Source organism: Salmo trutta, chromosome 13 (assembly GCF_901001165.1).
Source record: "Salmo trutta chromosome 13, fSalTru1.1, whole genome shotgun sequence".
Taxonomy (NCBI): Eukaryota; Metazoa; Chordata; class Actinopteri; order Salmoniformes; family Salmonidae; genus Salmo; species Salmo trutta.
In genome coordinates this window covers 90236111-90300894 of record NC_042969.1, presented here as the reverse complement: position 1 = coordinate 90300894, position 64784 = coordinate 90236111, and the positions used below count along the sequence as shown (strand labels likewise).

The following is a 64784-nucleotide window of genomic DNA, read 5'->3' as shown; positions in this document are numbered from 1 at the left end:
CTCGATGTTTTTTACCATCCGGCCATCAGATTTGCCACCAATGCTCCTTATAGGACACATCACTGCACTCTATACTCCTCTGTAAACTGGTCATCTCTGTATACCTGTCACAAGACCCACTGGTTGATGCTTATTTATAAAACCCTCTTAGGCCTCACTCCCTCCCATCTGAGATATCTACTGCAGCCCTCATCCTCCACCTACAACACCCGTTCTACCAGTCACATTCTGTTAAAGGTCCCCAAACATGTTGTATTGCTACCATGTTGTGTTGTTATGTTGTGTTGCTACCATGTTGTTGTTATGTTGTGTTGCTACCATGTTGTGTTGCTACCATGTTGTGTTGTTATGTTGTGTTGCTACCATGCTGTGTTGTTATGTGTTGCTGCCTTGCTATGTTGTTGTCTTAGGTCTCTCTTTATGTAGTGGTGCAACAATGCTGTGTTGTCATGTGTTGCTGCCTTGCTAGGTTGTTGTCTTGGGTCTCTCTAGAGTAGAAGGCCAGCATCCCGGAGTTGCCTCTTCACTGTTGACGTTGAGACTGGTGTTTTGCGGGTACTATTTCATGAAGCCAGTTGAGGACTTGCGAGGCGTCTGTTTCTCAAACTAGACACTCTCATGTACTTGTCCTTTTGCTCAGTTGTGCACCGGGGCCTCCCACTCCTCTTTCTATTCTGGTTAGAGCCAGTTTGTGAAGGGAGTTAGATTTGGGTCATGCTGATGATTTGGTTCTTCTATCACCAACCAAAGAAGGTCTTCAACAGAACCTTAATATTCTAGAGCAATATTGCCATTATTAGACCATGGCAGTAAGAAAAAAAAAACTAAACTCAGGATTTTCCTGAAAAAACCCAGATGTCAGAAACTCAAATATAAATTCACCCTGAACAACACCATAATTGAACACAGTAGAAATGCCTTATACCTTGGTCTGACCATATCTGCATCGGGAAACTTTAATATGTCAGTGAATGCACTCAAAGAAAAAGCCCGCAGAGCATTGTATGCAATAAAAATTTAATTTTTCAAAATCAACATCCCAATTAGAATTTGGACCAAAATATTTTACAGGGTAATCCTACCAATAGCTCTTTACGGAAGTGAGGTTTGGGGGACACTCAATAAACTGGAAGTTAAAATGTGGGACAAACATCCAATTGAAGCCCTACATGCAGAATTCTGTTGGAGAAGTCCAAAGAAATTCCAATATACCAACTAATGCATGTAGTGGAGAATTGGCCTGCTTTCCAGTGGTAATGAAAATACAGAAAAGATCATTATCATTTAAAGCACTTTAAACCCAAGAGCTGAGCCCAGAAACAAGCCCTCTCAGTCACCTGGTGTTGGACCTAATCAACCAAACTGACACCAGCACTGATTTGGTAAAAAATTATTAAAATAAACAAAATCATGACCCAATCAAATGACTCATATTTACAAAATTGGAAAAACGAAACAAATTGCTATCTGGCCCTAAACAGGGAATATGAATTGGCTGATTATCTCTATATGAAGCAGAGACAGATCCATGTACAGGCTGAGTGACCACCACTAAACCTAACCCGAACCCTAACCCTACCCCGAACCCTAACCCTAACCCCAACCCTAACCCCAACCCTAACCCTAACCCTAACCCTAACCCTAACCCCAACCCTAACCCCAACCCTAACCCCAACCCTAACCCTAACCCCAACCCTAACCCTAACCCTAACCCGAACCCGAACCATAACCCTAACCCCTAATCCTAACCCCTAACCCTAACCCCTAACCCTAACCCCTAACCCTAACCCTAACCCCAACCCCAACCCTAATCCTAACCCTAACCCTAACCCTAACCCCAACCCCAACCCTAATCCTAATCCTAACCCTAACCCTAACCCCAACCCTAACCCCAAAAGGCCTGTGGGGTTGACGGTATCCTAAATGAAATGATAAAATATACAGACCACAAATTCCAATTGGCTATACTTAAACTCTTTAACATCCTCAGCTCTGGCATCTTCCCCAATATTTGGAAGCAAGGACTGATCACCCCAATCCACAAAAGTGGAGACAAATTTGACCCAATAACTAACGTGGGATAAGCATCAACAGCAACCTAAGGAAAATCCTCTGCATAATCATTAACAGCAGACTTACATTTCCTCAGTGAAAACAACGTACTGAGCAAATGTCAAATTGGCTTTTTACCAAATTACCGTATGACGGACCACGTATTCACCCTGCACACCCTAATTGACAAACAAACAAACCAAAACAAAGGCAAAGGCTCATATTTGTTGATTTCAAATAAGCTTTCGACTCAATTTGGCATGAATGCCGGCTATACAAATTGATGGTAAGTGGTGTTGGGGGAAAAACATAACAACATTATAAAATCCATGTACACAAACAACAAGTGTGCGGTTAAAATTGGCAAAAAAAACACACATTTCTTTCCACAGGGCCGTGGGGTGAGATGGGATAAAGCTTGAGCCCCACCCTCTTCAACATATATATCAACGAATTGGCGATGGCACTAGAACAGTCTGCAGCACCCGGCCTCACCCTACTAGAATCTGAAGTCAAATGTCTACTGTTTTCTGATGATCTGGTGCATCTGTCCCCAACCAAGGAGGGCCTACAGCAGCACCTAGATCTTCTGCACAGATTCTGTCAGACCTGGGCCCTGACAGACCTGGGCCCTGTCAGACCTGGGCCCTGACAGTAAATCTCAATAAGACCAAAATAATGGTGTTCCAAAACATGTCCAGTTGCCAGGACCACAAACACAAATTCCATTTAGACAACGTTGCCATAGAGCACACAGAAAACTATACATATCTCGGCCTAAACATCAGCGCCACAGGTAACTTCCACAAAGCTGTGAACGATCTGAGAGACAAGGCAAGAAGGGCCTTCTATGCCATTAAAAGGAACATAAAATTCAACTTACCGATTAGAATCTGGCAAAAAATACTTGAATCAGTTATAGAACCCATTGACCTTTATGGTTGTGAGGTCTGGGGTCCGCTCACCAACCAAGAATTCACCAAATGGGACAAACACCAAATTGAGACTCTGCATGCAGAATTTTGCAAAAATATGCTCTGTGTACAACGTAAAACACCAAATAATCCATGCAGAGCAGAATTAAGCCGATTCCCGATAATTATTGAAATACAGAAAAGAGCCGTTAAATTCTACAACCAATTAAAAGGAAGCGATTCCCAAACCTTCCATAACAAAGCCATCACCTACAGAGAGATGAACCTGGAGAAGAGTCCCCTAAGAAAGCTGGTCCTGGGGCTCTGTTCACAAACACAAACAGACCCCCAGGACAGCAACACAATTAGACCCAACCACATTATGAGAAAACAAAATGATCATTACTTGACAAATCTGAAATATATATATTTTTAAACAGAGCAAACTAAAATGCTATTTGGCCCTAAACAGAGAGTACACAGTACCTGACCACTGTGACTGACCCAAACTTAAGGAAAGCTTTGTCTATGTACAGACTCAGTGAGCATAGCCTTGCTATTGAGAAAGGCCACCGTAGGCAGACCTGGCTCTCAAGAGAAGACAGGCTATGTGCACACTGCCCACAAAATGAGGTGGAAACTGAGCTGCACTTCCTAACCTCCTGCCAAATGTATGACCATATTAGAGACACATATTTTCCTCAGATTACACAGACCTACAAAGAATTAGAAAACAAACCCGATTTTGATAAACTCCCATATCTACTGGGTGAAATACCACAGTGTGCAATACAGCAGCAAGATTTGTGACCTGTTGCCACAAGAAAAGGTCAACCAGTGAAGAACAAACACCATTTAAATACAACCCATATTTATGTTTATTTAATTTCCCTTTTGTACTTTAACCATGTGCACATCGTTACAACACTGCAAATATACATAATATGACATTTTAAATGTCTTTACTGTTTTGGAACTTCTGTGAGTGTAATGTTTACTGTTAATTTTTATTGTTTATTTCCCTTTTGTATATTATCTACTTCACTTGCTTTGGCAATGTTAACATATATTTCCCATGACAATAAAACCTTTGATATTATTTACAAAGGCATGACTATAGAGTATTCATCATTTATTTAGGCAGGCATGACAATTCAATGGCATTTCAATTGCTATAACAATAAAACAAAACACGTTTCCCTAGACAAAACCCCTCCAGATGAGTGTAAAATCTAAATAACAGTAGTAGGAATAGTTGATTAAACTGTTGCTGTAGAGGAAGTTGTCCCCACTAGAGAAAAGGGCTGTGTTCTCTTTAAAGGCAGTTCTGTCCCAGTGAATGATCCCAAGCCCTGCCCATTCCGAGGTTCAGATCACATGAGTCAGAGTCGGATGTCCTGCCCTGAGTCTGGAACCAAGTCAGATTCAACTTTACACCAGTGAAAAGGCGATGATTTGCAATGCGCGCTGTCACCCGTTTTTTCATGGCAAAATCGGTCAACTCTTTCGAAAGTTAATCTGTGTAGTTATTTGAGTTTCGTTCGAGATAAGTTTTTAGCCGTTTTCTTTGTGTTTCTTTTTGGGAAAGTTATAGATACAGTTGGGTAGATATGCGCGTTGTTATATTAACTAGTGTGTCTTTCCGAAACAGCAGAAAGAAGAGTAGTTTTCGGAGATTACGATAGTTAGCCCTTAGCCATGTTGTTGGGAGAAAATACATTCACAATAATTTAACAACTTCATCGAATTTACTTTTGAAAGTTCGATGATTTGAGGTTTCCAGTTTCGTTCTAAAGAAAACGTTGCATTGATTTTGGCTCTTTAGAATCTTTTATAGACATTTTTTTTCTCAGGCAAATAGTTTTTGTATTGTTTTTGGAATAACCATGGATCCCAGCCAGCACAACCCTCCAGCCGGTCACCAGATAGTCCATGTCCGGGGAGACTCGGAGACTGATCTGGAGGCCCTTTTCAACGCTGTTATGAACCCGAAAAACACCGTCGGCCCCCCCTCCGTCCCCATGAGGATGAGAAAGCTACCCGATTCCTTCTTCAAACCGCCTGAGCCAAAGTCCCACTCCAGACAAGTAAGACGTTAGAGACCACCCTCGCACACACAGCCCACCTACTAGGCCCCCGACACTTCACTGACTAGTAGAGGAAAACCTTTTGTGTCCTTTTACTCTTACGCACATTTTACGCACACATGTTACTAGTCGGGAGTGTCCCAAAACTCCAGACAAAAGCGGGAGGTTTAAAATATATTTATTAGTCGCCAAAGTTCAGGAGCTTGTCTTTAACTAATTAAATGAATTGAGAAGTTATCTTCTGTTTCCTAAACACAGACCAATCAACAACTGAGCACGGTAACCTTTGAGGGAGTTGTGGATTAACGTTTAAAGTGATAGTACATGGATTGCATTATTATATAGATTTAAAAAAATAGTTATTTGAAGTTATTACACAACCTGTAGTTGCATAAAGTTTTAGTTGCATAAAGTTTTAGTTGCATAAGTTTTAGTTGCATAAAGTGATATGGGTTATTTTCTAATAAATCAGTATTTTTTTGGGGTTGCTTAAATAAGCTTATTAATATACAGTACCACGATTAACATACACCTGTAATCAATCTTAAAACGAATAATGTAACTTTTGATGTTTGTAAATTTTAACAACATGTCTGTGAAAAATGGACTGTAGGCTCATATTTACTTTGATAGTATCAGGTAAGTTTGTGTAGAAGTGGATGTTTGTGAAACATTGTAGCATATTTATCTAGTAATATGGTTACGAAATCATATGCTGGTTTTTGCATCACTCAATCCTATTGACAATTTCTTCCTTTTCTCTTTGGTAAATGAGTTGAGCTAACAGCACGGTTTCACAGTCGCAGAGACTTGTCTGGGTTTGGCTTTCAGGACTTCACAGTGGCAGAGACTTGTCTGGGTTTGGCTTTCAAGACTTCACAGTGGCAGAGACTTGTCTGGGTTCGGCTTTCAGGACTTCACAGTGGCAGAGACTTGTCTGGGTTCGGCTTCCAGGACTTCACAGTGGCAGAGACTTGTCTGGGTTTGGCTTTCAGGACTTCAGTGGCAGAGACTTGTCTGGGTTCGGCTTTCAGGATTTCACAGTGGCAGAGACTTGTCTGGGTTCGGCTTTCAGGATTTCACAGTGGCAGAGACTTGTCTGGGTTTGGCTTTCAGGACTTCACAGTCAGCTTTCCCTGATTCTCTCTTCAACTGTAGCAGCAGCACCCCTCTCCTCCTCCTCTGCCTTTATGAGTAGCACCATGAAACGGCTACTTCTTATTCATCTTTATTGAAGCTCATGACCTAAAATGTTTATTCTTATTGCATGGAACAACTACCTCTTTATAAAACCTGGCTATAATTAATTCAAATAATGACTTTGAATTGAGTAGTGACCTACATGTAATTTAAACTATAAATGAAGCTACATTTCGCAGTAGCTTGGTGCTAGTTGAACTAAATGTAAATCTAGGTAGTGTTTTCACTAGCTAATTACTTTTCCCCCCATGGAGTGGTGGAGCTAACTACTGGAACTACAAACCACTTTCCCTAACTACTGGAACTACAAACCACTTTCCCCCCATGGAGTGGTAGAGCTAACTACTGGAACTACAAACCACATTCCCTAACTACTGGAACTACAAACCACTTTCCCCCCCATGGAGTGGTAGAGCTAACTGCTGGAACTACAAACCACTTTCCCCCCATGGAGTGGTGGAGCTAACTACTGGAACTACAAACCACTTTCCCTAACTACTGGAACTACAAACCACTTTCCCCCCATGGAGTGGTGGAGCTAACTACTGGAACTACAAACCACATTCCCTAACTACTGGAACTACAAACCACTTTCCCCCCCATGGAGTGGTAGAGCTAACTGCTGGAACTACAAACCACTTTCCCCCCATGGAGTGGTGGAGCTAACTACTGGAACTACAAACCACTACCCTAACTACTGGAACTAAAAAAACATTTTTTTTCCTCCAAAAATGTAATACAATATGGGTGAAGTGGGCAGTCATTTCCTTTCTTTTTGGTCATCAGACCTGCCTAAATTCTCACTTGAAACATTCTCGTTGTGTTTAATAGGCTACATTAAACATTCTGTTAAAATATAACCCCAAAAGTGATCTCTTCTTGCAATATGTTTGTCTGTGTCATGTTAGATTTATTTACACATGATCAGTTTTCACAAAGTAGTTTGGATGTAGTGGACTACTTTTTCAAAGTAACTATAGTTCAGTAAACTTTATTTTTCTTATTGGCTTTAGGGGCGGCAGGAAGCCTTGAGGTTAGAGTATTGTGCCAGTAAACGAAAGGTCGCTGGTTGGAATATCGGAGCCAGCAAGGTGTAAAATCTGTCAATGTGCCCTTGAGCAAGGCACTTAACCCTAATTGCTCCAGGGGCACTGTACAATGGTGACCCTGGCCGTGACCCCCCTCCCTGTGGGTGTCTCAGGGAGAGTAGGGATATGGTGACCCTGGTGACCCTGGCCGTGAACCCTCTCCCTGTGGGTGTCTCAGGGAGAGTAGGGATATGGTGACCCTGGCCATGACCCCACTCCCTGTGGGTGTCTCAGGGAGAGTAGGGATATGGTGACCCTGGTGACCCTGGCCGTAACCCCACTCCCTGTGGGTGTCTCAGGGAGAGTAGGGATATGGTGACCCTGGCCATGACCCCACTCCCTGTGGGTGTCTCAGGGAGAGTAGGGATATGGTGACCCTGGTGACCCTGGCCATGACCCCACTCCCTGTGGGTGTCTCAGGGAGAGTAGGGATATGGTGACCCTGGTGACCCTGGCCATGACCCCACTCCCTGTGGGTGTCTCAGGGGGAGTTGGGATATGCAAGAAACACATTTCCATTACACACTGTGTGAAACAAGACAATATTAAAGTATATTTATAGTGTAGCTTTAACTTCTTCCAGTTTAAAGTAACTGGTAGCTTGGTAAACTGTATTCAGAGTAGCTTTCCCAAAACTGGTAGTGACGAACATGATTGAGCAACTTCTAATGAGGTGTCGTATTAAAACTTCCCACGGGTAATCTGGTGTGCATTACTGGTCATTTTTCAATGGAAGAGTGACTTAAATCACTTCCCTGACTCCTCTCTCCTCCCCTCGCCCCTCATCTCTCCCCTAATCTCTCCCCGCCTCTGTCCCCCTCCTCTCTCCCCTTCTCGCTCTCCTCCACTTTCCCCCTCTTCTTCTCTCTTCTCTCCCCCTCCTGTCCTCTCCTCTCTCCTCCATCTCTTCTCTCCTCTCTCCCCCTCCTTTCTTCTCCTCTCTCTCCTCCTTCTCTTCTCTCCCTCATCTCTCCCCTCTCTCCTTCTCCTCTCTCCCTCTCCTCTCTCCCCCCCCCTCATCCCCCCTCATCTCTTCTCCTTCCTACCTCCACCCAGGCCAGCACAGATGCAGGTACGGCTGGTGCCCTCGCCCCCCACCACGTGCGTGCCCACTCGTCTCCGGCCTCTCTACAGCTAGGGGCAGTGTCACCCCTGTTGGGCATGGTCCCTGCGGGCGCCCCTCCATCGAACCTCCGACAGTCGTCCTATGAGATCCCAGATGACATGCCCCTGCCCCCGGGCTGGGAGGTGGCTCAGACCCCCTCTGGACAGAGATACTTCCTCAAGTAAGTTTTTAAAAACAACACTTTAACAACACACTATGTAGGCTGCATCCTGTCGGGTTGTATCACCGCCTGGTGCGGCAACTGCGCTGCCCACAACCGCAGGGCTCTCCAGAGGGTAGTGAGGTCTGCCCCAACGCATCACTGGGGGCAAACTACCTGCCCTCCAGGACACCTACAGCACCCGATGTCACAGGAAGGCCAAAAAGATCATCAAAGACAACAACCACCCGAGCCACTGCCTGTTCACCCCGCTATTATCCAGAAGGCGAGGTCAGTACAGGTGCATCAAAGCTGGGACCGAGAGACTGAAAAACAGCTTCTATCTCAAGGCCATCAGACTGTTAAATATCCATCACTAGCCGGCTACCACCCGGTTACTCAACCCTGCACCTTAGATGCTGCTGCTCTATACATAGACATGGAATCACTGGTCACTTTAATAATGTTTACATACTGCTTTACTCATCTCATATGTATATCCTGTATTCTATTCTACTGTATTTAGTCAATGCCACTCCAACATTGCTCGCCCTAATATTTAAATATTCCATTCATTTTACTTTTAGATTTGTGTGTATTGTTAGATATTACTGTACTGTTGGAGCTGGGAACACAAGCATTTAGTTAGATATTACTGCACTGTTGGAGCTGGGAACACAAGCATTTAGTTAGATATTACTGCACTGTTGGAGCTGGGAACACAAGCATTTAGTTAGATACTACTGTTGGAGCTGGGAACACAAGCATTTAGTTAGATATTACTGTTGGAGCTGGGAACACAAGCATTTAGTTAGATATTACTGCACTGTTGGAGCTAGAAACACAAGCATTTAGTTAGATACTACTGCACTGTTGGAGCTGGGAACACAAGCATTTAGTTAGATATTACTGTACTGTTGGAGCTGGGAACACAAGCATTTAGTTAGATATTACTGTACTGTTGGAGCTGGGAACACAAGCATTTAGTTAGATATTACTGCACTGTTGGAGCTGGGAACACAAGCATTTAGTTAGATATTACTGCACTGTTGGAGCTGGGAACACAAGCATTTAGTTAGATATTACTGCACTGTTGGAGCTGGGAACACAAGCATTTAGTTAGATATTACTGCACTGTTGGAGCTGGGAACACAAGCATTTAGTTAGATATTACTGCACTGTTGGAGCTGGGAACACAAGCATTTAGTTAGATATTACTGTTGGAGCTAGGAACACAAGCATTTAGTTAGATATTACTGTTGGAGCTAGGAACACAAGCATTTAGTTAGATATTACTGTTGGAGCTAGGAACACAAGCATTTAGTTAGATATTACTGTACTGTTGGAGCTGGGAACACAAGCATTTAGTTAGATATTACTGTTGGAGCTGGGAACACAAGCATTTAGTTAGATATTACTGTTGGAGCTGGGAACACAAGCATTTAGTTAGATATTACTGTTGGAGCTGGGAACACAAGCATTTAGTTAGATATTACTGCACTGTTGGAGCTGGGAACACAAGCATTTAGTTAGATATTACTGTTGGAGCTAGGAACACAAGCATTTAGTTAGATATTACTGTACTGTTGGAGCTGGGAACACAAGCATTTAGTTAGATATTACTGCACTGTTGGAGCTAGAAACACAAGCATTTAGTTAGATATTACTGTACTGTTGGAGCTAGAAACACAAGCATTTAGTTAGATATTACTGTTGAAGCTGGGAACACAAGCATTTAGTTAGATATTACTGTACTGTTGGAGCTGGGAACAGAAGCAGTTTGCTACACCTGCAAAACACCAGTCTCAACGTCAACAGCGAAGAGGCTACTCCGGGATGCTGGCCTTCTAGGCAGAGTTGCAAAGAAAAAGCCGTATCTCAGACTGGCCAATAAATTTAAGATTAAGATGGGCAAAAGAATACAGACACTGGACAGAGGAACTCTGCCTAGAAGGCCAGCATCCCGGAGTCGCCTCTTCACTGTTGACATTGACACTGGTGTTTTGCGGGTACTATTTAATGAAGCCAGTTGAGGACTTGTGAGGCGTCTGTTTCTCAAACTAGACACTAATGTACTTGTCCTCTTGCTCAGTTGTGCACCGGGGCCTCCCACTCCTCTTTCTATTCTGGTTAGAGCCAGTTTGCGCTGTTCTGTGACGGGAGTAGTACACAGCAGTGTACGAGATCTTCAGTTTCTTGGCAATTTCTCACATGGAATAGCCTTCATTTCTCAGAACAAGAATAGACTGACGAGTTTCCGAAGAAAGGTCTTTGTTTCTGGCCATGTTGAGCCTGTAATCGAATCCACAAATGCTGATGCTCCAGATACTCAACTAGTCTAAAGAAGGCCAGTTTTATTGCTTCTTTAATCAGAACAACAGTTTTCAGCTGTACTAACATAATTGCAAAAAAGGGTTTTCTAATGATCAATTAGTCCTTTAAAATGATAACCTTGGATTAGCTAACGCAACGATGCCATTGGAACACAGGAGTGATGGTTGCTGATAATGGGCCTCTGTACGCCTATGTAGATATTCCATTAAAAAAATCAGCCGTTTCCAGCTACAATAGTCATTTACAACATTAACAATGTCTACACTGAGTTGCTGATCAATTTGATGCTTTTCTTTAAAAAACAAGGACATTTCTAAGTGACCCCAAACGTTTGAATTTTAGTGTAAATGGGGATATGAATAGCATGCAGGACAATGATAGGTTGGTTGCTTTAACTTTTATTTTCCATTTAGAAGTGTAAAAAGTGTCCAACTTCCTGCATTAGGTTAAAGGTGCACTATGCAGAAATCGCTGCAACATTTCCTGGTTGCCAAAATTCTAATTGCCCATTCTAATTTCAGTTTATGTGACTAAACCAGCAGGAACAGTGTAAAGAATCATTGTAACATTTAAACTGCTGTGAAATATATTTTCCATTAACAAAAATATTGTATTTTCAGGTGTTTAAAGCTGGTTTACAAAACTGAAAGTAAAAGATGCAAAAACAACACTTAAGAACATAAAGCATAGAAACAGAGCACATAGAACAGCCATACAGCTTCTTAGACTGGCTTTCAATGAGAATGACAGATCTATAACACATTTCTATGTGAATTTGGTCGAGTCGCCCAGAAAGTTACATATGGCAGGTTTAAATAACAATAGAAATGTGACAAATCTTTCAAAGCTTCCTGTTGGTTGTTTTGTTATGTGTATTGTTGTGATGGATGTGTACTTTGTTAGAGCCTTCCAGAGAGGGGCCCAAACCATTAACATAAACAAAGGATCTTTAAATGGATAGGAAAGAAAGAGAGGACTAGAGAATAGCAGCAGAGTATTGGGTTGTAGCTCAGACTGAGCCTTTGTCCAGCAGGTGAAGGATTTTTTAAATGTGAAGCACAGACCCCCTGTTGTTGAGGTCTGGGACTGACCCTCCCACCCGCTGTGTGTGTGTGTGTGTGTGTGTGTGTGTGTGTGTGTGTGTGTGTGTGTGTGTGTGCGTGCACGCGTGTCTACAGACATGGCTCTGTAAGAAGAGACCAGAACCCTTCATCTGAATCAGCCAACAAATACCAACAACGCTGTAATTATCAATGGCTTCACAATTTGGCATCTCCAACCTAACCAGTCAGTCAGGCCCCTATCCCCTCACTAAACCAGCCCAGAATAGATGGGAGCAACGATGTAGGGGACTTACTAAAGTTATTTTAGAACCGTGCATTGGCTCTGTAGAATGGTTCACTGGTTGTTCGGGTTGCGACCGTTACAAATATTGTTGTTGATTTATTGTCCCCTGAGAGGAAATCAGGGAGGGGACTGTAGATCTTAGGGTTAGGGTAAATTTGGGTAAATTCAATTTACGTCATTTAGCAGATGCTGTTCAAGAGCACATCGGCAGATTTTTCACTTAGTCGGCTTGGGGATTTAACCCAGTGACCTTTCGGTTACTGGCCCAACGCTCTTAAACACTAGGCTACCTGCCAACCACACTGATGTGTCTTGGCATAGAGATGATGACATAATGACACACGTAATGAGACTGATTGGTCCACGGCAGGCGCTGTAGTAATCAACTGAAATGAGTTAGTCACAATCGATATCTCAATTGGTCCAAGGGGGGGTGGGGGGTGCTGCGTAATTTGTGGGGGACGACATGTTTACTGTTGCCTGGTTTCCCATTGTAACAGGTATGATATGGCTGGTTGAATCTATCTATCTATCTGTCTGTTAGTTTTAGAGTAAAGGAACCAGTATTTAGTAGCTCAGACACACCGGGAGGGAGGAGCAGGCAGGGAGGAGGAGAGGAGGGAGGGAGGGCAGGGAGGGAGGGAGGAGCAGGCAGGGAGGGAGGGAGAGGCGGGGAGGAGCAGGGAGGCAGGGAGGAGCAGACAGGCAGGCAGGGAGGGAGGGAGGAGGCAGGGAGGGAGGGAGGGAGGGAGGAGGAGGCAGGAAGGGAGGAGGAGGCAGGAAGGGAGGGAGGAGGAGGCAGGAAGGGAGGAGAAGGCAGCTGTATTGTGATCCTGTATCTGCTCTATAAAAGCTCAGACACACCTGTAGGATTGTCAAATGTTTGCCTGCCAACAGTACTTTGCACCTCTGAACAGTGTCGGCATTCAGTCAATCTTTTTTGTGTTCACACAGCAAAGACCTTGAAGTAGTCAGCCTTGTTAAAATACTCCACACTAGATGATGAAGGTAGTGTTGATTGGCAGTGTTTTCCATGTGTGTTGATTAGTCATGGTCTAGATTCCTAGCTGTGTTTGACGAAAACGTGTCAGTTTGTCACCTTCAAGAGGTTGGATTACTAACAACTAGATAATATCTCCAATCTATAGTTGATTGTAATTAACAACTAAGGAAGATTTTTGTTCACTTCTCTCATTGACTCCCCAAACCTTGGCCTGGTCTGATTCGAAGCGTTCCTAGAAGTCTGGCGAAGTTGCGCCTCTGGGCTTAGAAACGGTGATTTAACCATGGATTGATTAGTGGAGAAGATGCCCTCTTTTTCCTTTTTTGTTGTCACTCCTGTTGGTTACCCCACGTCGGGGTTCATGCTCTCTGATTGACTCAAAGTCAAGTTGTTGGCTACCAGGGTTGCCAATATTGCTGTTTTCTCACAAAAACTGGGCAACTTTGAAAACGATGTCACGGGTGAAGACGTATTGGTCGCGGGTGGCAGGTATTTGGGCTACTTTTAAATTGCCCCGCGGCCCACGTAAAAATAGAAATATTTAACTGTAACCTGCTGCTGCTGACTGTCAGACAGTGAACATGTTGTTACTGAGAGAGAGAGAGAGTGAATGGTGAGGAGGGCCAGAGTGCATTCAGAGCACTGGTTGAGAGAGGGCTGCAGCAGAGGCAGCTGTGTCAAGGAGTCAGAGTCGCACGCACATGTAACAGTATAGCTTCCGTCCCTCTCCTCGTCCCTACCTGGGCTCGAACCAGGGACCCTCTGCACACATAGACAACAGCCACCCTCAAAGCATCGTTACCCATTGCTCCACAAAAGCCGCGGTCTTTGCAGAGCAAAGGGGAACAACTACTTCAAGGGCTCAGAGCGAGTGGTGTCCCCCGATTTGAAACGCTATTAGCGCGCACCATGCTAACTAGCTAGCCATTTCACATCGGTTACACACATCATGACAACTGTTTACCAGTTGTAGGTAGGCTATATCGATTGGACGTTATGGAGACTGCTGTTTACCAGTTGTAGGTAGGCTATATCGATTGGTCGTTATGGAGACTGCTGTTTACCAGTTGTAGGTAGGCTATATCGATTGGACGTTATGGAGACTGCTGTTTACCAGTTGTAGGTAGGCTATATCGATTGGACGTTATGGAGACTGCTGTTTACCAGTTGTAGGTAGGCTATATCGATTGGTCGTTATGGAGACTGCTGTTTACCAGTTGTAGGTAGGCTATATCGATTGGACGTTATGGAGACTGCTGTTTACCAGTTGTAGGTAGGCTATATCGATTGGACGTTATGGAGACTGCTGTTTACCAGTTGTAGGTAGGCTATATCGATTGGACGTTATGGAGACTGCTGTTTACCAGTTGTAGGTAGGCTATATCGATTGGTCGTTATGGAGACTGCTGTTTACCAGTTGTAGGTAGGCTATATCGATTGGTCGTTATGGAGACTGCTGTTTACCAGTTGTAGGTAGGCTATATCGATTGGTCGTTATGGAGACTCCTGTTTACCAGTTGTAGGTAGGCTATATCGATTGGTCGTTATGGAGACTGCTGTTTACCAGTTGTAGGTAGGCTATATCGATTGGTCGTTATGGAGACTGCTGTTTACCAGTTGTAGGTAGGCTATATCGATTGGTCGTTATGGAGACTCCTGTTTACCAGTTGTAGGTAGGCTATATCGATTGGTCGTTATGGAGACTGCTGTTTACCATAAAACATATTAACTGATATAACGGCGACAAAGCAAAGCATTGGAAAATGACTTTAGGAGCACTAGAGCTCTTTAGACACATTTTCTCAGAGGTGGTTTAAAGTCAACTACATTCAAATGTCGACTTTTCTTATGCATAGCCGTATCCAGTGTGTTTTGCTCAGTTCCAGGGTCTGGAGTCCAGCGCGAGTAGAAATTTGAAATGGAAGTTATGGAACTCCCTCGCGTGCTTCTGTTATGGGGAAAAAGTCCACAATTAAAATGACATTAAATGTGGCGAATCATAGCCAACAGATGCTAACGCAGCCTATCACAGGCTATTCATTTATATACCATTGTAGTCTACTGTAGCGTACTATTTGATACAGTACAATAAATATGTTGAAATGACGATATAGCTGGCAAACGGATTTAATACGTCGCCTTTGACTCAGTTTTTAGTTGTGGCCTTGTGTTATGAGGCACTTGGTAATGGCCACGTTTAGTTAATATCAAGACGGTTTCAAGGTAACAAAAGTGTATTACAGAAACGGGGGGGGCAGGCAAACGACAGGTTGAGATTGAGATTCTCTGTCTAATCATTCAAACTCTCCTGTCAAATGTATCTATAGTTATGCACAAACACAATTTATTTACAATTATAAACTGTGTGGTTTGAGCCCTGAATGCTGATTGGTTTAAAGTCATGGTATATCAGACTGTGTACCACAGGAATGACAAAAACAGGACTTTTTACTGTTCTAATTACATTGTTAACCAGTTTATAATAGCAATAAGGCACCTCTGTGGGGTTTGTGGTATATACAACCAATATACCATGGTTAAGGGCTGTGTTTAAAGAACAGCTCTTAGCCGTGTTATATTGACATAAACCACACTTCCTCTGGACTTATTGTTTAGTCATAGACGTCAAAACAAGTTAAATCGCCATCCATTGATCTGGAGAGTTTAATGAGGGTGAATTATCTTTTCTCTTGTGACTTATTCTTAAACATACAATCATTTTTTTATTTGGAAGGAAAACCATATTTTGCTTCTTAGACTACGTGGTTAAAAATGACGTGGTTAAAAATGACGTCGATGTTCCTTCTTAATTCGCTCGATAACGTTATGGAAAAAGGTTCTCTTGGATAGATGTGTCAACTCCTCTCTTGCTGCTTTTTTTGGGGGGCTAGTTTTCAGGCCTTGTGGGTAGGTTTTCAGAGGTCATTGGCCTAGAAATTGTAGCTGAACCTGGCAATACTGTTGGCCACTGTCGAGTATTGCGATTCTACAAGTAGAAACGGCAGGTTTGTTGCTGCCCGGTCAGCCCGCAGCGGGAACGACCTCCTACTGTGATACGTACTTACCGGCAGTCTATCGGCAGTGAGCTTCTCGGCCTGTTTTATGTTTAAGGCAGGGACGTGTAGAGAGAAGTGTGTGTGTGTGTGTGTGGTCTGAATAACTGCCAGCAGAAATGGCCTATTTACAATATCTATTACAGGCTGATGTTGAGATGTGTTGCTTTCCACTCTTTTTCTCTTTCTGTCATTGTACAGACGGAACACTCAGCATGGAGCCTCATGTTTGTGTTTTTTGTTGTTGTTTTCAGATCCTACAGCTCTGTTCTAACTCTGGAATTGTCCCAATTGGCACCCTATTCCCTATATAGTGCACTACTTTTGACCAGAAGTAGTGCATTACATGCATAACAGGGTGACATTTGGGACATAGTCTCTGTTTTGTAACGTTATAATAAACTTGTAAATTCCAGTGTGTGGAAGAAAATACAGTAGTTCAGTTTGTGGGGATCCCTCCCTAAAGGGATGCTCAGTAGTTCAGTTTGTGGGGATCCCTCCCTAAAGGGATGCTCTATTACAGTAGTTCAGTTTGTGGGGATCCCTCCCTAAAGGGATGCTCTATTACAGTAGTTCAGTTTGTGGGGATCCCTCCCTAAAGGGATGCTCAGTAGTTCAGTTTGTGGGGATCCCTCCCTAAAGGGATGCTCTATTACAGTAGTTCAGTTTGTGGGGATCCCTCCCTAAAGGGATGCTCAGTAGTTCAGTTTGTGGGGTTCCCTCCCTAAAGGGATGCTCAGTAGTTCAGTTTGTGGGGATCCCTCCCTAAAGGGATGCTCAGTAGTTCAGTTTGTGGGGATCCCTCCCTAAAGGGATGCTCTATTACAGTAGTTCAGTTTGTGGGGATCCCTCCCTAAAGGGATGCTCTATTACAGTAGTTCAGTTTGTGGGGATCCCTCCCTAAAGGGATGCTCTATTACAGTAGTTCAGTTTGTGGGGATCCCTCCCTAAAGGGATGCTCTATTACAGTAGTTCAGTTTGTGGGGATCCCTCCCTAAAGGGATGCTCTATTACAGTAGTTCAGTTTGTGGGGTTCCCTGGAATGTGACGTCCAGTTATATAGACTATCATTTACAGAGATGGCGTCTGGCCAATATACTTTTCAGCTTTAAATCAGCGTCACAGTTTTCTCTTTCTCCTAAAATAAGTCGTGGGAACTGTAGACGAATCGTCAGATTCATTATGCTGTTAATAACGCTACGCTTCTTGCACTTCTTGATTCCATTTTCCATGAACGTTTTTAAAAAGTTTACGAAAGTTTCATGACAGTTATTTGTTCCTTTTTGTTCAGTGATGAACTCTTCTCTCTCTGCAGCCATCTTGACCAGTCGACCACCTGGCTGGACCCTCGGAAGGCCCTCCTACAGATGAACCAGGCACCTCCCACCAGCCCTGTACCAGTCCAGCAGCAGAACATCATGAGCCCAGCTAGCGGTCAGTAAAATACATTAACACAACGTTGTGTTTATGTTGCACTGATAACATAGCGGGTTCTTTTGGAGAATTCAAGGGCTTAAGAGATGAGCTGAGACGGCTCACTGACTAGAGTCACGTTGGTGAACCAACTGAGACGGCTCACTGACTAGAGTCACGTTGGTGAACCAACTGAGACGGCTCACTGACTAGAGTCACATCGGTGAACCAACTGAGACGGCTCACTGACTAGAGTCACATCGGTGAACCAACTGAGACGGCTCACTGACTAGAGTCATGTTGGTGAACCAACTGAGACGGCTCACTGACTAGAGTCACGTTAGTGAACCAACTGAGACGGCTCAAATCAAATCACCTGTATTCATTTAGTCTGTGACTTTATTCATTCGGTAATGGTTGTTATTTGAGCTTGTTATCATCTCTATTTGTTCTGATGGTGACATATTGTTTGGACCCCTTTATTGACTGCTCATAGTTAGGTTTTGAACAGATGTTGAACACACTCATCCCTCCTTCTGTTTCCACACGCTGCACAGACAGTATGCCTCAGCAAATCACCACACACTCCCTGCCTGCCCAGCCTCATCTCCATGTCCTCTCTTAGGTCCTCTTCCTGACGGCTGGGAACAGGCCGTCACCTCAGAGGGAGAGATCTACTACATCAACCACAAGAACAAAACCACCTCCTGGCTCGACCCACGCCTCGATCCGTGCTACAGTGAGAACACACTCCTCTCAGTTCTGTCGTGTTCCCCTCTCAGTTCTGTCGTGTTCCCCTCTCAGTTCTGTCGTGTTCCCCTCTCAGTTCTGTCGTGTTCCCCTCTCAGTTCTGTCGTGTTCCCCTCTCAGTTCTGTCGTGTTCCCCTCTCAGTTCTGTCGTGTTCCCCTCAGTACTGTCGTGTTCCCCTCTCAGTTCTGTCGTGTTCCCCTCTCTGTTCTGTCGTGTTCCCCTCTCAGTACTGTCGTGTTCCCCTCTGTTCTGTCGTGTTCCCCTCTGTTCTGTCGTGTTCCCCTCTGTTCTGTCGTGTTCCCCTCTCAGTTCTGTCGTGTTCCCCTCTGTTCTGTCGTGTTCCCCTCAGTACTGTCGTGTTCCCCTCTTAGTACTGTCGTGTTCCCCTCTCAGTTCTGTCGTGTTCCCCTCTCAGCTCTGTCGTGTTCCCCTCTCAGCTCTGTCGTGTTCCCCTCTCAGCTCTGTCGTGTTCCCCTCTCAGCCTGTCGTGTTCCCCTCTCAGCCTGTCGTGTTCCCCTCTCAGCCTGTCGTGTTCCCCTCTCAGCCTGTCGTGTTCCCCTCTCAGCCTGTCGTGTTCCCCTCTCAGCCTGTCGTGTTCCCCTCTCAGCCTGTCGTGTTCCCCTCTCAGCCCTGTCGTGTTCCCCTCGCAGCCCTGTCGTGTTCCCCTCGCAGTACTGTCGTGTTCCCCTCGCAGTACTGTCGTGTTCCCCTCGCAGTACTGTCGTGTTCCCCTCTCAGTTCTGTCGTGTTCCCCTCTCAGTTCTGTCGTGTTCCCCTCTCAGCCTGTCGTGTTCCCCTCTCAGCCTGTCGTGTTCCCCTCTCAGCCTGTCGTGTTCCCCTCTCAGCCTGTCGTGTTCCCCTCTCAGCCTGTCGTGTTCCCCTCTCAGCCTGTCGTGTTCCCCTCTCAGCCTGTCGTGTTCCCCTCTCAGCCTGTCGTGTTCCCCTCTCAGCCTGTCGTGTTCCCCTCTCAGCCTGTCGTGTTCCCCTCTCAGCCCTGTCGTGTTCCCCTCTCAGCACTGTCGTGTTCCCCTCTCAGCACTGTCGTGTTCCCCTCTCGGTTCTGTCGTGTTCCCCTCTCGGTTCTGTCGTGTTCCCCTCTCGGCTCTGTCGTGTTCCCCTCTCGGCTCTGTCGTGTTCCCCTCTCGGCTCTGTCGTGCTCCCCCCTCTCAGCCTGTTATGTAACACTTTACAGTGACATGGGTCGTATTTCTGGGTTAAACTCTAGTAACAACTTTTTTTACCGTGTTGTTACGTAGCAATTTAGTCATTCCTTTGCAGTTGAATCAAATCAAATCAAATTGTATTGGTCACATGAGCCGAATACAACAGGTGTAGTAGACCTCACAGTGAAATGCTGAATACAACAGGTGTAGTAGACCTTACAGTGAAATGCTGAATACAACAGGTGTAGTAGACCTCACAGTGAAATGCTGAATACAACAGGTGTAGTAGACCTCACAGTGAAATGCTGACTACAACAGGTGTAGTAGACCTCACAGTGAAATGCTGAATACAACAGGTGTAGTAGACCTCACAGTGAAATACTGAATACAACAGGTGTAGTAGACCTTACAGTGTAATGCTGAATACAACAGGTGTAGTAGACCTCACAGTGAAATGCTGAATACAACAGGTGTAGTAGACCTCACAGTGAAATGCTGAATACAACAGGTGTAGTAGACCTCACAGTGAAATGCTGAATACAACAGGTGTAGTAGACCTCACAGTGAAATGCTGAATACAACAGGTGTAGACCTCACAGTGAAATGCTGACTACAACAGGTGTAGTAGACCTCACAGTGAAATACTGAATACAACAGGTGTAGTAGACCTCACAGTGAAATGCTGAATACAACAGGTGTAGTAGACCTCACAGTGAAATGCTGAATACAACAGGTGTAGTAGACCTCACAGTGAAATGCTGAATACAACAGGTGTAGTAGACCTCACAGTGAAATGCTGAATACAACAGGTGTAGTAGACCTCACAGTGAAATGCTGAATACAACAGTTGTAGTAGACCTCGCAGTGAAATGCTGAATACAACAGGTGTAGTAGACCTCACAGTGAAATGCTGAATACAACAGGTGTAGTAGACCTTAGTGAAATGCTGAATACAACAGTTGTAGTAGACCTTACAGTGAAATGCTGAATACAACAGGTGTAGTAGACCTCACAGTGAAATGCTGAATACAACAGGTGTAGTAGACCTTAGTGAAATGCTGAATACAACAGTTGTAGTAGACCTCACAGTGAAATGCTGAATACAACAGGTGTAGTAGACCTCACAGTGAAATGCTGAATACAACAGGTGTAGTAGACCTTAGTGAAATGCTGAATACAACAGTTGTAGTAGACCTTACAGTGAAATGCTGAATACAAGCCCTTAACCAACAATGCAGTTTTAAGAAAATATTTACAAAATAAAAGTAAAATATCAATAACGAGGCTGTATACAGGGGGACTGAGTCGGTGTGCGGGGGGACTGAGTCGGTGTGCGGGGGGACTGAGTCGGTGTGCGGGGGGACTGAGTCGGTGTGCGGGGGGACTGAGTCGGTGTGCGGGGGGACTGAGTCGGTGTGCGGGGGAAACGTTAGTCAAGGTCATTTGTACATGTAGGTGGGGGTAAAGTGACTATGAGTAGATACTTTATTTAACTAGGTAGGCAAGTTGAGAACAAGTTCTCATTTACAACTGCGACCTGGTCAAGATAAAGCAAAGCAGTGGGACACAAACAACAACACAGAGTTACACATGGAAGGGGGAGAGGGAGCAAAGGGGGAGAGGGAGCAAAGGGGGAGAGGGAGCGCAAAGGGGGGGAGAGAGAGGGAGCGCAAAGGGGGGGAGAGAGAGGGAGCGCAAAGGGGGGGAGAGAGAGGGAGAGCAAAGGGGGGAGAGAGAGGGAGAGCAAAGGGGGGGAGAGAGAGGGAGAGCAAAGGGGGGGAGAGAGAGGGAGAGCAAAGGGGGGAGAGCAAAGGGGGGGAGAGAGAGGGAGAGCAAAGGGGGGAGAGAGAGAGGGAGAGCAAGGGGGGAGAGAGAGAGGGAGAGCAAAGGGGGGGGGAGAGCTCATTATTTGCTAGGAGCAACAGGTTTTTCATTCTCCAGTAGTATTATCTATATTACAATATTATTTCAATTCACTGATTTCACTTTAACATTCAGTTCAACATCCACTAATCGTATTGTCTCATTTGACGATCAATGTGTGTAGTCTTTGTCCCTCAGAAATACATTTGGCAAAGCTACTTGAAATTAGTTTTGTATAAAAACACAGTTCACAGTTGTTTTAAGTCCAGTGCTCTGTTGCTATGTGAGTGAGTCTCCACTCCCCAGTCCAATCTTAAACCAGCTGCTTTGATAATGGAGGCTAATTTGAGCTCTGAGAAGAAAAGCAGCCGCGCTCCTTTAACTGAGAGCTGAGGGCTGTAGCCGGCTTGGGCTGTTTCTACTCTACTCCCCCCTGTGAGGCCCCATCAGCAGGCCAGGCAGGGTATGGGAGGGAGGCTCTGGTTCTGGCTTTGGCTCGGACCCTTTCTGCTTCCTGCTAGAGAAAAGTCTGCTCTGCTCTGTTTTACTCTGTTCTGGTCTACTATACTCTACTTTGCTCTACTATACTCTGTTCTACTCTGTTATGGTCTACTACACTCTACTCTATTGTACTCTGTTCTACTCTGTTATGGTCTGCTCTACTCTATTGTACTCTGTTCTACTCTACTCTGTTCTGTTCTACTCTGTTCTGTTCTACTCTGTTCTGTTCTGCTCTGTTCTGTTCTACTCTGTTCTGTTGTACTCTACTCTGTTGTACTCTACTCTGTTGTACTCTACTCTGTTGTACTCTACTCTGCTCTGTTCTGCTCTGCTCTACTCTGCTCTACTCTGCTCTACTCTGCTCTCTTCTGTTCTACTCTACTCTGCTCTACTCTGCTCTCTTCTGTTCTACTCTGTTCTGTTCTACTTTACTCTGTTCTGTTCTACTCTGTTCTGTTCTACTTTGTTCTGTTCTACTTTGTTCTGTTCTACTCTGCTATGTTCTACTTTGCTATGTTCTACTTTACTCTGTTCTGCTCTACTCTGTTCTGCTCTACTCTGTTCTGCTCTACTCTGTTCTGCTCTACTCTGTTCTACTCTACTCTGTTCTGCTCTAATCTACTATATTCTACTCTACTCTGCTATGTTCTACCCTGCTATGTTCTACTCTGCTATGTTCTACTCTACTCTACTCTGTTCTACTATATTCTGTTCTACACTACTATGTTCTGTTCTACTCTGCTATGTTCTACTCTGCTATGTTCTACTCTGCTATGTTCTGTTCTACTTTACTCTGTTCTACTCTACTCTGTTTTGTTCTACTCTACTCTGTTTTGTTCTACTCTGTTTTGTTCTACTCTACTCTGTTCTGTTCTAATCTACTATATTCTACTCTACTCTGCTATGTTCTACTCTGCTATGTTCTACTCTGCTATGTTCTACTCTGCTGTGTTCTACTCTGCTGTGTTCTACTCTACTCTGTTCTACTCTACTCTGTTCTACTCTACTCTGTTCTGTTCTAATCTACTATATTCTAATCTACTATATTCTAATCTACTATATTCTACTCTGCTATGTTCTAATCTGCTATGTTCTAATCTGCTATGTTCTAATCTGCTATGTTCTAATCTGCTATGTTCTAATCTGCTATGTTCTAATCTGCTATGTTCTACTCTACTGTTCTGCTCTACTCTGTTCTACACTACTATGTTCTGTTCTACACTACTCTGTTCTACACTACTATGTTCTACACTACTATGTTCTACACTACTATGTTCTACACTACTCTGTTCTACTCTACTCTTTTCTACTCTATGTTCTACTCTACTCTGTTCTGTTCTACTCAGTTCTGTTCTACTCTGTTCTGTTCTACTCTACAATGTTCTACTTTACTTTGTTCTACTCTACTTTACAATGTTTTACTTTACAATGTTCTACTTTACTCTGCTCTACTCTGTTCTGCTCTACTCTTCTGCTCTACTCTGTTCTGCTCTAATCTACTATATTCTACTCTACTCTGCTATGTTCTACTCTGCTATGTTCTAATCTACTCTGTTCTACTCTACTCTGTTCTACTCTACTCTGTTCTACACTACCATGTTCTGTTCTACACTACTATGTTCTGTTCTACACTACTATGTTCTACTTTGCTATGTTCTGCTATGTTCTACTCTGCTATGTTCTACTCTGCTATGTTCTACTCTGCTATGTTCTACTCTGTTCTACTCTACTATGTTCTACTCTACTATGTTCTGTTCTCTTCTACTCTGTTCTACTCTGTTCTGCTCTACTCTGTTCTACTCTGTTCTACTCTACTCTGTTCTACTATGTTCTGTTCTACACTACTATGTTCTACACTACTATGTTCTACTCTGCTATGTTCTGCTATGTTCTGCTATGTTCTACTCTGCTATGTTCTACTCTACTCTACTATGTTCTACTCTACTCTACTATGTTCTACTCTACTATGTTCTGTTCTGTTCTACTCTGTTCTACTCTGTTCTGTTCTACTCTGTTCTGTTCTACTCTGTTCTGTTCTACTCTGTTCTGTTCTAATCTACTATATTCTACTCTACTCTGCTATGTTCTACTCTGCTATGTTCTTCTCTGCTATGTTCTTCTCTGCTATGTTCTTCTCTGCTATGTTCTGCTCTACTCTGTTCTGCTCTACTCTGTTCTACTCTGTTCTGCTCTACTCTGTTCTACTCTGTTCTGTTCTACTCTGTTCTGTTCTACTTTACTCTGTTCTACTTTACTCTGTTCTACTTTACTCTGTTCTACTCTACTCTGTTTTGTTCTACTCTACAATGTTCTACTATGTTGTACTCTACTCTGTTCTACTCTGTTCTGCTCTACTCTGTTCTACTCTGCTATGTTCTGCTCTACTCTACTCTGTTCTGCTCTACTCTGTTCTGCTCTACTCTGTTCTACTCTGTTCTACTCTACTCTACTCTGTTCTACTCTACTCTGTTCTACTCTGTTCTGTTCTACTCTGTTCTGTTCTACTCTGTTCTGTTCTACTCTGTTCTGTTCTACTCTACAATGTTCTACTTTACTCTGTTCTACTTTACTCTGTTCTACTCTACTCTGTTTTGTTCTACTCTGTTCTACTCTACTCTGTTTTGTTCTACTCTGCTCTACTCTACTCTACTCTGTTCTGTTCTAATCTACTATATTCTACTCTACTCTGCTATGGTTCTACTCTGCTATGGTTCTACTCTGCTATGGTTCTACTCTGCTATGGTTCTACTCTGCTATGGTTCTACTCTGCTATGGTTCTACTCTGCTATTGTTCTACTCTGCTATGTTCTGCTCTGCTCTGTTCTGCTTTGTTCTACTCTGCTCTGTTCTACTCTGCTCTGTTCTACACTATGTTCTGTTCTACACTACTATGTTCTGTTCTACTCTACTCTGTTCTACTCTACTATGTTCTACTCTGTTCTGTTCTACTCTGTTCTGTTCTACTCTGTTCTGTTCTACTCTGTTCTGTTCTACTCTGTTCTGTTCTACTCTACAATGTTCTACTTTACTCTGTTCTACTCTACTCTGTTTTGTTCTACTCTGTTCTACTCTACTCTGTTCTGTTCTACTCTGTTCTGTTCTACTCTGTTCTGTTCTACTCTGTTCTGTTCTACTCTACAATGTTCTACTTTACTCTGTTCTACTCTACTCTGTTTTGTTCTACTATATTCTACTCTACTCTGCTGTGTTCTACTCTGCTATGTTCTACTCTGCTATGTTCTACTCTGCTATGTTCTACTCTACTCTGTTCTACTCTACTCTACTCTGTTCTACTCTACTCTACTCTATGTTCTAATCTGTTCTGTTCTACTCTACAATGTTCTACTCTACAATGTTCTACACTACTATGTTCTACACTACTATGTTCTACACTACTATGTTCTACACTACTATGTTCTACACTGCTATGTTCTACACTGCTATGTTCTGCTCTGTTCTGCTCTGCTCTACTCTGTTCTACTCTACTCTGTTCTACTCTACTCTGTTCTACTCTACTCTACTATGTTTTGTTCTACTCTACTATGTTCTACTCTACTATGTTTTGTTCTACTCTGTTCTGTTCTACTCTACAATGTTCTACTTTACTCTGTTTTGTTCTACTCTGTTTTGTTCTACTCTACAATGTTCTACTCTACTCTGTTCTACACTACTCTGTTCTACACTACTCTGTTCTACACTACTCTGTTCTACACTGCTCTGTTCTAGTCTGCTATGTTCTACTCTACTATTTTCTACTCTACTCTACTATGTTCTACTTTGCTCTGACCTTCTCTGTTCTACTCTGTTCTACTCTACTCTGTTCTGCTCTGACTTACTCTAGTCTACTCCTCTCTACTCTACTCTATTCTGTTCTGTTCTACTCTACTATGTTTTACTCTGCTCTACTCTACTCCACTGTACTCTGTTCTGTTCTACTCTACTCTATTCTGCACTACTCTACTCTGTTCTGTTCTACTTTACACTGCTCTACTCTGTTCTGCACTACTCTGTTCTGCACTACTCTGTTCTGCACTACTCTGTTCTGCACTACTCTGTTCTGCTCTACTCTGTTCTGCTCTACTCTGTTCTGCTCTACTCTGTTGTGCTCTACTCTGTTGTGCTCTACTCTGTTGTGCTCTACTCTGTTGTGCTCTACTCTGTTGTGCTCTACTCTGTTGTGCTCTACTCTGTTGTGCTCTACTCTGTTGTGCTCTACTCTGTTCTGTTGTACTCTGCTCTCTTCTGTTCTGCTCTGTTCTACTCTACTATGTTCTACCCTGTTCTACTCTACCCTGTTCTGTTCTACTCTGCCTTACTCTCTTCTACTCTACTCTGTTCTACACTAACTCTCTTCTACTCTGTTCTGTTCTAATCTACTATATTCTATTCTACTCCTGTTCTACTCTACTATGTTCTACTCTACTATGTTCTACTCTATGTTCTACTCTACTATGTTCTGTTCTGCTCTACTATGTTCTGTTCTGCTCTACTCTAGTCTGTTCTACTCTACTATGTTCTACTCTGCTCTACTGTTCTACTCTGCTCTACTCTACTATGTTCTGTTCTGCTCTACTCTACTATGTTCTACTCTGCTCTACTCTACTATGTTCTACTCTGCTCTACTCTACTATGTTCTACTCTGCTCTACTTTACTATGTTCTACTCTGCTCTACTTTACTATGTTTTACTCTACTATGTTCTACTCTACTATGTTCTACTCTGCTAACGTAATATAATGTAATGGAAACCAGGTGTGTACAATCAAGACAAAAAAAATGGAAAAAGAAACGTAGATCGGTGGTGGCTAGAAAGCCGGTGACGTCGACTGCCAAACGCCTCCCGAACAAGGAGAGGTACCTACTTTGGCGGAAGTCGTGACAATTGGTTAGGAAAATGTCAAACGTCAGCCTTGTTCTAAGGCGCCATCTATCAACACATCGCTTGCAGTGCTCGCGCTTCAAAAACTCTCTACCATTGTTACTCTCCCTTCCGGGATGGCTACAGGGCCCTCCCCCGACCTCCCTTCGACAAATCAGATCACAAATTCCTTTTTCTCCTCCCTTTCTATAGTAAGAAACTCAAACAGGAAGTACCCGTGTTAAGGTCTATTCAACTTTAGTCTGACAAATTGGAATCCATGCTTCAAGACTGTTTTGATCACACGGACTGTGATATGTTCCGGGTAGCCTCTGAGAGTAACATTGTCATATACACTGACATGGTGACTGAGTTACAAGCGTTTTGCTACACCCACAATAACATCTGCTAAACACGTGTATGTGACCAATAAAATTTGATTTGAGTTCATCAGAAAGTGTATAGGGTATGTTGTTCCCACTGTGACTATTAAAACCTACCCAAACCAATAACCGTGGATAGATGGCAGCATTCGCACGAAACTGAAAGTGCAAACCACCACATTTAACAACTCTTTGAAGATCAAATCAAAGCAAATTGTATTTGTCACATACACATGGTTAGTAGATGATAATGCGAGTGTAGCGAAATGCTTGTGCTTCTAGTTCCGACCGTGCAGTAATATGAAACAAGTAATCTAACAATTTCACAACTACCTTTTACACACAAGTATAAAGGAATGAATAAGGATATGTACATATAAATATATGAATGAGTGATGGCCTAATGGCATAGGCAAGATGCAGTAGATCGTATAGAGTACAGTATATACATATGAGATGAGTAATGTAGGGTATGTAAACATTGTATAAAGTGGCATTGTTTAAAGTGGCTAGTGATACATTTATTACATCAATTTTTCCATTATTAAAGTGGCAAGAGATGAGTCAGTATGTTGGCAGCAGGCAATCAATGTTAGAGATGGCTGTTTAACAGTCTGATGACCTTGAGATAGAAGCTGTTTAACAGTCTGATGACCTTGAGAAAGAAGCTGTTTTTCAGTCTCTCGGTCCCAGCTTTGATGCACCTGTACTGACCTCGCCTTCTGGATGATAGCGGGGTGAACAGGCAGTGGCTCGGGTGGTTGCTGTCCTTGATGATATTTTTGGCCTTCCTGTGACATCGGGTGCTGTAGGTGTCCTGGAGGGCTGGTAGTTTGCACCAGGTGATGCGTTGTGCAGACCTCACTACCCTCTGGAGAGCCTTACTGTTGTGGGCGGCGCAGTTGCCGTACCAGGCGGCGATACAAGTTTCCCTTAGTTTGAATATGTAATCCAGGGACAGTTGTTTTCTCCATCTCCTTAGTTATCATACTCGTATTCCACTGATTTCAAAACTCAGTCCTCCAAAAAATTGGAGAGCAACACTTATGCAGTTTTAATACACGATACATGTTTAAAAAAATCCATGTTAGACAGGATTACCTAGACATACTGACCAGCTCAAATAGACAGAAGCGTGCTATATGGCAGACCAATCCAAACTCATCTCTCTGTATGTCCAGCCCACTCATTATCTCAGCCAATCATGGCTAGCGGGGCGGTTGCTGTCTATTTCTTTGGCTAAACCAACTAGACTCGTAATTTTAACAATTTTATTCGTATTTACAGATGGCATACAAGTTTGTTATTAAGGCACATGAAAGTTCACCTGTTCGAGAAGGCATTTCTGCCAAAAAACGCATTTTGATAAAAAAAAAAAGTTTACTTGTGAAGTAGTGACCCGCGACATACACCTAGTTTCCTGAAATGGGTCACACATTCTATCCACATACTGTCGATGAAGTCTATACATCCCATTCCATATACAGTACCAGTCAAAAGTTTGGACACACGTACTCATTCAAATGTTATTTTATTTGTACTGTTTTCTACATTGTAGAATAATGGTGAAGACATCAGAACTATGAATTAACACACATGGAATCATGTAGTAACCCAAAAAAGTGTTAACTTCTTCGGGCTAGGGGGCAGTATTCGGAAGTTTGGATGAATGAGGTGCCCAAAGTAAACTGCCTGTTACTCAGGCGCAGAAGCTAGGATATGCGTGTAATGGATAGAAAACACTCTAAAGTTTCCAAAACTGTTAAAATAATGTGTGTGAGTATAAAGGAACTGATATGGCAGGCGAAAACCCGAGGACAATCCATCCAGATTTTTTTTTTTCTCCAGCTCACAATTGATTACAATGGCTGGGAATGGGACTATACAAGGAAGGCCTCCCAGATTGCAGTTCCTAGTTCCACTAGATGTCAACAGTCTTCAGAAAGAGTTTCAGGCTTGTTTTTTGATAAATGAGCAAGAATTTGTAGTTTTTCTAAGTGGCTCTAATTTTGGCTGTAGTGTTTGTTGCGCATTCTGGTAAGGGCGTGCACTTCGTTATTTATCTCCGGTAATGGTCTCCGGTATTCTCCGTCTTAAATTTTTATAGTTTATTTACATATTAGGGTACCTGAGGATTGATTAGGAACGTTGATTGATATGTTTGGAAGAAGTTTATTGGTATCTTACGGGATTCATTTGTATGCATTTTGAACGAGGGAAACCGGTGGATTACTGAGTCAAGCGCGCCATTGAAACATACTTTTTTGGGATATAAAGAAGGACTTTATCGAACAAAAGGACCGTTTGTTATGTAGCTAGGACCCTTTTGATTGCAACCAGATGAAGATCTTCAAAGGTAAGTGATTTATTTTATCGCTATTTCTGACTTTCGTGACACATCTGCTTGCTTGGGAAATGTATGTAATGCTTTTGTGTGCGGGGCGCTGTCCTCAGATAATCGCATGGTGTGCTTTCGCTGTAAAGCCTTTTTGAAATCTGACAAAGCGGCTGGATTAACAAGAAGTTAAGCTTTTAAATTATGTATGACACTTGTATTTTCATGAATGTTTAATATTACGATTTCTGTCATTTGAATTTGGCGCTCTGCAATTTCACCGGATGTTGTCGAGGTGGGACGCTAGCGTCCCAATGATACGTAAGAAGTTAAACAAAGCAAAATATATTAAATATTTGAGATTCTTCAAAGTAGCCACCCTTTGTCTTGATGACAGCTTTGCCCACTCTTGGCATTCTCTCAACCAGCTTCACCTGGAATGCTTTTCAAACAGTCTTGAAGGAGTTCCCACATATGCCTTGCACTTCTTTACTGCTTTTCCTTCACTCTGCGGTCCAACTAATCTCAAACCATCTCAATTGGGTTGAGGTCAGGTGATTGTGGAGGCCAGGTCATCTGATGCAGCACTCCATCACTCTCCTTCTTGGTCAAAAAGCCCTTACAGAGCCTGGAGGTGTGTTTTGGGTCATTGTCTGTTGAAAAACAAATGTCCCACTAAGCGCAAAACAGATGGGATGGCGTATCGCTGCAGAATGCTGTGGTAGTCATGCTGGTTAAGTGTACCTTGAATTCTAAATAAATCAGTGTCACCAGCAAAGCACCATCACACCTCCTCCTCCATGCTTCACCATGGGAACTACACATGCAGAGATCATCCGTTCACCTCTCTGTGTCTCACAGACACAGCAGTTGAAAACAAAAATCTCAAATTTGGACTCATCAGACCAAATGACAGATTTCCACCCATCTAATGTCCATTGCTTGTGTTTCTTGGCCCAAGCAAGTCTCTTCTTATTGATGTCCTTTAGGAGTGTTTTTTTTCAGCAATTTGACCATGAAGGCCTGTTTCCTCTGAACAGTTGATGTTGAGATGTGTCTGTTACTTGAACCCTGTGAAGCATTTAATTGGGCTGCAATTTCTGAGGCTGGAAACTGTAATGAACTTATTCTCTGCAGCAGAGGTAACTCTGGGTCTTCCGTTCTTGTGGCGGTGCTCATGCTCTAATGAACTTATCCTTCCCGAGAGCCAGTTTAATCATAGTGCTTGATGGTTTTTGCGACTGAAGTACTTGAAGAAACTTTCAAAGTTCTTGAAATGTTCTGGATTGACTGACCTTCAAAGTAATGATGGACTGTCGTTTAATTTTGCTTACTTGATCCGTTCTTGTCATAATATGGACTTGGTCTTTTACCAAATAGGGCTATCTTCTGTATACCACTCCTACCTTTTCACAACACTACTGATTGGCAGATGTGACCTACCAGACACTAATCCTATACCCAGATGTGGCCGACCAGACACTTCTGATAAGGCCCAGTTTGTCTTGTTTATCTCACCATGGACCTTTTCATATTGATCATATTGCCTTTCTATCACTTGTAGTTGTGTCTTTCTTTTTTTCTTAGCTCAACCCTGGAAATGCAACAGCCTGGCAATAGCCTCCCTGTTAAATTGACAGCAGACAAATATTGACCCAACCTTCAAAGAACAGAAAGCTGCAGGTCATTTTAATAGTACTCAGCTGGCACACCCTTCCCAGAGAGTGTGTGTGTGTGTGTGTGTCCTTATGAGCAATTCACATTGCAACAGTGTAGTAAACTAACAGAGTCTGCCTGTCTGTGAGTCAGAAAGAGGAGGAGATTCACTGTTTGATGTGTTCTGGACGACTTTGAGATGCATTGTGGAATACCTTTTTTTTTTTTAAATGTATTTTAATATATTGGTCCTAGGGCTGAGAGAGAGAGAGAGGGAACTTAAATTCACACAGGACACTGGATAAGACAGGAGAAATACTCCAGGAGGCCTGTAGCTATAAAAACAGTAGCTATAAAAAGTGATTGAGTAGGCTGCATAGATTTCATGACTAGAAGCTCAAAAGACGAAAACATCTGGGGTTTTTTGTAAATTGAAATTTGCTATTGTAAATGTTAGCAACACCTCCGCCTTTGCGGGATGCACGGGGGATATGGTCACTAGTGTAACCAGGAGGTGAGGCCTCATTTAACACAGTAAATTCATCAGGCTTAAGCCATGTTTCAGTCAGGCCAATCACATCAAGATTATGATCAGTGATTAGTTCATTGACTATAACTGCCTTGGAAATGAGGGATCTAACATTAAGTAGCCCAATTTTGAGATGTGAGGTATCACAATCTCTTTCAATAATGGCAGGAATGGAGGTCTTTATTCTAGTGAGATTGCTAAAGCGAACAGTACACCCAATTCACAGTACAGCAAATGAACAGTACACCAACAATGCTGGATGATTTGTGTTATGTAAAATCTGATAATTAACCTCTCCCCTCTGTAGGCCTGAACCAGCAGCGTATCACCCAGAGTGCTCCAGGTAAGCAGGGGGGCCAGTTGCCCTCCAGCCCCCAGAGTGGAGGAGTCATGGTGGGCAGCAACCAGATGAGGCTCCAGCAGCTGCAGATGGACAAGGAGAGGTTGAGGCTGAAACACCAGGAGCTGCTCCGCACCAGACCACAGGTCAGCAGCCTGTCCCTAACCTATAGTATAGTGGTATAGTGACTGAAACACCAGGAGCTGCTCCGCACCAGACCACAGGTCAGCAGAAATCTGGATAACCTGACCTGAATCCCAATTCAGATCCATGTCTATATAACCTGACCTGAATCCCAACTCAGATCCATGTCTATATTTATTTATTTATTTTTTATTTTACCGTTATTTTACCAGGTAAGTTGACTGAGAACACATTCTCATTTACAGCAACGACCTGGGGAATAGTTTCAGGGGAGAGGAGGGGGATGAATGAGCCAATTGTAAGCTGGGGATGATTAGACAGCCGTGATGGTATGAGTGCCAGATTGGGAATTTAGCCAGGACACCGGGGTTAACACCCCTACTCTTACGATAAGTGCAATGGGATCTTTAATGACCTCAGAGAGTCAGGACACCCGTTTAACGTCCCATCCGAGAGACGGCACCCTACACAGGGCAGTGTCCCCAATCACTGCCCTGGGGCATTGGGATATTTTTTAGACCAGAGGAAAGAGTGCCTCCTACTGGCCCTCCAATACCACTTCCAGCAGCATCTGGTCTCCCATCCAGGGACTGACCAGGACCAACCCTGCATCGCATCAGAAGTAAGCCAGCAGTTGGATGCAGGGTGGTACCTGACCTGAATCCCAACTCAGATCCATGTCTATATAACCTGACCTGAATCACAACTCAGATCCATGTCTATATAACCTGACCTGAATCCCAACTCAGATCCATGTCTATATAACCTAACCTGAATCCCAACTCAGATCCATGTCTATATAACTTAACCTGAATCCCAACTCAGATCCATGTCTATATAACCTAACCTGAATCCCAACTCAGATCCATGTCTATATAACCTAACCTGAATCCCAACCCCAACTCAGATCCATGTCTATATAACCTGACCTGAATGCCAACTCAGATCCATCTCTATATAACCTAACCTGAATCCCAACTCAGATCCATGTCTATATAACCTGACCTGAATCCCAACTCAGATCCATGTCTATATAACCTGACCTGAATCCCAACTCAGATCCATGTCTATATAACCTGACCTGAATCACAACTCAGATCCATGTCTATATAACCTGACCTGAATCACAACTCAGATCCATGTCTATATAACCTGACCTGAACCCCAACCCCAACTCAGAGCCATCTCTATATAACCTGACCTGAATCCCAATCCCAACTCAGATCCATGTCTATATAACTTAACCTGAATCCCAACCCCAACTCAGAGCCATCTCTATATAACCTGACCTGAATCCCAATCCCAACTCAGATCCATGTCTATATAACTTAACCTGAATCCCAACCCCAACTCAGAGCCATCTCTATATAACCTGACCTGAATCCCAATCCCAACTCAGATCCATGTCTATATAACCTAACCTGAATCCCAACTCAGATCCATGTCTATATAAACTAACCTGAATCCCAACTCAGATCCATGTCTATATAAACTAACCTGAATCCCAACCCCAACTCAGAGCCATCTCTATATAACCTGACCTGAATCCCAATCCCAACTCAGATCCATGTCTATATAACCTAACCTGAATCCCAACTCAGATCCATGTCTATATAAACTAACCTGAATCCCAACTCAGATCCATGTCTATATAAACTAACCTGAATCCCAACCCCAACTCAGAGCCATCTCTATATAACCTGACCTGAATCCCAATCCCAACTCAGATCCATGTCTATATAACCTAACCTGAATCCCAACTCAGATCCATGTCTATATAAACTAACCTGAATCCCAACTCAGATCCATGTCTATATAAACTAACCTGAATCCCAACCCCAACTCAGAGCCATCTCTATATAACCTGACCTGAATCCCAATCCCAACTCAGATCCATGTCTATATAACCTAACCTGAATCCCAACTCAGATCCATGTCTATATAAACTAACCTGAATCCCAACTCAGATCCATGTCTATATAAACTAACCTGAATCCCAACCCCAACTCAGAGCCATCTCTATATAACCTGACCTGAATCCCAATCCCAACTCAGATCCATGTCTATATAACCTAACCTGAATCCCAACTCAGATCCATGTCTATATAAACTAACCTGAATCCCAACTCAGATCCATGTCTATATAAACTAACCTGAATCCCAACCCCAACTCAGAGCCATCTCTATATAACCTGACCTGAATCCCAATCCCAACTCAGATCCATGTCTATATAACCTAACCTGAATCCCAACTCAGATCCATGTCTATATAAACTAACCTGAATCCCAACTCAGATCCATGTCTATATAAACTAACCTGAATCCCAACCCCAACTCGGATCCATGTCTATATAACCTGACCTGAATCCCAACCCCAACTCAGATCCATGTCTATATAACCTGACCTGAATGCCAACTCAGAGCCATCTCTATATAACCTGACCTGAATCCCAACTCAGATCCATCTCTATATAACCTGACCTGAATCCCAACTCAGATCCATGTCTATGTTTATATGTGCACAGTATCCCAGTCTCACCACAGTATCCCAGTCTCACCACAGTATCCCAGTCTCACCACAGTATCCCAGTCTCACCACAGTATCCCAGTGTCACCACACAGTATCCCAGTGTCACCACACAGTATCCCAGTGTCACCACACAGTATCCCAGTGTCACCACACAGTATCCCAGTGTCACCACACAGTATCCCAGTGTCACCACACAGTATCCCAGTCTCACCACACAGTATCCCAGTCTCACCACACAGTATCCCAGTGTCACCACACAGTATCCCAGTGTCACCACACAGTATCCCAGTGTCACCACACAGTATCCCAGTGTCACCACACAGTATCCCAGTGTCACCACACAGTATCCCAGTGTCACCACACAGTATCCCAGTGTCACCACACAGTATCCCAGTGTCACCACACAGTATCCCAGTGTCACCACACAGTATCCCAGTGTCACCACACAGTATCCCAGTGTCACCACACAGTATCCCAGTGTCACCACACAGTATCCCAGTGTCACCACACAGTATCCCAGTGTCACCACACAGTATCCCAGTGTCACCACACAGGATCCCAGTGTCACCACACAGGATCCCAGTGTCACCACACAGGATCCCAGTGTCACCACACAGGATCCCAGTCTCACCACACAGGATTCCAGCGTCACCACACAGGATCCCAGCGTCACCACACAGGATCCCAGCGTCACCACACAGGATCCCAGCGTCACCACACAGGATCCCAGCGTCACCACACAGGATCCCAGCGTCACCACACAGGATCCCAGCCTCACCACACAGGATCCCAGTCTCACCACACAGGATCCCAGTGTCACTCTCTCACACACAAGTGGAAGGATCACTTAACTGTGTGGTGATGTCTGTCTGTTTAATCCTAGATTTAACTTCATATACAGTGTACAGTGGAAAGAACGCAAATGAACTCTGTGACAGGCAGACTTAGTTCTTTCAGTCTTAAAACATATTTCCTGAGTATATTGGTGTGATCAGTTATGATCTGGGCTGAGGAGTGTTCTGAGATAATGTAGTAGCGTTATAGAGCCACTGACACGTTTACTTAGTAGAAATTAAACAAACAGGTAATCAGAATATCAGTCAAAAACATAGATTTACAGCTTACTATGGTCCTGTGTGGCTCAGTTGGTAGAACATGGCGGTTGCAAGTCATGTTTGTGGGTTCGATTCCTGGGGCCACCCGTACAAAAAGGTGTGCTTTGGATAAAAGGGTTTGCTAATTGGCAAGTCATGTGTATGTGCTCCACTAAGACGTGGAATGTGTGTGTTGTGTGTTGAAGGAGCTTGCTCTGAGGAACCAACTGCCCACCAGTATGGAGCTGGATGGGGGAACCCCTAACCCCGTCTCATCCCCTGGGATGGGCCAGGACGCCAGAATCATGACCACCAACAGCAATGACCCATTCCTCAACAGGTACGCCTTACGAGCTTAGAGAAAGTGTTATAATGGACTATAACTATCATAAGGCATTACAACGACAGGTACGCCTTATGAGCTTAGAGAAAGTGTTATAATGGACTAGAACTACCATAAGGCATTACAACGACAGGTACGCCTTATGAGCTTAGAGAAAGTGTTATAATGGACTAGAACTACCATAAGGCATTACAACGACAGGTACGCCTTATGAGCTTAGAGAAAGTGTTATAATGGACTAGAACTACCATAAGGCATTACAACGACAGGTACGCCTTATGAGCTTAGAGAAAGTGTTATAATGGACTAGAACTACCATAAGGCATTACAACGACAGGTACGCCTTATGAGCTTAGAGAAAGTGTTATAATAGACTAGAACTACCATAAGGCATTACAACGACAGGTACGCCTTATGAGCTTAGAGAAAGTGTTATAATGGACTAGAACTACCATAAGGCATTACAACGACAGGTACGCCTTATGAGCTTAGAGAAAGTGTTATAATGGACTAGAACTACCATAAGGCATTACAACGACAGGTACGCCTTATGAGCTTAGAGAAAGTGTTATAATGGACTAGAACTACCATAAGGCATTACAACGACAGGTACGCCTTATGAGCTTAGAGAAAGTGTTATAATGGACTAGAACTACCATAAGGCATTACAACGACAGGTACGCCTTATGAGCTTAGAGAAAGTGTTATAATGGACTAGAACTACCATAAGGCATTACAATGAGCCTACCTCTTTGTCTGGAACTTATTTGTTGACTTAGGCCGGAATTCTGATCCTGCTTTGTCTGCAATGGACCTTTTAAAGGCAATGTTCCCGCCTTCACGGAAACCACATTCACTGTAAACACAGTGTCACTCGGATTTCACCTTTAAATGGCACATTGTCCAAATCCGCAATCGAATTGAATCCTGGCCTTAGTTTAGTTAGAGCTGGTTTCCTGGACACAGATTTGAGTGTTCTAGATCGGCTAGACTTTACCGATATTTTTGTACATTTATTTTACCTGGGTTAACTGCCTTGTTCAGGGGCAGAACGACAGATTTTTACCTTGTCAGCTCGGGGATTCGATCCAGCAACCTTTCAGTTACTGGCCCAATGCTCTAACCAGTAGGCTACCTGCCGCCCCAATACACAGATGGGAAAAGTACACGACTCATGATTTGTGAAATAGTGTTTAAAGTATTAGTTACTTCAGGAAGTATTCAAACCCCTTGACTTATTCCCAGTTCAACATGGATTACATATCTTTACGCACAGTGACAATAATGACATGTTTTTAGAAATGTTTGGGTAAAACAATTTCTGCCCTCTGAATTAATATTCATTATATAAATAGGCCCGTTGAATTTGAATTGCCATTCCAAATAAAATGTAATCTTTTTTTCTCATATAATTTTAAAAGCAGGTCGCTAGGTGTAGGCAAGGCCATAAGCAAATAGATAAACTGGGAAATGACTAAAGAGTTAATCAGGGTAAACTGGGACATGACTAAAGAGTTAATCGGGGTGAGTTTTCCACAAATAGACAGGTATTTTCCTTTACATGGTAGCAAAGTCATGTGGAGACGCAGGGTGTTAGGAAGCAGGTGCATTTGGAGAGTTTACTATAAATGAACCTGTAATGATACAAAACCAAGAGAAGCATCTGGACATGAGAACATAAACAGAGGCAGTAACGCCTGACGGGAAATGACAACCGAGTGCTATAGATATAGGGGGAGTAATCAGGGAAATGATGAGGTGCAGGTGTGCCTAATGATGAGGTGCAGGTGTGCCTAATGATGAGGTGCAGGTGTGCCTAATGATGAGGTGCAGGTGTGCCTAATGATGAGGTGCAGGTGTGCCTAATGATGAGGTGCCAGGTGTGCCTAATGATGAGGTGCCAGGTGTGCCTAATGATGAGGTGCCAGGTGTGCCTAATGATGAGGTGCCAGGTGTGCCTAATGATGAGGTGCCAGGTGTGCCTAATGATGAGGTGCCAGGTGTGCCTAATGATGAGGTGCCAGGTGTGCCTAATGATGAGGTGCCAGGTGTGCCTAATGATGAGGTGCCAGGTGTGCCTAATGATGAGGTGCCAGGTGTGCCTAATGATGAGGTGCCAGGTGTGCGTAGGGATGGGTTGCCAGGACCGCGTAGGGATGGGTTGCCAGGACCGCGTAGGGATGGGTTGCCAGGACCGCGTAGGGATGGGTTGCCAGGACCGGTGGTTAGTGGACAGGCTGGGTCGAGAGGTGGAGTGGGAGTAGATGTGGCAATATGGACTCTTGACCTAAATTACTTTTATTTTATAGATGAGTATTGCATTACATGGCCTCTAAAGGCACATTTTAAAAGGGTCCCATACGATAAGGGGATCTGCTGTGGTATGTAGGAAAAATTCAGTTATAACTTTGTTTTTAACCAGGAGAGAAGAATATATCATCCAATAGGCTTTGATAACATTTCTGATATCCTCGCGTATGTGGAAATTCTGTAAGAGTAATGGATATGCCAATTATTTGATGGTCTGACTGCATTCTGTCCCCCCTCTCAAACATTTGCTGCCAGTGAGAATGACATAAGAAAGTAGTCAAGGCGACTAGCTTGATTGATTCTCCTCCATGTATATCTCACTAGGTCAGGATATTAAACCTCCTCCATGTATATCTCACTAGGTCAGGGTATTAAACCTCCTCCATGTATATCTCACTAGGTCAGGGTATTAAACCTCCTCCATGTATATCTCACTAGGTCAGGATATTAAACCTCCTCCATGTATATCTCACTAGGTCAGGGTATTAAACCTCCTCCATGTATATCTCACTAGGTCAGGGTATTAAACCTCCTCCATGTATATCTCACTAGGTCAGGGTATTAAACCTCCTCCATGTATATCTCACTAGGTTAGGGTATTAAACCTCCTCCATGTATATCTCACTAGGTCAGGGTATTAAACCTCCTCCATGTATATCTCACTAGGTCAGGGTATTAAACCTCCTCCATGTATATCTCACTAGGTCAGGGTATTAAACCTCCTCCATGTATATCTCACTAGGTCAGGATATTAAACCTCCTCCATGTATATCTCACTAGGTCAGGATATTAAACCTCCTCCATGTATATCTCACTAGGTCAGGATATTAAACCTCCTCCATGTATATCTCACTAGGTCAGGATATTAAACCTCCTCCATGTATATCTCACTAGGTCAGGATATTAAACCTCCTCCATGTATATCTCACTAGGTCAGGGTATTAAACCTCCTCCATGTATATCTCACTAGGTCAGGATATTAAACCTCCTCCATGTATATCTCACTAGGTCAGGATATTAAACCTCCTCCATGTATATCTCACTAGGTCAGGGTATTAAACCTCCTCCATGTATATCTCACTAGGTCAGGGTATTAAACCTCCATGTATATCTCACTAGGTCAGGTTATTAAACCTCCTCCATATATCCATGACATTTGTGATTTCTTTAAGAACCTGAGGGTGATAGTTTGTAGTGTGATTTCCTTTACGGTATATTGAGGTATTTAAAACAGTATTATAATCTCCCACCATAATAATAGAGTCTTCAATTGCTTTCAGCGTTGATCATTTATTATATATATTTTCAAAGAAGTGTGGATCATTATTTGGACCGTATAGATTAATTAGCCAAATCTGTTTATGGTCCAATAATATATTTCAAATCATCCATCTACCTTGTGGATCTGTTTGGACAATTTGAACATTCAAATCATTATTATTGTTAATTAATATCATCAACCGTGATAGAAGTATACCCCCTCAGTCCTTTCTCCACACAACTTCACCATTTAATACAATTAAATGTTATTGTTGACATACACAGTTTTTTTTGCAGATGTTATTGTAACTAAATGCTTGTGTTTCTAGCTCCAACAGTAATATCTAACTAAATGCTTGTGTTTCCAGCTCCAACAGTAATATCTAACTAAATGCTTGTGTTCCCAGCTCCAACAGTAATATCTAACTAAATGCTTGTGTTCCCAGCTCCAACAGTGCAGTAGTATCTAACTAAATGCTTGTGTTCCCAGCTCCAACAGTGCAGTAATATCTAACTAAATGCTTGTGTTCCCAGCTCCAACAGTACAGTAATATCTAACTAAATGCTTGTGTTCCCAGCTCCAACAGTGCAGTAATATCTAACTAAATGCTTGTGTTCCCAGCTCCAACAGTAATATCTAACTAAATGCTTGTGTTCCCAGCTCCAACAGTGCAGTAGTATCTAACTAAATGCTTGTGTTCCCAGCTCCAACAGTAATATCTAACTAAATGCTTGTGTTCCCAGCTCCAACAGTGCAGTAGTATCTAACTAAATGCTTGTGTTCCCAGCTCCAACAGTAATATCTAACTAAATGCTTGTGTTCCCAGCTCCAACAGTAATATCTAACTAAATGCTTGTGTTCCCAGCTCCAACAGTAATATCTAACTAAATGCTTGTGTTCCCAGCTCCAACAGTGCAGTAGTATCTAACTAAATGCTTGTGTTCCCAGCTCCAACAGTGCAGTAATATCTAACTAAATGCTTGTGTTCCCAGCTCCAACAGTGCAGTAATATCTAACTAAATGCTTGTGTTCCCAGCTCCAACAGTACAGTAATATCTAACAATACACACAAATCTAAAAGTAAAATGAATGGAATATTTAAATATTAGGGCGAGCAATGTTGGAGTGGCATTGACTAAATACAGTAGAATAGAATACAGGATATACATATGAGATGAGTAAAGCAGTATGTAAACATTATTAAAGTGACTCCATGTCTATGTATAGAGTAGCAGCATCTAAGGTGCAGGGTTGAGTAACCGGGTGGTAGCCGGCTAGTGATGGATATTTAACAGTCTGATGGCCTTGAGATAGAAGCTGTTTTTCAGTGTGTCGGTCCCTGCTTTGATGCAACTGTACTGACCTCGCCTTCTGGATGATAGCGGGGTGAACAGGCAGTGGCTCGGGTGGTTGATGTCCTTGATGATCTTTTTGTCCTTCCTGTGACATAGGGTGATGTAGGTGTCCTGGAGGGCAGGCAGTGTACCATGATGATTGGGTGTCCATATAGCTGTACCATAGTATTTGCATTCCTACTAAGTAAACCTCAAATTGTTCTCCACTAATCCACCCACTAAAACCTCCCTCTTCCCAAGTTGGGTTGTCATCCCAGTGACTGGCAGACCACCCCTGTCCAGCTGGATCCCAGGTCGTCCCAGTGACTGGCAGACCACCCCTGTCCAGCTGGATCCCAGGTCGTCCCAGTGACTGGCAGACCACCCCTGTCCACCTGGATCCCAGGTCGTCCCAGTGACTGGCAGACCACCCCTGTCCTCCTGGATCCCACGTCGTCCCAGTGACTGGCAGACCACCCCTGTCCAGCTGGATCCCAGGTCGTCCCAGTGACTGGCAGACCACCCCTGTCCAGCTGGATCCCAGGTCGTCCCAGTGACTGGCAGACCACCCCTGTCCTCCTGGATCCCAGGTCGTCCCAGTGACTGGCAGACCACCCCTGTCCACCTGGATCCCAGGTCGTCCCAGTGACTGGCAGACCACCCCTGTCCAGCTGGATCCCAGGTCGTCCCAGTGACTGGCAGACTACCCCTGTCCACCTGGATCCCAGGTCGTCCCAGTGACTGGCAGACCACCCCTGTCCACCTGGATCCCAGGTCGTCCCAGTGACTGGCAGACCACCCCTGTCCACCTGGATCCCAGGTCGTCCCAGTGACTGGCAGACCACCCCTGTCCAGCTGGATCCCAGGTCGTCCCAGTGACTGGCAGATCACCCCTGTCCTCCTGGATCCCAGGTCGTCCCAGTGACTGGCAGACCACCCCTGTCCACCTGGATCCCAGGTCGTCCCAGTGACTGGCAGATCACCCCAGTCCACCTGGATCCCAGGTCGTCCCAGTGACTGGCAGACCACCCCTGTCCACCTGGATCCCAGGTCGTCCCAGTGACTGGCAGACCACCCCTGTCCACCTGGATCCCAGGTCGTCCCAGTGACTGGCAGATCACCCCTGTCCTCCTGGATCCCAGGTCGTCCCAGTGACTGGCAGACCACCCCTGTCCACCTGGATCCCAGGTTGTCCCAGTGACTGGCAGATCACCCCTGTCCAGCTGGATCCTAGGGCCTTTGAGAGATGGGGACCCATCCTTTATAAAGAGCTCCCAGTGCCACCTACATAACAGAAGCAGATTAACAGCCAAAACGCTCACCTCCATTGTATTGTATATAGTTATTTAAAAGTATATATTAAAACGTCTTGTATTATTTATTTCCACAATTAGTGAATAATATGCCCAATCATTTTGGCAGTTCATACGAAGGATTGTTACCTATAACCAGAATTGGTATTGCAACATTTACACTTTTAGCAAGTATTCACAATTATTGTGATTCATCCGATATTTATCCCTAACATCGTTACTTCATAGCAACAGATGTGGGAAACACACACACACACACACACAATTTCCCCAGAAACAACCACAAGCTCAGATGTTCAACAGATGTTCCATCCCCAAGTCTCAAGAGATAAGTTGTTTGAGAAGTCATGCAAAATTGAGCAAGAATGTGGAGATTTGATTAATATCGAGTCCTAGCTGACGGAGCACAGATACACCCCTTTCCCCTGAAACACACACTGGTCACCCGCTGTGACCGTTCCCCCAAGCATCTCTGCAGTCAGACCTTTTGATGATTTTGTGCAACCAGGACCACAATAATTTGCTCCCTCTCTGATTGTCTGAGTGTGACCCCCTCCATATGGGTTACTGCAGCTAGTGTTGCCAGCACTGCCACTGCCTGGGTGGGGGTCACCCCCCCTGGAATCCCCACCGGCTAGGTACAAGGTCATCAAGGTTCTCATTAGCAGCTTGGAGAATTTCCTTGTATATTATGCTCTCCTATCAGGGGGTTCTGGCTTTACAGGACCAACCCTGCCAAGCAGGCTCAGAACCACTGCAGGACCAACCCTGTCAGACAGGCTCAGAACCACTACAGGACCAACCCTGCCAGACAGGCTCAGAACCACTACAGGACCAACCCTGCCAGAAAGGCTCAGAACCACTGCAGGACCAACCCTGCCAAGCAGGCTCAGAACCACTGCAGGACCAACCCTGCCAGACAGGCTCAGAACCACTGCAGGACCAACCCTGCCAGACAGGCTCAGAACCACTGCAGGACCAACCCTGCCAAGCAGGCTCAGAACCACTACAGGACCAACCCTGCCAAGCAGGCTCAGAACCACTACAGGACCAACCCTGCCAAGCAGGCTCAGAACCACTACAGGACCAACCCTGCCAGACAGGCTCAGAACCACTACAGGACCAACCCTGCCAGACAGGCTCAGAACCACTGTTGGACCAACCCTGCCAGACAGGCTCAGAACCACTGTTGGACCAACCCTGCCAGACAGGCTCAGAACCACTGCAGGACCAACCCTGTCAGACAGGCTCAGAACCACTGTTGGACCAACCAGGCTCAGAACCACTGTTGGACCAACCAGGCTCAGAACCACTGTTGGACCAACCCTGCCAGACAGGCTCAGAACCACTACAGGACCAACCCTGTCAGACAGGCTCAGATCCACTACAGGACCAACCCTGCCAGACAGGCTCAGATCCACTACAGGACCAACCCTGCCAGACAGGCTCAGATCCACTACAGGACCAACCCTGCCAGGCAGGCTCAGATCCACTACAGGACCAACCCTGTCAGACAGGCTCAGAACCACTACAGGACCAACCCTGTCAGACAGGCTCAGAACCACTGTTGGACCAACCCTGCCAGACAGGCTCAGAACCATTGTTGGACCAATCCTGCCAGACAGGCTCAGAACAACTACAGGACCAACCCTGCCAGACAGGCTCAGAACCACTGTTGAACCAACCCTGCCAGACAGGCTCAGAACCACTACAGGACCAACCCTGCCAGACAGGCTCAGAACCACTGTTGGACCAACCCTGCCAGACAGGCTCAGAACCACTGTAGGACCAACCCTGTCAGACAGGCTCAGAACAACTGCAGGACCAACCCTGTCAGACAGGCTCAGAACCACTACAGGACCAACCCTGCCAGACAGGCTCAGAACCACTGCAGGACCAACCCTGCCAGACAGGCTCAGAACCACTGGCTGCCTATTGGCTACTTACAGTAGGCCTATAAAACAGATAAGAACTTCTCCTTATTGTGTGGGTCGCTCTGGTGGGTGTCTAGCGTATAGTGTTGGAGACCGCTCCATCATGATAGGACAATAAATAAATAAACTATATTTATAATCTATTTTAAAATGTATATCCAATATCTGCACAAAATTGAAAGCTCTCTCTTTCACAACTCCTGCTCACAGACACACACGGGCTCTGGGATTTGCAACCATTTTCCTTTTTTGTTCACTTAACTCCTGTCACGACTTCCGCCGAAGTCGTCTCCTCTCCTTGTTCGGGCGGCGTTCGGCGGTCGACGTCACCGGCCTTCTAGCCATCGCCGCTTCATTTCTCATTATTCCATTTGTTTTGTCTACTTTCATACACACCTGGTTTTCATTCCATAATCACACTGCATGTATTTAGTCCTCTGTTCCCCTCCATGTCTTTGTGTGAAATTGTTGAGGGTGGTATTTGTTACGTGTATTTTTCCAGGCGTTGCACTTTTGTTTTTTTACCGTGTTTTGGCACTTGTTTATTTGTTTTGTGCTGTAATATTATTACCGGTATTAAAGTTATTATACTCCGCTCTCCTGCATTCACCTCCATTCACCTCTCCTAACAACTCCAGACTTTTCCAAACACAAAAACACACACCCCACCTTCCATCACAATACACCCACCCACATACTGTGCCTTCTATGTCCTCTGTTTGCTGTGTTTTTATCCCTACCATGTTCATACCTACCTCATTTCAGGCTTTTAACTACTTTTGTGTTTCAGTTCCTTATATTTGAAGAGGTATTATTTCAATAATTATCCTTTCTTCTAATGCTGTCTTTTATCTATTTATAAATACTTTGAATATAAAGTTGATTACTAATTATTTTACAACATTCACTATCTTGAATGGTATAGTGTATTTCTTTATCCTGGCAGCACAATGTGCAGTTTAAAGCAGGTTTAACATAACCTAATGTGACTAGTCTCTGGAGCCTCTATTTAAAGAGGACCAGGAACAACCCTGGACTCTAGAGCCTCTACTAAAGGACCAGGAACAACCCTGGGCTCTAGAGCCTCTACTAAAGGACCAGGAACAACCCTGGACTCTAGAGCCTCTACTAAAGGACCAGGAACAACCCTGGGCTCTAGAGCCTCTACTAAAGGACCAGGAACAACCCTGGGCTCTAGAGCCTCTACTAAAGGACCAGGAACAACCCTGGGCTCTAGAGCCTCTACTAAAGGACGAGGAACAACCCTGGACTCTAGAGCCTCTACTAAAGGAGCAGGAACAACCCTGGGCTCTAGAGACTCTACTAAAGGACCAGGAACAACCCTGGGCTCTAGAGCTTCTACTAAAGGAGCAGGAACAACCCTGGACTCTAGAGCCTCTACATACAGAGGAGCAGGAACAACCCTGGGCTCTAGAGCCTCTACTAAAGGAGCAGGAACAACCCTGGGCTCTAGAGGCTCTACTAAAGGAGCAGGAACAACCCTGGGCTCTAGAGCCTCTACTAAAGGACGAGGAACAACCCTGGACTCTAGAGCCTCTACTAAAGGAGCAGGAACAACCCTGGGCTCTAGAGCCTCTACTAAAGGACCAGGAACAACCCTGGACTCTAGAGCCTCTACTAAAGGACCAGGAACAACCCTGAGCTCTAGAGCCTCTACTTAAAGAGCAGGAACAACCCTGGGCTCTAGAGCCTCTACTTAAAGAATAGGCTGTTCCTTACAGCTAGTGATTGAGAGCACGGCTGAATACACAGTCAGCCAATGAGAGCTAAGTGGAATAGGCAGCCAGCCAATGAGAGTCAGGCTGACTAGACAGCCAACCAATACACAGCCAGCCAACCAATACCACAGAACATGTGATTTGGGTCAGTAGACAGGCCCGTCTTGGTGTCCCTCCCCTGCCCTGGCTCAATGCCTCTCTCCTCCCTTCCCTGCTCTCCTCTCCCCTCATCAGTCCTCTCTCTCTTTCTCTCTCTCAGCAGATTTCATTATAGAAAATTACTGTAAGGTTTAACAGTAATTACATTCTAAAATAATAACATTTGATGTGTCCTGTCTCTTGTGTCCACAGTGGGACCTACCACTCCAGGGATGAGAGCACAGACAGCGGTCTGAGTATGAGCAGCTACAGTGTCCCCCGTACGCCTGACGACTTCCTCAACAGTGTGGACAGTGTCCCCCGTACGCCTGACGACTTCCTCAACAGTGTGGACAGTGTCCCGCGTACGCCTGACGACTTCCTCAACAGTGTGGACGAGATGGACACTGGTGAGACATACTAGCTCCAGTTAACAGCATGGACCTGATGTTGAGATGGTCTGGTATCAGTCAGTACAGTAGTATGGTTAGTATCTATTATATTCCAGTTAACAGCATGGACCTGATGTTGAGATGGTCTGGTATCAGTCTGTACAGTAGTATGGTTAGTATCTATTATATTCCAGGTAGCAGCATGGACCTGATGTTGAGATGGTCTGGTATCAGTCAGTACAGGAGTATGGTTAGTATCTATTATATTCCAGTTAACAGCATGGACCTGATGTTGAGATGGTCTGGTATCAGTCAGTATCTCTGATGTGATTAACTCTGTGTTTTCAATACACTTCCAGTATCAGTGGTTTGTCAATAAGTTATTCAATTGACTGGGCTGTTATTTAGTCAGGATCATTATGGGATTATATTAGTACATTACATCATAGTATATTAGAACAACATCATAGTGCATTAGAACAACATCATAGTATATTAGAACATAATGCATTAGAACAACATCATAGTATATTAGAACATAATGCATTAGAACAACATCATAGTATATTAGAACATAATGCATTAGAACAACATCATAGTATATTAAAACATAATGCATTATAACAACATCATAATATATTAAAACATAATGCATTATAACAACATCATAATACATTATAACATCATAATACATAACATCATAATACATTAGAACATTATAATAACATTGCAATACATTATATCATAATACATTACAACATTATAATAACATTGCAATACATTATATCATAATACATTAACAACAACAGTACATTATAACATGATCATAATACATTATAACAGCATCATAATACATTATAACAACAACAGTACATTATAACATCATAATATATTAGAACATCATAATATATTAGAACATCATAATATATTATAACAACATCATAATATATTAGAACATCATAATACATTAGAACATCATCATAATATATTAGAACATCATAATACATTAGAACAACATCATAATATATTAGAACAACATCATAATATATTATAACAACATCATAATACATTAGAACAACATCATAATATATTAGAACAACATCATAATACATTAGAACAACATCATAATACATTAGAACAACATCATAATACATTAGAACATCATAATATATTAGAACAACATCATAATATATTAGAACAACATCATAATACATTAGAACAACATCATAATATATTAGAACAACATCATAATACATTAGAACAACATCATAATATATTAGAACAACATCATAATATATTAGAACAACATCATAATACATTAGAACATCATAATACATTAGAACAACATCATAATACATTAGAACAACATCATAATACATTAGAACAACATCATAATACATTAGAACAACATCATAATATATTAGAACAACATCATAATATATTAGAACAACATCATAATACATTAGAACAACATCATAATATATTAGAACAACATCATAATACATTAGAACAACATCATAATATATTAGAACAACATCATAGTATATTAGAACAACATCATACATTATAACAACATCATAATACATTAGAACATCATAATACATTAGAACAACATCATAGTATATTATAACAACATCATACATTATAACAACATCATCATATATTAGAACAGAACTACATCATAATACATTAGAAAATCATCATAATACATAACATCATAATACATTATAACAACATCATAATACATTATAACAACATCATAATACATTATAACAACATCATAATACATTATAACAACAACAGTACATTATAACATCATAATATATTAGAACATCATAATATATTAGAACATCATAATATATTAGAACATCATAATACATTAGAACAACATCATAATATATTAGAACAACATCATAATATATTATAACAACATCATAATACATTAGAACAACATCATAATATATTAGAACAACATCATAATACATTAGAAAAACATCATAATACATTAGAACAACATCATAATACATTAGAACAACATCATAATATATTAGAACAACATCATAATATATTAGAACAACATCATAATACATTAGAACAACATCATAATATATTAGAACAACATCATAATACATTAGAACAACATCATAATATATTAGAACAACATCATAATACATTAGAACATCATAATACATTAGAACATCATAATACATTAGAACAACATCATAATACATTAGAACAACATCATAATACATTAGAACAACATCATAATACATTAGAACAACATCATAATATATTAGAACAACATCATAATATATTAGAACAACATCATAATACATTAGAACAACATCATAATATATTAGAACAACATCATAATACATTAGAACAACATCATAATATATTAGAACAACATCATAGTATATTAGAACAACATCATACATTATAACAACATCATAATACATTAGAACATCATAATACATTAGAACAACATCATAGTATATTATAACAACATCATACATTATAACAACATCATCATATATTAGAACAGAACTACATCATAATACATTAGAAAATCATCATAATACATAACATCATAATACATTATAACAACATCATAATACATTATAACAACATCATAATACATTATAACAACATCATAATACATTATAACAACAACAGTACATTATAACATCATAATATATTAGAACATCATAATATATTAGAACATCATAATATATTAGAACAACATCATAATAGAACAACATCATAATATATTAGAACAACATCATAATATATTAGAACAAGATCATAATACATTAGAACAAGATCATAATACATTAGAACAACATCATAATATATTAGAACAACATCATAATATATTAGAACAACATCATAATACATTAGAACAACATCATAATACATTAGAACAACATCATAATACATTAGAACAACATCATAATACATTAGAACAACATCATAATACATTAGAACAACATCATAATACATTAGAACAACATCATAATACATTAGAACAACATCATAATACATTAGAACATCATCATAATACATTAGAACATCATCATAATACATTAGAACAACATCATAATACATTAGAACAACATCATAATACATTAGAACAACATCATAATACATTAGAACAACATCATAATATATTAGAACAACATCATAATATATTAGAACAACATCATAATACATTAGAACAACATCATAATACATTAGAACAACATCATAATACATTAGAACAACATCATAATACATTAGAACAACATCATAATACATTAGAACATCATCATAATACATTAGAACATCATCATAATACATTAGAACATCATCATAATACATTAGAACAACATCATAATACATTAGAACAACATCATAATACATTAGAACAACATCATAATACATTAGAACAACATCATAATACATTAGAACAACATCATAATACATTAGAACAACATCATAATACATTAGAACAACATCATAATACATTAGAACAACATCATAATACATTAGAACAACATCATAATACATTAGAACAACATCATAATACATTAGAACAACATCATAATACATTAGAACAACATCATAATACATTAGAACAACATCATAATACATTAGAACAACATCATAATACATTAGAACAACATCATAATACATTAGAACAACATCATAATACATTAGAACAACATCATAATACATTAGAACAACATCATAATACATTAGAACAACATCATAATACATTAGAACAACATCATAATATATTAGAACAACATCATAATATATTAGAACATCATCATACATTAGAACAACATCATACATTATAACAACATCATAATATATTAGAACAACATCATAATATATTAGAACAACATCATAATATATTAGAACATCATAATACATTAGAACATCATAATACATTAGAACAAGATCATAATATATTAGAACATCATAATACATTAGAACAACATCATACATTATAACAACATCATCATATATTAGAATAGAACTACATCATAATACATTAGAAAATCTTCATAATACATAACATCATAATTCATAACATCATAATACATTATAACAACATTTTAACAGCATCATAATACATTATAACAACAACAGTACATTATAACATCATCATAATATATTATAACAACATCATAATACATTAGAACAACATCATAATACATTAGAACAACATCATAATACATTAGAACAACATCATAATACATTAGAACATCATCATAGTATATTAGAACATCATAATATATTAGAACATCATAATATATTAGAACAACATCATAATACATTAGAACAACATCATAATACATTAGAACAACATCATAATATATTAGAACATCATCATAATACATTAGAACAACATCATAATACATTAGAACAACATCATAATACATTAGAACAACATCATAATACATTAGAACAACATCATAATATATTAGAACAACATCATAATACATTAGAACAACATCATAATACATTAGAACAACATCATAATACATTAGAACAACATCATAATACATTAGAACAACATCATAATATATTAGAACATCATAATACATTATAGCAACATCATAATACATTATAGCAACACCATAATACATTATAGCAACATCATAATACATTAGAACAACATCATAATATATTAGAACAACATCATAATACATTAGAACAACATCATAATATATTAGAACAACATCATAATACATTAGAAAAACATCATAATACATTAGAACAACATCATAATACATTAGAACAACATCATAATATATTAGAACAACATCATAATATATTAGTACAACATCATAATACATTAGAACAACATCATAATATATTAGAACAACATCATAATACATTAGAACAACATCATAATATATTAGAACAACATCATAATACATTAGAACATCATAATACATTAGAACAACATCATAATACATTAGAACAACATCATAATACATTAGAACAACATCATAATACATTAGAACAACATCATAATACATTAGAACAACATCATAATACATTAGAACAACATCATAATATATTAGAACAACATCATAATATATTAGAACAACATCATAATACATTAGAACAACATCATAATACATTAGAACAACATCATAATACATTAGAACAACATCATAATATATTAGAACAACATCATAGTATATTAGAACAACATCATACATTATAACAACATCATAATACATTAGAACATCATAATACATTAGAACAACATCATAGTATATTATAACAACATCATACATTATAACAACATCATCATATATTAGAACAGAACTACATCATAATACATTAGAAAATCATCATAATACATAACATCATAATACATTATAACAACATCATAATACATTATAACAACATCATAATACATTATAACAACATCATAATACATTATAACAACATCATAATACATTATAACAACAACAGTACATTATAACATCATAATATATTAGAACATCATAATATATTAGAACAACATCATAATAGAACAACATCATAATATATTAGAACAACATCATAATATATTAGAACAAGATCATAATACATTAGAACAAGATCATAATACATTAGAACAAGATCATAATATATTAGAACAACATCATAATATATTAGAACAACATCATAATACATTAGAACAACATCATAATACATTAGAACAACATCATAATACATTAGAACAACATCATAATACATTAGAATAGAACAACATCATAATACATTAGAACAACATCATAATACATTAGAACAACATCATAATACATTAGAACAACATCATAATACATTAGAACAACATCATAATACATTAGAACAACATCATAATACATTAGAACACATCATAATACATTAGAACAACATCATAATACATTAGAACAACATCATAATACATTAGAACAACATCATAATACATTAGAACAACATCATAATACATTAGAACAACATCATAATACATTAGAACATCATCATAATACATTAGAACAACATCATAATACATTAGAACATCATCATAATACATTAGAACAACATCATAATACATTAGAACAACATCATAATACATTAGAACAACATCATAATACATTAGAACAACATCATAATACATTAGAACAACATCATAATACATTAGAACAACATCATAATACATTAGAACAACATCATAATACATTAGAACAACATCATAATACATTAGAACAACATCATAATACATTAGAACAACATCATAATACATTAGAACAACATCATAATACATTAGAACAACATCATAATACATTAGAACAACATCATAATACATTAGAACAACATCATAATACATTAGAACAACATCATAATACATTAGAACAACATCATAATACATTAGAACAACATCATAATACATTAGAACAACATCATAATATATTAGAACAACATCATACATTATAACAACATCATAATATATTAGAACAACATCATAATATATTAGAACAACATCATAATATATTAGAACATCATAATACATTAGAACATCATAATACATTAGAACAAGATCATAATATATTAGAACATCATAATACATTAGAACAACATCATACATTATAACAACATCATCATATATTAGAATAGAACTACATCATAATACATTAGAAAATCTTCATAATACATAACATCATAATTCATAACATCATAATACATTATAACAACATTTTAACAGCATCATAATACATTATAACAACAACAGTACATTATAACATCATCATAATATATTATAACAACATCATAATACATTAGAACAACATCATAATACATTAGAACAACATCATAATACATTAGAACAACATCATAATACATTAGAACAACATCATAATACATTAGAACATCATCATAGTATATTAGAACATCATAATATATTAGAACATCATAATATATTAGAACAACATCATAATACATTAGAACAACATCATAATATATTAGAACATCATAATATATTAGAACAACATCATAATACATTAGAACAACATCATAATACATTAGAACAACATCATAATACATTAGAACAACATCATAATATATTAGAACAACATCATAATACATTAGAACAACATCATAATACATTAGAACAACATCATAATACATTAGAACAACATCATAATATATTAGAACATCATAATACATTATAGCAACATCATAATACATTATAGCAACACCATAATACATTATAGCAACATCATAATACATTAGAACAACATCATAATATATTAGAACAACATCATAATGCTTCATAACTTTACATAACACATCCGTGTGGTTGTTTTGTCATAATCAGGGGACTCCCTGCCGGTCTCCATGGGAACACAGCCCAGTCATTTCCCTGACTACCTGGACACCATCCCGGGGACAGATGTAGACCTGGGCACGCTGGAGAACAAGAGCATGGCCGTGGAGGGGGAAGAGCTAATGCCTAGTCTCCAGGAAGCCTTGAGCTCCGACATCCTAAACGACATGGAGTCAGTTCTGGCAGCCACCAAGATGGACAAGGAGAGCTTCCTCACATGGTTATAGACCAAGCTGGACCTGGTCCTGCTCACTGATAAGCTATAGTATACAACATCAGTTTACAAACTTTTTTTTTGCTTCTTGACCCACCAATTGAGGTGGGTGTTTAGTCATGACCCACCTCACGATTTGAGCAGTGGAACAAAATGCTATGACCTGCAGGTATATAGGAGAGAGGAGAGGAGCCTGGGATGAGCTCCTATGGGCTCTATAGGAGAGACAGAGCTTCGTACCCTGCTCTTCACTCCTATAGTCTACACGTTCACCTGCTGCCTAGTCAAACTCTCAGACCAGTGAACGATGTGTAGTTGCCTTGATTAAAACAACAATCTTTTCCTCATTCCTAGATATGGATGATGATATTTGTCATCGGGCAGCGTACATGGTAACATGGCCGACTGAGGCACTGCTTTTCTGTTGTTTCTATATCTTTCTTTTTGTTGTGTGTGTCTTCAAGGCTGGCCTGTGAACACACAATTTATTCAAAGGTCGCCAAATCTTTTCTCACGGCTGGGATTCTCAATTTGTCCATCATCTTTTCCTGGTGCAGGGCAGCTGCTTGTTTGTTTCTCTACCCCACCTTTACATCTAGGGTGTCTTACCTGCTGGCCGGCCGGCAAGGCAAGGGGCTTGCTGCTCTCCTTCTCCCCCAACCCTCCCTCCTCCTCCCCCAACCCCCACATCTGATCTGAGTGGCTGCCTGCCTGTACTCCTCTCACCTCGGCCCCAGGCTTCCTGACAATAGCATTCAAGCATTGTATTTTCCTGCCTTTTTTCTTTTAATTCATGTATTTTACATTGTTGTTTTAAATAGTTTTTGTTTTTAATGATGAGCCTGAGAAAACCCCAAATGATATATCTGAAGTTGTGTAAAGAACTGTATTGATTTGGAAGGTTAGTTTAGGTACGTTATGCTTCACCCCAAATGGCACATATTCCTGACAGTACACTACTATGGCCCCTGGTAGAAGTGCACCAGATAGGGTATAGGGTGCTATTTGGGACATAGCCTAGGTTACACAAGATGGAGTCCCAGTTAGGACATGTTAGCTCTGTGTGGTGGTAATGGGGGATGGGCTGGAGCCTGGGCCGGGGACCTCGTATACTATACTATTACTCAGTGGTGGAAAAAGTACCCAGTTGTCATACTTGAGTAAAAAGTAAAGATACCTTAATAGAAAATGTCTCAAGTAAAAGGGAAAGTCACCCAGTAAAATACAACTTGAGTAAAAGTCTAAAAGTATTTGGTTTTAAATATACTTTAGTATCAAAAGTAGAAGCATGAATCACTTAAAATTCCTTACATTAAACAAACTAGACCTCACCATTTTCTTGTTTTTTAATTTACAGATAGCCAGGGGTACACGCCAACATAATTTACAAAAGAGGCATGCGTGTTTAATGAGTCCGCCAGATCAGAGGCAGTAGGAATGACCAGGGATGTTCTCTTGATAAGTTTGTGAATTAGACTATTTTCCTGTCCTGCTAATAATTCAAAATGTAAGGAGTGCTTTTTGGTGTCGGGGAAAATGTATGGAGTAAAACTTACATTATTTTATTTAGGAATGTAGTGAAGTAAAAGTTGTCAAAAATGTAAGTAATAAAGTACAGATACCCCAAAAACAACTTAAGTAGTACTTAAGTACTTTACACCACTGACTATATTATACGATACAATACTATATTTTACTATACTATACTATATGATACATACTGCTGCTGCTTGGCTGTGCCAGCATGTTTATAAGTTCAACCTTTCTTTGTCAAATCAAGTGCCTTCAGTTGTAGTTTTTGAGAGAAGAGCAAAGAAATCTACGCCAAGTAATAATACTAAATAATGCAGTATCTAAGAAGTTGTATTATTGCCGAACAAACATCAAAAACACTCACCTCTACTTACGTTAATGTCCAATAATCAATAGTATATTTGTTTTTATAAAAACGTGTTATTATTATGGGACTTCAGTAACACTTTACTTGACACCCAGCATTAAAACACGTTATGACATGATCATAACAGCTGACATAACCTGTCATAACACTATCCTGACCCTTATATTTACACCTGTTGTGACATATTGTTTTATTTTATGGCTGGTTATGACACCTATTTACTGTAAGTTTGTTTCTTAAGTCCATTGTTGTTTTTGTTGCAATGAATTCTTAAGTCATATTTTAAATAACTTGTAGAAAATACACTTTATTACACTGTTAAGAAGCATTATGACCACCCTGTGTCACTTTACTTGTACTAAGAAAATACACTTTCTAACACTGTCAAGAAGCATTATGACCACCCTGTGTCACTTTACTTGTACTAAGAAAATACACTTTATAACACTGTCAAGAAGCATTATGACCATCATAATCAGATAGGCTTTTCACGTACATCCCCTTATTTCAGTCATTAGTCAAAAAGAGGGTGTCTTGTCCTGCTCCTGCATTCGTCCCAGTCATCAGAAACAGAGCACTGGGGGGGTAGGTGCATGTCTGACATCAATCTGTGCACAATTACAATGATCATTTAATATGGTCCATTTCAGAATATTTTATATTACATAAACATACTGTTGACAAGTGGTGTAATGTGTAATGGAATGTTTTGCCTTGTGTACTAGGTTTTGTTAGATTTTATATTGTTATATATGTGTCATAACCAGCCCTAAAATAGCACAATGTCACAACAGGTGTAAATATATGTTTCATGACTGTTATGACCATATTATGACAGGTTATGACAGTTGATATGACATGTTGTTATGATGCTTGGTGTTTAAGTAAAGTGTTACCGGGATTTCTTATTTTTAATGAACCCTAGCTTCTTTATATTTCAGTCTTTATTTCTGTTTTATCTTTTTAATGATCTTCTAAGTTTATTAGGTTTTTATTTCATGATTTATTATAGACCAAACTGCTTTTTAGTTTTTACTCTATCTTGATGTTTTATAGATAGATTAATACATTTTAACCGGTTCACCTTTCAGCACATCACTGCAACAGATCCAACTGACTTGGGGCTCTTCAGAACCAAAACCAGAATCAGTTACAAGTTGCCTCTTTCAACAGGTCATGATTTCTGGTTGGCAGATTCATTATGATTTTATCAGGGTTAGGGTTATTGTAGCCTTATCAATCGCACTCAGATTTCATTCTTTCCCTATTACCTGAGGATATTCTTAATCAATAACCCCCCCCCAAAAAAAAATGAACAGTTTGAAGAAAACAAGAAAAACAAAAAACAAAAGGCACTTTGGAACAATAACAACTGGTTTGATTTAGTGTCCCAAATGGCACCCTATTCCCTACATGGTTCACCACTCAATACATGTCAAAAGTAGTGCACCTTTGAGGGAATAGGGTGTAATTTAGGAGACAGTGATTGTCTCCATGTCTGAAAGGCAGTCTATGGACTTACTGCCCTCGTGTAGACCTGCTGTTTTGTGCTGTGCTGAAACAGGTGGTGGTTAGGACATGTTTTAGCTGGTTTGAAAAGCATTTTTATGAGGTTACTGCCGGGGCTTGATTTGATCAATGGTAAATGTGAGTTACAGCTTGGGGACTCTAGTTGATGTACAGTTATAATTTCTCCTCGTGGAAAAAAACAAAAATCTATCCGCTATGATTTTACTAAAGTCAGGAATTGTTGTGATGAGTTATTTTTACATTTCCTAATAATTCTTCTTCCAAATAATACTGAATCTGCCTTCACGGGTGACAAAAATTATGAAAATGATTTGTTATTATCAACCGCTATCTATTTAACTACATATGTATAAGCGAATGAGAGCATGACTTAATAGAGATTTCTGAGTAGTCATAGAAGCAAAATGCCGTCTCTAGACATGGTGGCCATTTTGATTGACTAACCCTGTGAGGATTCTAAGAGTTCTAGAATAGAACAAACAAGTATGTGATTTTTTTTCTTATTTTTATTTAAAAATGTTATGAGTTTGTTTCCATTCTTCCAGAACAAGAGAACACTACAGCAACATTATGTTATTGCTATATTTCTTTCTCTATGATCAGAATCGGTACGTTCTCAGATGTTTAAATGTTGATAACACTTAGGGCTCTATTCAATGCGTATCGCGGTAATTGATTGAAATTTGAAGGCAATGCCTTCGCATTAGCAGAGACTGCATTGACGGTAAAAGCTGCAAATGTCGGCTCAATAGGAAATTACCTTTACATTTCTAGTGCGCTATCTATAACACTTCAGCAATCCAGACTGAATAGAGCCCTAGCACATTATCCTGACTGAATAGAGCTCTAATACATTATCCTGACTGAATAGAGCCCTAATACATTATCCTGACTGAATAGAGCCTTATTACATTATCCAGACTGAGTAGAGCCTTATTACATTATCCAGACTGAATAGAGCCCTAACACATTATCCAGACTAAACAGAGCCCTATAACACGTTATCCAGACTGAATAGAGCCCTAACACGTTATCCAGACTGAATAGAGCCTTATTACATTATCCAGACTGAGTAGAGCCTTATTACATTATCCAGACTGAATAGAGCTCTTAACACATTATCTAGACTGAGTAGAGCCTTATTACATTATCCAGACTGAATAGAGCCCTAACACATTATCCAGACTGAACAGAGCCCTAACACATTATCCAGACTGAACAGAGCCCTAACACGTTATCCAGACTGAACAGAGCCCTAACACGTTATCCAGACTGAACAGAGCCCTAACACGTTATCCAGACTGAGTAGAGCCTTATTACATTATCCAGACTGAGTAGAGCCTTATTACATTATCCAGACTGAGTAGAGCCTTATTACATTATCCAGACTGAATAGAGCCCTAATACATTATCCTGACTGAATAGAGCCCTAACACGTTATCCAGACTGAACAGAGCCCTAACACGTTATCCAGACTGAGTAGAGCCTTATTACATTATCCAGACTGAGTAGAGCCTTATTACATTATCCAGACTGAGTAGAGCCTTATTACATTATCCAGACTGAGTAGAGCCTTTTTACATTATCCAGACTGAACAGAGCCCTAACACAGTATCCAGACTGAACAGAGCCCTAACACAGTATCCAGACTGAACAGAGCCCTAACACAGTATCCAGACTGAACAGAGCCCTAACACGTTATCCAGACTGAGTAGAGCCTTTTTTACATTATCCAGACTGAGTAGAGCCTTTTTACATTATCCAGACTGAGTAGAGCCTTTTTACATTATCCAGACTGAACAGAGCCCTAACACAGTATCCAGACTGAACAGAGCCCTAACACAGTATCCAGACTGAACAGAGCCCTAACACAGTATCCAGACTGAACAGAGCCCTAACACGTTATCCAGACTGAGTAGAGCCTTTTTTACATTATCCAGACTGAGTAGAGCCTTTTTACATTATCCAGACTGAGTAGAGCCTTTTTACATTATCCAGACTGAATAGAGCCCTAACACATTATCCAGACTGAATATAGCCCTAACACAGTATTCACTCATAACGTCGTTCAGTTTCTTCTGGACGACTGATGATATATTGCTAGCTACACTACAAAGCCAAGATGCTAAATTGGCAGTATTTAACTTTTTACAGAACAAATGTTTTACATTGTTACCATGTACATTTTGAGTGTGGATTATGTTTCAAGTCATTTCCATTCAGTTGATTCATTATCTGGCTGATCATGTATAGTACTGATGGTGGCTATTGGATGGATGGGTTAAACAGTGAGAGAGACAGAACAATGCAACTAAAGTGATTTTTCTTGTAATAGTTGGTGGTCTGCTACTCTACCGTGCTTGTATTGCACATATACAGAATGTTGGCAGAAATGATTTATTTGTCACAGAAGTGTGACTTTGGCCATAGCTAGTTTGTGTAATTGTCAGACTAAATCAAATCAAAGTTTATTTGTCACGTGCGCCGAATACAACAGGTGTAGACCTCACAGTGAAATGCTTACTTACAGGCTCTAACCATTAGTGCAAAAAAGGTATTAGGTGAACAATAGGTAAGTAAATAAATAAAAACAGTTAAAAAACAGGCTATATACAGTAGAGGCTATAAAAGTAGCGAGGCTACATACAGACACCGGTTAGTCGGGCTAATTTGAGGTGACTACAGTTAACTGTTGACTGTCTTAGGAGCGTAGGACTATACCCCTGTCAGGCTACAGTTAACTGTTGACTGTCTTAGGAGCGCAGTACTAAACCCCTCATGGTTAAAGGATTGGTATTTAGACATTTATCTAAATGCACACAACAAAAATGAAACTATATTCAGTAACTGATCATGTTATAGATATTATTTGCATGTATTTTATCTTTATCTCCTTCTATAATACTTTGAATTGGAATAAAGTATATACGTTCTGGTATTTATGTCTGGAGTTGATTTCTGGAGGTTCTGCACACAGTCGTTAACCCATAACTGTAATCTATTATGTAGGAGAGGTATGACTTGTGTGGTTTGTACAAAAAGGCTGGTGGTAATTTCTAATGGCAAAAATCTATTTTCTACTAACAGGTGATGATAATAACATAAGCAAACCCAAATCTTCTCTTTACCAGTATTATTGTGTAAACTTTCCAGCCTGTTTTTAATGAGGTACTTCAAATAGACAATTGTCCCTTTTAACATCTTAGTCGTTTAATGAGATACTACATTAAACAACTTCAACTAGACAATAGCTACATCTTTGTAGTTTATCTGTGGTATTAGTGGCAAGTTCCTCCCTTATTTGTAATGAGTATGATGGGAGACAGAGAGCTGGTTTCAAGCGCAGGGCGCAGCAGGTGTTTATTTAGTAAAGGACCACAGGAGGAGGCAGGTAGCTGGGTCCAGGGGCAGGCAGAAGGTCATACACAGGAGGAGGCAGGTAGCTGGGTCCAGGGGCAGGCAGAAGGTCATACACAGGAGGAGGCAGGTAGCTGGGTTCAGGGGCAGGCAGAAGGCCATACACAGGAGGAGGCAGGTAGCTGGGTCCAGGGGCAGGCAGAAGGTCATACACAGGAGGAGGCAGGTAGCTGGGTCCAGGGGCAGGCAGAAGGTCATACACAGGAGGAGGCAGGTAGCTGGGTCCAGGGGCAGGCAGAAGGTCATACACAGGAGGAGGCAGGTAGCTGGGTCCAGGGGCAGGTAGCTGGGTCCAGGGGCAGGCAGAAGGTCATACACAGGGGGTCCAAAAAGGCAACAGTAAAGGCTAATAACGTAATCCGGGAGATCAGGCAATAGGTTGATAACAGGAAATCTGATAGGCTAAAGTACAGGCAGGGAATAGGCAAAAAGGCATCGTTAGTGAGGATGGCCAATACACAGGAGGACTAATACAGCGAAACCCAGAGCCCTGAATAGAATGTGTATCAAAACAAACAATACCTCACAATGATGGGGTGCAAAGAACTGAACTAAATAGAGTGTGATAATGACATACAGGTGTGTGAACAGGTGATCAGAATGCAGGTGATTGGGATCTGGAGAGTGAGCTGCGTTCAAGGGGATCTATGTGTTAGAGAATGTGAGTTGGAAGCAGACGTTACATTATTATGTAAAACGCTTTGAACACTTAGGTGGAAAAGCCCAATATAAATCCAATCATTCATTATTGTTATTGTCATAATTATTAAAATAATATTATTATGATTTATTGCATCGAAGTGTAGAGAAATTGTAGGACTCTCACATAGGCTACTACCTACTCTACTGTCACTCCATAGACTACTACCTACTCTACTACCTACTCTACTGTCCCTCCATAGGTTACTACCTACTCTACTGTCCCTCCATAGACTACTACCTACTCTACTGTCACTCCATAGGTTACTACCTACTCTACTGTCCCTCCATAGACTACTACCTACTCTACTACCTACTCTACTGTCCCTCCATAGGTTACTACCTACTCTACTGTCCCTCCATAGACTACTACCTACTCTACTGTCACTCCATAGACTACTACCTACTCTACTGTCACTCCATAGGTTACTACCTACTCTACCGTCCCTCCATACACTACTACCTACTCTACTGTCACTCCATAGACTACTACCTACTCTACTGTCACTCCATAGACTACTACCTACTCTACTGTCACTCCATAGGTTACTACCTACTCTACTGTCACTCCATAGGTTACTACCTACTCTACTGTCACTCCATAGACTACTACCTACTCTACTGTCCCTCCATAGGTTACTACCTACTCTACTGTCCCTCCATAGGTTACTACCTACTCTACTGTCACTCCATAGGTTACTACCTACTCTACTGTCCCTCCATAGACTACTACCTACTCTACTACCTACTCTACTGTCCCTCCATAGGTTACTACCTACTCTACTGTCCCTCCATAGACTACTACCTACTCTACTACCTACTCTACTGTCCCTCCATAAGTTACTACCTACTCTACTGTCCCTCCATAGACTACTACCTACTCTACTGTCCCTCCATAGACTACTACCTACTCTACTGCCGCTCCATAGACTACTACCTACTCTACTGTCACTCCATAGGTTACTACCTACTCTGTCACTCCATAGACTACTACCTACTCTACTGTCACTCCATAGACTACTACCGACTCTACTGTCACTCCATAGACTACTACCTACTCTACTGTCACTCCATAGGTTACTACCTACTCTGTCACTGCATAGGTTACTACCTACTCTACTGTCCCTCCATAGACTACTACCTACTCTACTACCTACTCTACTGTCACTCCATAGACTACTACCGACTCTACTGTCACTCCATAGACTACTACCTACTCTACTGTCACTCCATAGGTTACTACCTACTCTGTCACTCCATAGGTTACTACCTACTCTACTGTCCCTCCATAGACTACTACCGACTCTACTGTCACTCCATAGACTACTACCTACTCTACTGCCCCTCCATAGACTACTACCTACTCTACTGCCCCTCCATAGACTACTACCTACTCTACTGTCCCTCCATAGACTACTACCTACTCTACTACCTACTCTACTGTCACTCCATAGACTACTACCTACTCTACTGTCCCTCCATAGACTACAACCTACTCTACTGTCACTCCATAGACTACTACCTACTCTACTGTCCCTCCATAGACTACTACCTACTCTACTGCCCCTCCATAGACTACTACCTACTCTACTGTCACTCCATAGACTACTACCTACTCTACTGTCACTCCATAGACTACTACCTACTCTACTGTCCCTCCATAGACTACTACCTACTCTACTGTCCCTCCATAGACTACTACCTACTCTACTGTCACTCCATAGACTACTACCTACTCTACTGTCCCTCCATAGACTACTACCTACTCTACTACCTACTCTACTGTCCCTCCATAGACTACTACCTACTCTACTGTCCCTCCATAGACTACTACCTACTCTACTGTCCCTCCATAGACTACTACCTACTCTACTGTCACTCCATAGACTACTACCTACTCTACTGTCCCTCCATAGACTACTACCTACTCTACTGTCACTCCATAGACTACTACCTACTCTACTGTCCCTCCATAGACTACTACCTACTCTACTGTCACTCCATAGACTACTACCTACTCTACTGTCCCTCCATAGACTACTACCTACTCTACTACCTACTCTACTGTCACTTCATAGACTACTACCTACTCTACTGTCCCTCCATAGACTACTACCTACTCTACTGTCCCTCCATAGACTACTACCTACTCTACTGTCCCTCCATAGACTACTACCTACTCTACTGTCCCTCCATAGACTACTACCTACTCTACTGTCCCTCCATAGACTACTACCTACTCTACTACCTACTCTACTGTCCCTCCATAGACTACTACCTACTCTACTGTCCCTCCATATACTACTACCTACTCTACTACCTACTCTACTGTCCCTCCATAGACTACTACCTACTCTACTGTCCCTCCATAGACTACTACCTACTCTACTGTCCCTCCATAGACTACTACCTACTCTACTGTCCCTCCATAGGCTACTACCTACTCTACTGTCCCTCCATAGACTACTACCTACTCTACTGTCCCTCCATAAACTACTACCTACTCTACTACCTACTCTACTGTCCCTTCATAGGCTACTACCTACTCTACTGTCCCTCCATAGACTACTACCTACTCTACTACCTACTCTACTGTCCCTCCATAGGCTACTACCTACTCTACTGTCCCTTCATAGGTTAGTACCTACTCTACTGTCCCTCCATAGACTACTACCTACTCTACTGTCCCTCCATAGGCTACTACCTACTCTACTGTCCCTTCATAGGCTACTACCTACTCTACTGTCCCTTCATAGGTTACTACCTACTCTACTACCTACTCTACTGTCCCTCCATAGACTACTACCTACTCTACTGTCCCTTCATAGGATACTACCTACTCTACTGTCCCTCCATAGACTACTACCTACTCTACTGTCCCTTCATAGGTTACTACCTACTCTACTGCCCCTCCATAGGCTACTACCTACTCTACTGTCCCTTCATAGGCTACTACCTACTCTACTGCCCCTCCATAGGCTACTACCTACTCTGCCGTGTCAAT

General features: G+C 41.3%; 1 protein-coding gene across 1 annotated transcript; it reads left to right on the top strand.

Annotated features, from left to right (window-relative positions):
• Positions 1-4268: 4268 nt before the first annotated feature.
• On the top strand, positions 4269-55433 carry LOC115206739 (transcriptional coactivator YAP1). The gene is made up of 8 exons (XM_029773945.1): positions 4269-5053; positions 8398-8627; positions 17659-17777; positions 18382-18495; positions 32102-32280; positions 36109-36242; positions 46488-46684; positions 54012-55433. The coding sequence occupies exons 1-8, from the start codon at positions 4853-4855 to the stop codon at positions 54245-54247; spliced, it is 1410 nt and encodes a 469-aa protein (XP_029629805.1). The 5' UTR covers positions 4269-4852; the 3' UTR covers positions 54248-55433.
• Positions 55434-64784: the final 9351 nt, after the last annotated feature.

Coding starts and splice junctions, on each gene's coding strand:
- LOC115206739 (XM_029773945.1), top strand. CDS start 4,853: ATGGATCCCAGCCAGCACAACCCTCCAGCCGGTCACCAGATAGTCCAT. Junction 8,628..17,658: donor GGACAGAGATACTTCCTCAA/GTAAGTTTTTAA, acceptor CTCTCTCTGCAG/CCATCTTGACCAGTCGACCA. Junction 46,685..54,011: donor TGTGGACGAGATGGACACTG/GTGAGACATACT, acceptor TGTCATAATCAG/GGGACTCCCTGCCGGTCTCC.